The sequence below is a fragment of the Sceloporus undulatus genome, chromosome 4 (assembly GCF_019175285.1).
Source record: "Sceloporus undulatus isolate JIND9_A2432 ecotype Alabama chromosome 4, SceUnd_v1.1, whole genome shotgun sequence".
In the NCBI taxonomy this organism is placed as follows: Eukaryota; Metazoa; Chordata; class Lepidosauria; order Squamata; family Phrynosomatidae; genus Sceloporus; species Sceloporus undulatus.
In genome coordinates, this window is record NC_056525.1 from 104,123,344 (window position 1) to 104,195,432 (window position 72,089).

The 72,089-nt window shown below is 39.8% G+C and overlaps 3 protein-coding genes across 7 annotated transcripts in view; 1 reads left to right on the forward strand and 2 right to left on the reverse strand.

Moving 5' to 3' along the window:
* GTF2B (general transcription factor IIB) overlaps positions 1 to 10,249 on the reverse strand; it is a 31,432-nt gene extending 21,183 nt beyond the window's left edge. Inside the window, exons 1-2 of the mRNA XM_042465495.1 lie at positions 10,133 to 10,249; positions 1,852 to 1,958 (exon numbers count right to left, since the gene is read on the reverse strand). Of these exons, the coding sequence (XP_042321429.1) occupies positions 1,852 to 1,958; positions 10,133 to 10,149 (124 nt within the window). The 5' untranslated portion in view covers positions 10,150 to 10,249. The remainder of the gene's footprint in view (positions 1 to 1,851; positions 1,959 to 10,132) is intronic.
* A 2,682-nt stretch (positions 10,250 to 12,931) lies between these two features.
* KYAT3 (kynurenine aminotransferase 3) lies at positions 12,932 to 34,654 on the reverse strand. 3 transcript variants are annotated; one of them, XM_042464917.1, is made up of 14 exons: positions 34,422 to 34,652; positions 32,246 to 32,346; positions 30,531 to 30,586; positions 28,585 to 28,729; positions 26,715 to 26,864; positions 25,325 to 25,411; positions 24,291 to 24,416; positions 24,073 to 24,193; positions 20,845 to 20,921; positions 18,865 to 18,954; positions 17,862 to 18,048; positions 17,508 to 17,581; positions 16,642 to 16,728; positions 12,932 to 13,701 (listed from the first exon to the last, which is right to left on the reverse strand). In XM_042464917.1, the coding sequence occupies exons 2-14, from the start codon at positions 32,342 to 32,344 to the stop codon at positions 13,645 to 13,647; spliced, it is 1,356 nt and encodes a 451-aa protein (XP_042320851.1). In that variant the 5' UTR covers positions 32,345 to 32,346; positions 34,422 to 34,652; the 3' UTR covers positions 12,932 to 13,644. The 3 variants fall into 3 exon arrangements, 2 of the variants coding, with proteins under 2 accessions (XP_042320851.1, XP_042320852.1); XM_042464918.1 differs by having other exon boundaries at positions 32,262 to 32,346; positions 34,422 to 34,651; XR_006103663.1 differs by lacking the exon at positions 12,932 to 13,701 and having other exon boundaries at positions 16,713 to 16,728; positions 17,766 to 18,048; positions 34,422 to 34,654.
* A 13,785-nt stretch (positions 34,655 to 48,439) lies between these two features.
* LRRC8B (leucine rich repeat containing 8 VRAC subunit B) overlaps positions 48,440 to 72,089 on the forward strand; it is a 34,200-nt gene continuing 10,550 nt past the window's right edge. Inside the window, exons 1-2 of one of the 3 annotated variants that reach the window (XM_042465361.1) lie at positions 48,440 to 48,628; positions 67,954 to 68,000. The gene's annotated coding sequence lies outside the window, so the exon portion shown is untranslated. Of the gene's footprint in view, positions 48,629 to 65,886; positions 66,017 to 67,953; positions 68,001 to 72,089 lie in introns of those variants that run through there. The other 2 variants (XM_042465359.1, XM_042465360.1) reach the window with 2 other exon arrangements.

Here is a 72,089-nt window from a genome sequence, read left to right on the forward strand (position 1 = left end):
CCTATTTACAGTAGTCTAAAAACACCACCAAAGCACTTGTGAATGGTAGGGTATTTTTGATTATTGTTCTGTATACCCATAGCAATGATAAACCTAGTAGCCATTACCAATTTTGACTTCCATTTTATTTTTTGTTTAAAGTTGAAACCTTGGAGAGCTGCCACCAGTCTGAAATATTGCTTCAGATATTGTAAATGGTATCTACAGTGAGTGATCAATTAAATAAGGAGAATCTAGTGAAATATATGCCTTAAGCAATTATGACTGGGACTGGGAAGATGCAGCCTTAATTACAATTCCCATTATCCCTCACTACAGGCTAGCATAGAAACAGCAATCGAAGAACATCTGGAGGGCATGTTCCCAAGCCTTAGACTAGAGGGTTTTAGAGGTCACAGGCCCATCCTCTCTATTAAAGCATCACTATTCAGCCCTATCAAGTATATTTAGAAGTGTTTTTGTGGCTTTTCGGTACTCTGAAAAAAAAAGAGCTCTTAAATTCCACACACATAAAAATTCACTGTTGGGCAACATCCTTGGTTTTCTGACATTTTATTATTCCTACCATTATTTAATTTAATTTTCTCTCTCTTTCTGCTATTTCCTTTATAACCACAAGGCTTTCTTCTTCCCCTGCTACAGAAAAAGTCTAGTGACCACACTGGCATTTTATTCAACTTCTTCTGATCAAAGAAGACTAATCCTCACAAGTACAGTATATGTTCTCTGCACTCCAATATATAGAACTACACTACATCTCCTAACAATTAATATACTAGAAGGCAAAATTATTCAACTAAAGTGAGGTTTCTACTAACCATCACTACATCTAATCAAAGTCACTCTTGTCATGTTATAATATGTCCCCTAAGGGACAGGCTTAAATAGCTATAGGAACCTCCCAATGAAGCCTACTCCCTCTCTCCAGAATTTAAAGGTACGCCTTTTAACTTTGAATTAAATACATGGTTAGCACACTGTTCATATCTGAGGCATCTTCTTCCCCAGACAGTTCAACCTACTTAGGTCTATGTCGACAGCTGTCTGAACCAAAAGAGATGATTATTTATTTATTTATGTACAATATTTCTGGGCAGCATATAACTGAAGTTCTTTGGGTGGCATATATGATATGAACAATAAATTACATTGCAACACACACAGTAGAGGTGAAATAATAAAATCAAGAATAAGGATCTGTAAAAAAAAACCTCCAACAGGCCCTAAAATGTTTTGAATGAGTCTGTATAAGTCTTTGTGTTTTGGACAAAACAGTAAAGAGCAGGCACCAGGCAAGCACTACCAGGGACTGCATCCCCTAACTGTGGTGCTACCACTGAGAAGGTCTTCTCTGTACTAGCCACCTACCAGATCTCACTTTGCAGAGAACAAACTGCAGGTTCAAAATTAACCCCAATAAAGCAGTTCACATTGACAGAAAGGCAGGGCAAATGTGTGCTTGCTGCCTCAAGACAGAGCTCTCTGAAGGCCACCATGAGGGAAAGAAGGTTTGGTAATTGCCACTTAAAGGTGTGAGCAAAACCCAATGAAGCCCACAATGTCTGCCATCTTTCTGAGGTACTGGATAAAAATTGAGAAGACATTTATCTAAAATATCTAATGAGGCATTTCTATAAACATCTGCGGATTGCTAACATATCATCTACTTTATGTCAAAGATTATTCAAAGATGTACAGTGATAAGAAAAGTCCACAAATGCAATCATTTGGCATATGGGGGAAGTCCAAATTTTAAGAATACAAAAATGTTTAGAACCATCTATCTACTATAAAATTATTCGCTATCCTTCATAATAGTCAAAAGACTAAAAAAGAAGTAACATTACTCACCCACTACTAGTCCACATTCTGGGCAGATCATATCTCCAGCTCGGTAATCTTCCACCAAAATGGAATCTGGGTGGTTTGGACATGTCACTCGCGGTAGCACATCCAAGCTTAAAGACAAATTATGTATTTTAGTTCTGTATATCAATTTACATTAAGCAATCACTTTTTCAGTTAACTGAACACCATTCATAGTAGGGGCGTACCAACTAAACCCTTTCCCTGTCCTGGTAGCTTTTTAAATAGTTTGCAATGTTTAGTGAAAGGAAATGGCTATTGTTCAAACCAGAAGTAGAGTTCTAGCCATTTCCATGTATCTTTTCTGTTTTGTTTTGTATTGTTTCACCAATTTTAGGAATCTGTGCAGGTCCTGACAGTCTCAGAAAAGAAAAATGGTCCTATACCAAAGTTGCTTACCCTGATTTAAAAGAAAAATGGTCCTATACCAAAGTTGCTTACCCTGATTTAAAAGACCTGGAAGGAATGCTTCCATCGAAGGCATTATCTTAAATAAGCTATTTAAAAAAAAAAAACTGTAGACAAATCATTCATATCAAGAGAAATATAAATAGGGCCAATCTTGTCAGAACATTTTATGACATTTTGAAAATGACACCTATATGTAGGGAAAGACCAAAGAGAAGTCCAAATGGAATAAATAACTATATTCTATTTCAACAAATTTGAAGAAATGTGGAACCACTGAAAAGCAGTGTTTATTCCAAAAGAACATATACCAAGCCATCTGTTTGAATAAATCTTCCAAGACTTCAGACAAACAAAATTTGAGAATGATGTGACAGAATGTAATCTGCTGCCTAAAGTATAATATAAAATATATAAACAATTAATTAGTTTGTTATTTAAAAGCAACTGAAAACCCTCGATATGAACATGCTGAAGAATTTCTGTCTCTGCTTGAAATACACAGCAGAATACTATGTAAGCCACGTAAGAGAACTAATCCAGTTCACAAATCTTTTACAAGCTCACATACCATCAAGCTGCATACCAGTAAGGAAAGCAACAGCAAAGCAGTAGAAGGGAACATCCTGATTCGTTTGGATCTCTTAACAACTTTGGATAATATTAACATCAAGTATGGTATTTTTTCAGGCCACCTAAGCAGGGTCAAGTTCCATTTTTATCGAGAAAACCATACTCAGAGAGTGATGCTTTAGTCTGGGATGCTGTAAGACTGGCACAAGCAAGAAGCTTTTCAGTCGCTGCTCCCTTTACACCCAGTAACTGAGCACCTGGCTGAGCTGTTTTGAATCTGCAGTACAACAGTAGACCTAATATCAAAAAAAATTATGACCAAGGGGGTGCTAGGATTGTTGCCCAAGAGGAAAGGGGATGGTAGCCCGAAAAAGTTTGGGGATCTTTGCTTCAGTATGGGTCAAACCCATCTTCTCTTGGGCACTAAACAGGGTCAGCCCTGGTTAGTACTTTAAGGGAACACTGGTAAAGAATACCAGGTGCTGTAGGCTATATTTCAGAGGAAGAAAGTGGCAAAGCCACTTCTCAGTACTCCTTGCCTAAGAAAACCCTATGAAATTCATGGAGTTGCCATAAGTCCACAGGCAACTTAAAGGCACACAAAACCTACAGCAGGTTCTCTCTCTCTCTCTCTCTCTCTCTCTCTCTCTCACACACACACACACACACACTTGACACCAGAGCCATCACAATCAAGAATGGAGCCTGGGGTCTTCTGCTTGCCAAACATTTGCCCAGCTATTGAGATATGACCATATCTACATTCAGTAGAATAATTGAGGCGTGTTCCTAAACATTATACATATTAATTGGCTCCTCAATCAGGTGTTATTTCCACATTCTTGTTTTGTTTCAGCCCTGCTTCTTCTCTATTACATACCTAGCATGCCTGGCCTCAGCTCCATCCCAGAAACACAAACTAGCTACCAATTAAAAACCTTTGCTGATTTGTCACTCATATACCTTTACAAATGGCTTTCATCTCACTGACAGCTACAGATCCGGAAGTGTCCAGAACAAAACAAAATACAATAGGGCTAAACCATGTTATAATAAATGCATGAAGATTACTTTATTTTTACATTAAAATGAGTCTTCACAGCCCCAGACTAAATCAAGGCCATAATGCAGAGATGGAGAAAGTTTAAACTTCCTGCCCTCCTACTCAAGAGTGCAGGAGATTTTTAAAAAGTGGGGAAAAACCTCCGTTAGTAATAGAAGCAGAAATTTTGAAATATAAACTGGCTGAAGTGCAGATGGTTTAAACCTCCCACATCTACAATCCAGACTGTGGCTGTACATCTGCCATGCAGAACCATTGTGCCTAGGCCCAGAAACAGAACTGCCACTGTCTGGCCTTGAAGGGAGAGAAGACAAGGCAGCCACAGCTCCATCATGCCTAGGCCCAGAGGCAAATGAAAGGTCCTCCCTCCATTTCAAATGCCATGGCGCTAGCTAAGGAGGAAGAGAAGAAGAGGTCCTATCTATTGGACTTAATCTCCTCCCCCGGTGCCATTCTCTTTTCTTTCGTGTCTTATTTAGACTGTAATAAGCCTGAGGGCAGGGAACTGTCAAATTAATAATTGGTAAGTCCTTCTGAGGCTAAAGGGCAAGATATGAACACTCAAATAAATAAATGCTTATCTGAATGTACAAAAAGGTAGTGAATCTAAAGTGCATGCCATGTATTTAATGTAGCATGTAGTTTAGCCCTTAATTATTGAGTAGTGCGTATTATTTTCATAAAATTAAAAGACAACATACCTGTTTTGCAGAGTTCAGCTACTTTACACACACAGGTGGAAAAGTAGAGACTATAGACACTCATGTATAAGTCTAGAAATTTAGTCAAAAGATTGACCAAAAAAACTTGAATCGACTTATCCGTGGGTCAATGTAAGTACCGTGCTTTAATTCTTATTTTAAAAGGAACATTCCCCAAATGAAATGCCCGTACAATCTGTTTTTGAAGCACTCACCCCTTCTCACTACTCTCTCATCTATCCAACCTTTAGTGTGAGCACAAAAGGTTTTGTGGGGGTTTTTTAAAGTCCTTGGGCATACTTTTCCTTTGCTTCATTCTTTAGATCCTTTGTTACAGGCCCCTAGGTTTTACCTTGACTTATCCAAGGGTCATATCAAAATCCACAATTCTGCCCCCAAAACCTGCCCTTGACTTATACATGAGGTCGACTTCTAGTCCAGTATATATGGCAAACATCACCAGATATGTAAGTGAAGTTTTTTGAGTTCTAAACTTAAAGCTCCTGAAAACCAGATGTTATAACAACAAAAATACCCGGCTCCACAGAGCCTGGAACAATCCTTAGCATAATGAACTGAGGCATTCAAACAAAGATACACAGCTGTCTGTTGAAGACCACATACTGCCATGGCTAATGACATCCCTACACATGCCTCCTACCATGGTGCTTTTCTACAACATAATGAGAGAGTCTATGCTACTTCATATATACATGCAGAGAAGAATTCTGCAGCATGGGAGAGACTTTAGCCCCATATTGCAGTACCTGGAATTATTTCCTCCTGACTTCAAAATCTGTCTGGCTTCAAACTCTATCAATGGCAACCATATGTGCTGGTCACAGAAATCTGTCAGTCTTCTCACTACAAGATTCAAACATACTGACACATTTAAGTTAGTTCATACAACAGTGAGGTGCAAACTCAATGGCCTCTTAGTGTGTATACCAGTGGTGGCGAACCTATGGCACTAGTGCCAGAGGTGACACTCAGAGCTCTCTCTGTGGGCACACATGCCATCACCTCAACACAGAGTTTGCCAGAGTTTGTTACTAGAAAGCCAGAGGGATGTGGGTTGTGGTTTGAGCACTCAGTCTCTAAAACATTTGCCATCACTGGTGTATACCATGTTTCAGGCATCAAACTTTCCTAGCCTTAGAGGAATGTTTGAAAGTTTAGTCTTAAATACAAACATCTTTTTTTAGTATTACAGGTAGAAAAAAATATATGTGATAACTTAAGGTGGCATAATAAGAATACTTAAGCACAAACGGATGTTTTCACCATAGCTCTGTACTACAAATGTATCCCTTAAATACAGTCTGCTCTCCGTATTGACAAATTTGCCATCCAAGGATTTCAGCATCCGCTGATGGCAAGCCTGCATGGGGGAGGGGAGCAACAGAGGAAGAAGACGAAGGGTAAGGAAGAGCTGGAGGAAAAGGAGGAAGAGGAGATGGCGGGGGGGAAGAGCACGAAGAGGGAGGGAGGAAGAGAAGGAGGAAAAAAGGGCAGCAGAGGGAGGGCAGGTAGAAGGGGAAGAAGACTGACAAAGATTAGGTAGAGGAAGAGAAGGAAGAGATGGTGGCGGAGGAGTAAGAGGAAGGGGAAGAGAAGAACAAAGAGAATCATTGGCGAGGGTGGAAGAGGAGGAGCAAGGAAGAAGAGAAGAGAGGAGGAAGAGTGGCAACGGAGAGGGTAAGAGGAGGGAGGAAGAGTCAGAAGAGGAGGAAGTGAGGCAGCTGCCTACCATGGTGAGGTAGGCTTTGGGGGGTGGCAGGGTGGCAAAGTCCCATTGTCCCCAATGGTGGCCATGTCACCACTGAAGACAAGGGGACTTGAGCATCCATGGATTTTGGTATCTGCAGGGGGATCTGGAACAGATCCTCCAGTGAATACTGAGGGCCCATTGTACTGTATACGCATTTAATAGTTACCACTGTGAAATGTTTTAATTTAAAATGCCTTAAATATGTTTACGTTTAGAATATGGGAGTAAGAATAAATTTAATTGTGCTATTTTAAAGAAAACTAACAATACTTTTAGTTCAAAACAACCTAAATAATCACTGGGGGGTGGGGGTTTCTTGTGCTTTTTGTGACGTAAGCACAGCACGGCATCTGCACAGCGCCACACTTTGATGACATCGCAAGTGTGCCATTGGCACACTTGCAACATCCACCCTCCAGCGCTAAAAGAACCCAGCTTTTCTGGATTCTTTTAACTCCAGAGGGAAGCCGCGCTGTTTGGAAGCCGCAGCTTCCCTATGGAAAGAACTAGGCTGCTGGCAGGCCACCCTTTTTGGACGGTCTGTACCGTGCCCTTGTTAACTTTATGATCTCAGAATTCAGAGACACAGCCTTGTTAGTCTGGAATATCAGCACCTCTGAGACTAACATGAGACTAACATTAGTCCCAAAGGTGATACAAGATCCTTTTGCCTATAGAATTCATAGAATCATACAAAAGAGACCTCAAGGGCCATCCAGGCCAATCCCCTGCCATAATTCAAAATGTATCTATTATCCTTGTGGTTTTCCATCTCTTTGCATCATCAACAATGCCTTGAGATCTGGCAGACCAAACATGGGTTTTGCAACTACATATTACGTACACGTCAGCAGGCAAATTGCAGACTCATAAAAGAAGTACTTTTCACTCTGCTGCTCTGCCAGCACTCTGGAAGCAGTTCAGAAGAACCAAACCAGTCTCCTGAGTGTAGGCAGTGTTTGGCCACATCATTGAGGCACAGGGTTTTGCAAGCTGTATCAAGACAAGTAAATTAGTAAGTGAATTCAGTGCACAACACAATCTGTTTCACATTACTAATCTAGGCCAATTGTACAAACTACCAGCTATATGGTCATCATGATAATAAGGAAAGTCAGAAAACCAAGGATGTTGCCCAACAGTGAATTTTTATGTGTGTGGAATTTAAGAGCTCTTTTTTTTTTCCAAAGAAGAGTACCGAAAAGGCACAAAAACACTTCTAAATATACTTGATAGGGCTTGGCAATTTCCTAAGAATACTTTCGCTGCAAAGTCATACCACACTATCTTCATTCAGAAAATGTACCTTTTGCTCATTTCTCCCTCAGAAAACTAAGAAACAACATGGAAGTTCTGCTTATCCTATTTAAGTTTGCAACATCAGACACACGCTGCTTACAGGATTCATCTATTTTCATACACTGGCCTTAATTTTAGAAACTTTTTTTTAATAAACCTGGACCAGGTTGCAAAGACCAGGATGCTGCAAAAGTTTTTAAAGCAGGACCCAAGACAGATGTGGACCCAAGACATGTTATAAACTCTAGCAGTATTGCTAGTCCTACAAAAAGTACTATGTGAACCATTTCAGTCCTATTTTGTGCAAGATGTAACTTGCAAGTCAGTCCCCACTTTTTCTGAAGCATTAACCAGTAAAAACAAGTGACTTCTGAGAAAGAGAGACAGCAGGTAAGGATAGATGACATGTCAAGTCACCCAGCTTTTGCAGGGACAACTGGAAGCCACATTGCCCTGCTTCACCACCACCCCATAACCATAGTTGCTGCCCTTGCATCTTCACCTGGGTACTGAAATACTAGTACCTTTATCCCTGTTCTGTAACATTGTCTCTCCCAATTGCTACTTGAAGCACAATAAGAGAGAGAGAGAGTGTGTGTGTGTGTGTGTGTATAGTGTTAATCTGGACTACAGTAGACCCACTGAATCATTTGGATTTGTCTATATGTTGACTCACCATGCAATAGAACGAATGGGTCAACTAATCAGCCTGTTTATGAGAGGATATATTAGAAGACATCAAGGAAATGGTTGAAGACAATCTTAATGGAGAGGTGGAGTGAAATTATTATTATTATTATTATTATTATTATTATTATTATTATTATTATTATTATTAAAAACTAGGAAATGCTCTCTGGCCAGCCCTCTCTTTAATCCACTAGCAGCCTTAGTCACTATACTTACAATAGAAAGCCAAACTCACACACCTTTGGGGTCTTTACAAGTCTTCCCCCACCCTTGCTCTTCTCATCATGTCCCAGAAATTATATGGAACTGTTCCAATATTAATTCAAAGACACAGCCATGTTAGTGTAAAACAGTGGTCTCCAAACTGTGCTGTTTAAGGGATTTTGGACTTCAGCTCCCAGAATCCCAGACTATTGGCCAACATGGTTGAGGCTCCTGGGAGCTGGAGTCCAAAATCTCTTAAATGGCACAGTTTAGAGACGACTGGTCTAGAAAATAAGTATGTAAAGGGAACAATTAGCATCTTTGAGACTAACTGAAAGAAAGAAGGACTTGGTTGAGGTTTAAGGTGACATGAGCTTTAGGAGATTTGAACCCACTTTCCACTCCACCGCATGCATCTGAGGAAGTAGGTTCAAGTCTACGAAAGCTCATGCTACCAGCTTCTTCTTTTTCCAGTTAATCTCAAAGGTGCTACCAGAGTCCCAGTATTAACTCTATATCGTTTGAAATTTGCCATGTTACAAAGGCATACGGGTAGAGAAAGCCCTAAAAGGCAAAGCCAGTATAGTGCATGCAACAAATCCTCTCAGCCATGAGACCCACTGAGTGACCTTAGGCAAGTCACACTCTCTCAGCCTCAGAGGTAGGCAATGGCAAATGCCTTCTGATGAAACTTGCCAAGAAAACCCCTACAAGGTTATCGTAAGTCAAAAACGACTGGAAGGCACACAGCAACAAACAACCACAGCCTCTATAGGCTTTGCCTTGAAGGCGCAGGACAACAAGCAGTTCCAGACTGACATGGCTATGTCTCTGAATACCACACACCATGCAATTAAAATAAACAGAGACGGAAAAGAGCAGACATGGCATCATGGTTTCGGTGTTTGAATGGCAGCCCTGCCATGAAACCCACCGGGTAACCTTAGGTGCTGCTGGTCACACTCTCTCAGCCTCAAACGACACCAAACCTCCTCTCAAGAAACTTGCCAAGGAAACCCCATTAGAGAGTTCACCGCTTTAGAGTCAGAAGCGACTTACACAATAACAACAACAACAACCCAGGAGAAAGGTGCTTCTATGGGGAAGGCATGAGAGGAGAGTCTAGAAAGGAGGCTGGCTGAGAGTGAAGGCTGAATCATGGGCTGCATCCACACTGGAGAAATAACCCGGTTTGGCACCGTTTTAACTCTTTATCCGCTTCAAGGCTATGGAATTCTGGGAGTTGGAGGATGTTGTGGGGCCCAGAGCGGAGCAGCAGAGCCCACAACAAACTCCAACCCCCAGGATTTCATAGCCTTGAGCCATTAATGCAGTTGAAGCGGTGCCAAACCGGGTTATTTCTCCAGTGTGGACGCAGCCCATGGAGGCGGCGGGGGAGGAAGGGGCTCCAATAAAGGCAGAGGCAATGGCTGATGCTGGGGGACGTCGCTGCCCTGGAGCCCCAGCAGCTTCCCAGACCGTGACGCCCCCTTCCCCTTCCCCGCCTTCAGCCTCTCCCGCGTTCCCCGAAAAGACCCCGTCCAAATCCCCACTGACCGGCTCGTCGACGCCATTTTGCTTCCTCTTCGCACCCGCGCATGCGCAGATGCTGAGGAGGAAGGCCGGCGCAGCCCTTTTTAAAGCGTCGGTGGATGAGACTGAGGAAGGCCAGCTGCTACGGCGAGCGGCGTAGGGCGAAAGAGTCGAGAAAGCGAAGGCGCGGAACGCCTCCTCAGACCCTTCCTCCACCTCCTGCTGGAAGGGAAGGCCATTTCCGTGTTGGATTCATGCAGTTTGACTAAGCATCAGCTGCCAAGGTTCAGGGGGATTCTGGGATTTGTAGTTTGTTGTGGCCCCAGAGCTCTATGACAGAGGAGGCTAGATGTCTCACAAAACTACAAATCCCAGTATTCCATAGCTGCCACTCTAGGGCAGCTAAAGTGGTGTCAGAACTGGATAATTCCTGCAGTTTGGATGCAGCCTAAATGAAAGAAGCTGAGGAGATGATCTTTGGTGTAGGCTTATTTATTTCCTTTCCAAGACAACCCTGTGAGAGGGATGTTGCCTCAGGGCCAGCATCAGTCAAAAATGACTTGAAGGCAGACGACAAACATTGGTTTATTTCATTGAGCTAATTTCGGCATTAAAGAGAGATTAAAGCGCATTTAAAATATCCCACAAATAAAGTGAAAATGACAAGTAATCGCATGACTATCACACGCAATTGCGCAAATAAAGTGATATCAGAAATGCATTGTCCCTGAAATCCTGAAAGAAGATGGGCATTAATGCTTCCTTGTGACCACTTTAATGGCAGGTTTTGTGTGACGTCATGTGAAATCGTTTCCCATAATTAGGCGATTTTCCCAGTTATTCCCAGGATAAATTCCCAGTCATCTTCATGTGATAAACTCCTGCTGGATTTCACCTGGCAGCCCTCTCTACAAAATGTTGCAGTATTACATGTCCAGTGAAAACTGTTGAGTGTGTGTGTGTGGTGAATAGCAAAGAGTCCTGGGAGTTACAATTCAACAGCTGGAAGGTTTTATAATTTCACTATGGTGCTTTCATGGCCCTATTGAGTATGTGTGCAGATTTTGTACTTCTGGGCACTGCCAGCAACTGTTCAGGTTAGTGCCACATGATGGAGTCAGCTCCCATCAGGTACCACTTCGGTGGGAAGATAACAACGTTCTGCACAATCATGCTGGCACCATGACTATGGAGTCGTCTGACAACTCTGGCTCGCTCTTTACTAGACATTCATGTCCAGGGGAAACCTTTACCTTTAGCATCAATTCCTAAGCATAACCAGTACATCTTCAAGTGCAGGATGCTGGCTGGTGGAAGCACCTATGGTTCTTGCAGTCCTGCCACCTCTCCTGCTAACAAAAGTTGCTACAAAGAAGCTCATTGATCTCTCCACTCATCAAATGAAATCTCAAATTTTCATTGTATCCTTTGTAAACAAGACAAATAATATTTTGTATAAATCGTAACATTTGACCAAGTGCTTGTCCTTTTGTAATCCTGCAAAAAATATTTTGTTCATACTATCACCTGCAATGTTTTTTACCACATTACAGGGCCATGAAAGCTCCATAGTGAAATGATGAATCCTTCTAGATGTTGAACTACAACTCCCAGCACTCTTCACCATTGGCTATACTAGCTAGGGCTGATGGGAATTGCAGTCCAACATAATCTGATGAGTCCTATAACTCCTACCCTTGAAATAAAGGGTGGCCCTTTATTCTGGACATAGGATTAGTCTTGTGCATGCTCACTTCAGATCAAAACTTTGGAAACAGTGAAACTCAGAGGCTTCTTAATACAAAAGTTAGTCCTGTTGATGGGGGAGGTTGCTTTCTAATGACTTCCATTGGACTACATTCTGTTTTGAGTAAACATGTACAATATATATTATTTGTCTTCAGACTGTTTTGTAATAGTAAAGCTGCAGTCCTAGGCAAACGTACATGGAAATAGTATCACTGAGTCAATGGGACTCTATCAAAATAAACACATTCAGTAAACATATACAGACTTGCACTGCGAAGACGGCAGAATGCAGTAGAACTTCCTTTTAGGTCAATTTGCATATGACTACTTGGTAAAGTCTCCTTCCTATCCTATGTAAAGTTACTTTGGAGGTAGGTTCACAAAGGGACTTACCTCCAAGGAAGTATGTATACGATTAGGCTTTTAATCTGCTTTAAAATTAAGAGTTATGGAGTCATCCATTCATTGTCTCAAAGGTTTTTTACAACCTCAGCAAAATGGTAGAATTAATTTTCATAATCTTTGTTTCTCTACTCTGTTTAAAAATACACTGTTTTGCAGGTTTATATATCATAAATGAAAACTATTCATTGTAAAATGTATGACAGCTTTTCATTTTTAACGTTTTGTTAAATCAAGTGTTCATGCTATAAAATTGACAGTATTAAGGAGATCCTTTGGGATCGTTTTTGCAAAATTAAATCACAAAATTTGAGTGAATAACATGTCCATCTATTCAGTGAGATTCAATTTATTCAATTTATATAACATGGGGAAATGGAAAGCAATCACACTGATCTCTATCGTCCATAGCTATTTCTTGCAGAATCAGTATCATCTATGTAAGAACACCATGGGAAGACTAATTCACTAGTCTCCTTCAGAAAAACAATATACTGAATACAACCTTTTTAAAGCTGTACTTTAGTTCTTTAGGAGGCTGAATTCAGCAGTATTTGTAACAAATAGTCTCCAAACTTTGAAGATAAAGCAAACAACTTGTTTCAGATTAAGTACTCCTTTCTTACCATGTGTTTTACCAAAAATAATCCTAAAGAAATCAACTATACCTGACTCATTTACATTATTTTATTATTACATTATTACTTGAATACATTATTTAGGTCAATAATATCTGAACATTGTGAATAGAGGCTAGCAGAGGCCTCCAAGAGTATTTGTTTACCAGGAAATTTAACAACAGACACGCTCCTAACTCCTACCCTTCCCGGCAGTGTTACGATGGTATGATTTGCTGTGGCTTGGTAGAGGTGAAAAATGTCTCCTGTAACTGTAAATGCACAATGGTCTTTAGAGAGGCACATGTGAAGAATTTGTACTCGATCTGTGTACTAGGGAATTTGAACTGGACCTGTGTATCCAACGATGTATTTAGCCTTCAAGTGCCTGAGACTGGCATACAAAATGAGTGCTATTTGGGAGGGAGGAAGAGAAACCATAACTGTACAATAAGCACATAATACCTTGATCATGTACAAAGGACCTATCCAAGTCTGGGCTCTGGTGCATCTAGTCTGCATCTATTTTGCTTTAGCATGTTAAAAAAAGTCAAGATGGAGAAAGATTCCACTTAATGTTTCAGGATGTAGTCCATAATTTGGAGAATATCAAAATTACATTATTAATCCTATATATCCAGCAGATGGCACCATTGTGCAATTTTTAAAAAAATGTTCTTTATGAAATTCCAGATCTGTTTTTAATGATCCAGTCTATATTCCTTTGTTTGTTTGTTTTTTTTAATAACATAAGCTTTAATTCCAAAGTTAATGTTTACTCCAGTTCTTCAGAATAAACTCTGCTGCATCCAATGTGCTGTCTTTCTGTCAACAAAAAACATGAGAGTAATTATTAATTCAGATTCAGTCATGGAAGAATACATCAAAAGACAGGGGAGATACTGGTGGGTTACAGATGGGCAAAAAGGGATGTACTCATGACGTCATGAAGGTAGAGCCTTCAGACGGGCTTTACCTGAATGCCGTCATGAACACGGCCCCCGCACGCCCCAAGCGGGAAGAAGCAACATTAAAAAGGTGCTGCTTTTTTCCGCTTCTTTTTGATTTGCGGCGTACCTGCGCATCTCCGTCTGTAAGCCCCTGCACCGATACGTCAGAATTGCTACGCCGCAAATATAAGTTGCCGGTTTAAAAGCTCCGTGTCAGCTGCGACCCATAATGGGTCGGGGTCCCGGGACATGCGTGGTTTGCAGCCAAGCTTTAATTGCAACGTCCGCTGCCATGGAGCTGTGGAAGCTGAGGCACAGCTGCGGCGCATTTTAAGCCTCGTAACCCTAACCCTAGAGCCACTTGTGCGCATGCATTGCTAGAACCGCGGGAAGTTGTAACTTTTGCCGGCGGATGTTTTGGTTGTAGAAAGTGAAAAGGGAAAGTTTGGGATTTAAAGTGACCCCCTACACACATTCCTGCGCCATTTTCACCTGGGAACGGGCACAGTTTGGCTGCTCCTGGCACAGCTGTGTGGCGGCTCCCCTTTGCCACCAGGCAGGATGGCTCAGCTATCCACCAGCACCCCGAAAAAAGGCAGGGGGACGTTTTGGTCTCATACTGAGACGGCTGACCTCATAGCTATATGGTCCCAGAAACTGGAGTAACTGCAGAAACTGGAGCAGTCCTACCTGAATGCTGACACATATCGAGAAGTGGAAGAAGCCATGAGAGCTGCTGCACCGGTACACCAGAATTGCTACGCCGCTACTTTAAGTTGCCCATTTAAAAGCTCCGTCGCATAGTGAGTTGGGGTCTTGGAACATGCGCAGTTTGCAGTCAGGCTTTAATTGCAATGTCCGCTGCCATGCAGCTGTGGAAGCTGAGGCACAGCTGCGGCGCATTTTAAGCCTCGTAACCCTAACCCTAACCCTAGAGCAACATGTACGCATGTGCTGCTTGGAAAGTTTGGACTTTAAAGTGCACCCCTACACACATTCCTCTGCCATTTTCACCTAACAATAAAAAACGCTAAAACTGTAAATATTGACATATGTACAAAGGAGGTGAGGGGAGATGGCAGGGGGACAGCGGTGGCAGCGGAGACAGCTGTGGCTGCGCATTGCAGATTCAGCAGGAGCGCGGGGACCAAAGGAGAGGAGGCATCTATGATGCTGCTGACACTGGCAAAGTGCAAGCGGACAAGGATGCCAACACCAGCTGATCACCAGCTGGCAGGAGACCACCATTGTTTTAAAGGGGCTTGGGCACTTTAAATGTGCCCATAGGCTTTCTGCCGCCGCTGCTTAGCCCTGCGCAGCTGCGCATTCGCCAGCCGGCAAAGAAAAAAAAAAAGAGACCCCAGAGCTTGAATGTGCCCAAGACCTTTTGATGCCCTCTAAACTTGCCCCCAAAGGCAAAGGGCAACTAGAGAGGGCCTGGGATCAAGGGGCAGGGAGCACTGACAAGGCACTAGGTCCCATGATGACCCATAAAGACATCATTTCGCCTCCCAGGGCATGTGTTCCCTCCCAGCCCTATCTACTCTATTCTACCCTTCCTGTTCTCTCCTCCCACCATGCCTGGCTCACTGGTCCCCAAACCAGCAATCTCCGAACTCTGTCCTCCCAGGCGTTTGGACTTCATCTCCCAGAATCCCCAGCCACCTTGCCCTGTGGTCTGGGATTCTGGGAGATGAAGTCCAAACGCCTGGAAGGACAGAGTTTGGAGATTGCTACCTCACACCACTCCTGCCTAGCTTTAAAGTCACAGGGAAAAAGTTTAAAGGGGCTTGGGTGCTTTAAATGCGCAGACAGGCTTTCTGCCGCCGCTGCTTAGCGCTGCAGCTGCGAAGCTGCGCACCTCTCATGCGGCAAAAGAAAAAAAAATCCGCGGTTTGGGCCGCCCATGAGGAAGCTGCCTCTCTTTTTGCAGCGTCCTCCGAGGCGGCGGTTTGGAAACTCCGGGTCCGAAACGGACCCAGGTGAGGCGTCTTCATTGCCCCCCGTGTGGAAGCTCCAACACCTGCATTCAGCTGAATACACCTCCAAGACGTCTTCTCCTGCCCGTCTGTAACCCGCCACTATTTTGTTGTACTGCACTGGACACCTGGCTGTTTAGGGACTGGGAAAGCATCAGAGGAAGATCAAACAGCTGGCAGCAACTAGAATAAAATTAACATCTGCTTATGCATGGTCAGCTGAACATCATCACTTCTTTTCAGGTCAGTAATTACTACAATCTTTGGAATCACAATGAAATCCCTGGGTTGTTCTATAGTAGTTTCTCATCTTTCCCACAACAGATTTGCAGACATGCTCCATGAGACTGTCAAAGAGCAAAACCCGGTATTTTTAAGCTATCCTATGCAGAAAACTTGTGCAAATGAAAGGCTTTTACAGGCTTGATTTTAGTTTTTCTGATATGATTATTATTCACTCTTATCCGGAAAATTACTTATTATACAGCTCTAGCAAGTCAAGTGTACCTAGTTTAGCATGATTAAAAGCATGAAATGGTGACGTTCTATGCTATAATTAGTACACAAATTTCTGGTCTTTGAGAGAAAATGATAAAAATTAAAAGCAATATCATTTGACCCCAGGAAATTATTATTAGAAGCAATATTAAAATATTATTTTAATTGTTTAAAGGGGGGAAAGGAAAGAAAATGTTCCCATAGCAAAGAAGATCAGAGTTTGGCACGTTACCTTTTGGACTACAGCTCCCCAAATCCTCCAGCCAGCATGGTTACTAGTTCAAGTATTAACTGCTAACACATTAAAACATTTTTAACATTCTGACTGCAGAACTTACTTTGATGAAGCAAAAACGTATGTATTTCTCGAACTGATCTTTTGTTTCTGGGCCACAAAATGAAGTCAGGGGAATAGCTGACAGTTTCTGAAAGAACAAAACATGATTACATGCTTACCTAACATCTCAGTTGTAGTATGTATGCTTTATCAGAAAGGTAAGCTTTTGGATGTTATTTTTCTTTGCTATATGGCCCGCACAGCTACCCCCGGATATATTGTGTGGACATAAAGAGGATTGCACTGTAAATCAATTAACTTGTGAGATTTAAAGCAGTGGTTCCCAATCCCCGCCCCGCCCCGTCAGTTGGACCTTGCTATATTGACACATAAGATGTTCTCTGTGTGTGTATGTGTTCTGTTGCATGTGCATAAATTTTGTGCCAAATTTGGAAAGTAAAAATCAAGTTGCACATAGGTTGCACATTATTTTTGCTCATCATCTATAGAAGAGAAGTGCTTTCTCTGTTATAATTTTATAATGTTCCTCTCTGAATTTGTGCTACCCTAGAAGACCACTTGACTCCAGAGGGTCCAGGTCATGGAATTTGCCTCCATCCTCCTAACAAAGGCTTTGTGAGGAGGAGGGTGGGAAAGCTGCTCTTTAAGCTGTGGCTGTGTCAATCCCAGAGACAGTAGCAACATACTGTCAGGTTTTGGCAAATACCAGACACACATCTGGACTTGTACCTCACTGTGGTAGGAGAAGAATTCTGCAAGGCTAACAGTGTCCATGTAGCATTTATTTTGTGATCAGAGTCCCTCTCCCTCTTTCTGATTAGGGAAGGCTTTTTACAATCTCACTCAATATTGCAATTAAATGCACTAGTTTCAGCAAAAGAGGAGGGAGAAACAACAAATCCTTACCTTAGATTTTATCATCCATTTGACAAATTTATAGTCGTAAGGTTTACCTTGCTCCATGTCAGAAAGATCTACATCTTTAAATGAAATAACCAAAAAGGAAAAAATTAACACAGCTATTTTGATCAGAACAACTTAAAAAAAATATATGAACAATTCTAAGTAACTATTTTTGAAAAGACATTAGCTGGAAGGCATCAGCAACCAGAATCTAAACTGGGAAAGCACACTGTTAGTCTGAAAACTATTGTACTGTAATACCTTGTATTTCTCTTTCTACTGCTCCACAATACTGGCTATATTTCTGGCATATTTCATCTGCCATATCTTTGCCATAGATTAAAAAAATTCACTAACTTAGTGTAGATACATCAACAATCATGAAATAGCCCCCCTCTGGAACAACAGGTTTCAGTCCAACTTCCAGGAGCATTTGGGCCATTCGGTTCCGTTTGCCTTCCAGCTCTCTGGGTAATGAATAAAAGTAACAGTCTGGATCATCCATGCGTTTCAAGTCTATCAAAAGTGCTTGTGCCACAGCCTCCTGAGAATACAAATTATAAAAGAAAAGAAACCACAATGAAACAGCTAGCAAAAAGAAGCAGACACTAAATATGTTGCATAAAGATCAATTTTTAATAAGAAGTACTCCTCTTTCTTAAATCTAATGGTCAATATTTCCATGCAGGTTTGGACTCAAGTGTCCTTGGTCCAAAACACACTGTAGAAATAATCCAGTTTCAGATAGCTTTAACTGCCTTGGGGAATCCTGGGAATTGTAGTTTATTGTGGCATCAGAGCTCTCTGATAGAAAAGGCTAAATGTCTCACAAAACTGCAGTTTCCAGAATTCCCTAGCACTGAGCCAGGGCAGTTAAAGCAGTCTCAAACTGGATTATTTCTGCAGTGTGTTTTGGACCCATGTCTACAATTTTCTCTCCTTTAACTACAAAGTTAAGAAATGTCTCCACTGTTTACAAATCTTTGAACATAATCTTATATGGTACATTACAGCTAGAGTAAATCTATTTAAGTACACATACATATCATTTGCTATCTTATCATCCTGCTAAAGAATAAAAAGAATTTCACAGCACATTAGAAATATAACATGCATTGAAAAAGTCAATTTGCATCCACCCTTACGCCTATCTTTTATGTCTCTCGATCACCTGCTAGTAAAAAAAAAATCCACATGGGGAACACTGAAGTGTCAATTCACACTGGGTCCACATACCCATTTTATCCACGATGCCCACTAATACTTCCCCGAGTAACAAATTTCTAATGCTGCCAGCATCTTAAACTGTAACAGATTCTTTGCAAAACATGCAGTTTCCTCTGTATGCATCTGTACCTACCTGTAATGGAGTTGGGCATGTATAGAGTGTATTTTGATGAACGACCTGCAAATGCTTTATCAGATGTTGAGGACCAACAGACCAGCCAAGCTTAAACAAAAAGATGCAAACTGTTGTAAGTACAGTACTGTATATGGGAATTGATTTAAAACGTATAAATTAAAAGCTTAGAAGAACAGAAATAAATCCTAAACTAATATTAAGTCTGCTAATATTAAGTCTGCTATTTCAACACAGTGGGTAAGTTCACTTAAGTTACTAAATTTTAAAAAAAAAGTTTTCTTGCTCATGAATCCATCAGTCATTTGTTGACTACTGACAGACAGGAAGGCAGTTGGGAGGAGGAGGAGGAACAACCACTACCATAACGTCTCTTCCAACGTACAAAAAGTTCCCTGTGTGCCCCCCTAGAAGTGATTACTATTCACTAGAGGCAAACAAATGAATATTTAAGAGGCAGATCTTCATTTTAAAAAGGGAAATTTTGCCATAAAAATGCAGTATTAAGAATTAGAGACTATTTTATAATGCCACTAATGAAAATAACTAAATTATATGTGAAAAGTGAAGATTAGTGCACTCATTTGTTTGTGTGCTTGCATTTTGTACTTCCAGTTTTCACGTGCTAGAAATTACCCAAAACACAAAGTACTGAAGATAAACTCTGCTTCAGTGCAGGGCTAAATCCAAAAGGCCCCACAGTCATGTATATTTGTATTTATATACAATGGATCTTAAAATATATTTGCATACACATACAGCTTTGCCAGTTTTTCTTTCTGGAAGTAATACCTCACAATTTATTCTGCTATATTAGAAGGCCCACAACCATGGCTAGCAGCTTTCCAGTAAGGTTGGGAGGTAGTTGTGGGGATGTGAAGCCCAAAATAGTTTGTAGAAGCCTCCTACTGATTCCTCAAATCCTGACTTTAGTTTCCTACATGTACCATTGTTTCCAACAATAACAGTCTTCTAAGTCACACATAGATGATAAACAAGCATGAGGTCCATGCAGTAAAAATTGTGAAGTCTTATTAAAGGTATCCCTTCGCCCAATCTTATGCAATTCTTTGCCTAATTTCAAAAGCTTTTTGCAACTGAACATTTCAGACATCTGCAATAGTGACCTGGCCCTCCACCAGCAAGTTGTGAAGGAGGGGATGGGTTTGCTTACTTTTGGCTTCTGACAGCTTACTTTTGACTTCTGACAGATTATCCCAAAGTCAGCCCATGGCTTCTTGTTATAAAAATACTACTGGATGATTATTTGAAGAAGGAACAGCAACTGTCAGAAGCTAGGGGGCTGCATTTGCTCCACAGGGGACCTTAGAGGACCAAACCTTTTCTCTGGAAAACAATCATTTAAAAAAAATGTTGCCATGTTTAACAAAAACCTGGGGCCTTGACAGAGCAGTGGTTAAATGCCAGTACTGCAGCCAATATTGCAGCAACAAGGTTGTGAGTTCGATTCCAGGCTCCAGGGTTGACTCAGCCTTCTATCTTTTTGTAGGTCAGTACCCAGCTTGTTGGGGACAATTAGCATATGCATTGCAAACCACTTAGAGACTACTTAGTTCAGTATGAAGCAGTATAAAAATATAAATGCTAAATGCTATTTTAATCCCAAGAGAGGACTTTTTTACAGCAGGAAATCATGTCTGCTTTTTTTAGAAAGTCTTAAATGGGCTTAAAATGGCCTCAGGGGAGGCAGAAACCCCCTTAGGACATGGTGCATTTAGGAGCAATAAACATTTTCTGAACAATTTAAAAAAACAAAATTAAACAAGATTACCACTCAGGAGTCCTGCCCTGGTTTAAAGTGTAAAATTAAACAAATCCAAAGGCTGAATGAAATCTATGGCATTCCAAATTGTTACACACACACACACACACACACACACACACAGTTTCAAGAGCTGCAACTTTCACATGTAATTAAAATCAATCCATGCAAGTGATCTCTTATTGCTCTCTCCTTACCTTCCATCCAGTTACACTATATGTTTTCCCAGCACTTCCTACAGTTACTGTTCTTTCCCACATGCCAGGCAAAGTAGCTGTTAATAAAAAAAATAAAATAAAAAATTAGAAAGGACAGATTTAATTACATCCTACAGAAATATAGGGATGCGGTGGCTCAAGTGGTTAAGACGCTGACTCTGTTGATTGACAGGTTGGCAGTTGGAGGCCCGAGTGCTGCATGATGGGGTGAGCTCCTGTCACTAGTCCCAGCTTCTGCCAACCCTAATTTGAAAGCATGCAAATGCAAGTAAATAAATAGGTACCACTTCAGTGGGAAGATAACAACATTCTCTGCCTAGCTACATGACCACCATAGTAGTAATCGGACAATGCTAGCTATTCGGCTTAGTATCGGAGATGAGCATCGCCCCCTACACTCAGTTACGACTAGACATTCATGTCAAGGGACTGCCTTTACCTTTATGTTACATTTATGAGCACTACTACTGGAATGTGTGCAACCTAATGACATCATAACTTACTAAGTGTTGCTGTGCATACAGAGAAAATGGAGGGAGCCTGACAGGTGAGTGTCTTGCATTCTCATGTTGCTTGTAATGCACAGTTTTTATCCTAATGCAGTGCTGAATGTCATTTAGCAAATATATAGTAAATAAGACCTTATCCAGTAGCGGAGCAAACACCTAACCAGCCCATTTTTAGAAAGCTTTGCTGGAGAATCATTCACAAAATGTATTTAATACAAAACATTTTGCTATGCATTCAGGGAACTGTGGGTACAAACAGTATGTGTATTCCAAACAATAATACTAGCAACTGACAGACAAGTATCAATAGCAAATTACACAACTATAAACACTTAAAAAGATCAGGATGGAGTCTTTTTCATGTGGACAGTACATTTAAAATGAAAAGGAGTATTGCCCTGTGATGAACACATTTTATTACGCTATAGTTGGGCTGAATGTTTTGTTGTATAGAAGCACATTAATTAGGACAACATACCAATATTTGTATAAACCAAACTGGCTCTGTGTCTGTGGAAAGGCCAGGGGAGTCCTCAAAATAAGCAGCCTTTAAATCTGTCAGTGGAACTCTAATCATTAGTTGCATGAAGCCTCCATTTCACACAAACCAGATAAGAGAAATGATGAAGTGTTCTACACCAGAGGGAACTGTCTAGGTGACAGCACAAAGTCTTTGCTGATTTTACAATATATCACTGGCAACTCCTGTTAGATAAGTATTAAAGAACCACCACCAGATGCTGTAAATTGATGTAATACCCATTTTGCATTTTTCATGAGAGATGTGTCACTTGAGATGATGGAATTGGTGAAGCTTAATACAACACCTGCTGCTAAGGATAGGATTTGTGTTCTCTTCCTTGCATCTTCCTTATATACAAATTATACAAGCTGGAGGAAAAAAAAGGCTTGGTAGGGAGCTTAGCTGATAAAAAACTGTCACTTGCATGTAGGTCTTACAGTTTGTGGAACTGCAATAAAAGATTGGAAAACTCTTCCGTAGAATGTGCTTCAGAACACACAATCAAATAAATACCTTTAGTTAATAATCATTCATGAGAAAGCTATGGCTATCATTGGAGTTTGTGCACACTATTTGATGCATAATAAAAACATCTTTCACCTGTGAACAATGTATTACTACCAAATCAGAAAATAATGGAGCCAATTAAATAATCATATATTTTTGTTTCCTCCAAGCCTTGCTGGAACAGTTATTAGGGCATCCTGAGTATTCACATAGATGTATACTTGCCCCTCCATATTTGCAGCTTTGACTTTTACAGATTTAGTTATTCACGGATTAGAGGTAGAAGGCAGTAGGAAAAGAGGAAGACCAAATTCCAGATGGATAGACTAAATGAAGGAAGTCACAGTCCTGAGCTTGCAGGACCTAAGCATGGCAGTTGATGACAGAGTGACTTGAAGGTCTCTCATTCACAGAGGGTCACCATGAGTCAAAGTCAACTTGCCTTCTACCTTTCCAAGCATTATTGTCTTTTCTAGGGAGTCATGTCTTCGCATGATATGGCCTAAGTACAACAGTCTCGGTTTATTCATGTTGGCTTTTAGGGAGAGTTAAACTTTGATTTTCTCTTGTTCATGTTCGAGGGAGTAAAACTTTTTAAAGGATCAGAATTAAGAAAGTTGCAAATTAAGAGATAACTGAAATTACATGTTTTAATAAATTAAGATATACTTATTTTTCTGAATTATACCTATTTTATTTAAAAAAAACTATTTTAAAAAATTACAGAATACCTCATGAAAATTAAATACCATATATACTCATGCATACGTTTTTTAAAAGCCTGCCAAAAAAATCAACCCAAAAAACATGGACAACTTACAGACGGGTCAATGATAGAATAGGGATGCAGTGCAACAAATGATAAGAGGCAAAGGCAAGAAACCCCTCTTGGCGTGGCAGGGACTAGAAGCAGCACTCCCATCCCATTACTTCTCCCTTGATCAAACTTGAGAAAGGCAGCCCTCCTTCCTTCTTCCCTCATCTAAGCCACAGCAGCATTCAGAAGTAATGGGAAGAGGCAGCCATTTTTAATAGAAGCATACCATATAGGCCTCATGAGGCTTGGCAGTCTCTAGAGAGGCTTATTCACTATACCCCATTAAAAATGGGTGCCATAGTCTCACTTCGGGCTCGCACACATTGTGCCCTGAATCTTCAAGCAGCTACACAGGCTGGGTGGGAGGAAACCATCAACTGAGGAAACTATCAAGCAGGCAGAGACAGTAAATTACGAGCAGCTAGAAAACATCCTAGCCTGTGGGAGTCCATTAGGAGAACATTAGTCAAAGCAGTCCAAGGGAGACAACAAGAATTGTCAACACAACCCAAGGGTTGAAAAAGCTGGAAAGTCCAAAGTATGATGTACAGGAGTCTAGAAACAAGCATCAGGGACAGGAATGGTGGCCAGGAAACAGACAAGTTGCTCACTCACCTTAGGCAGACTCAGCTCTTAAATGGGCTGATACTAGCTGGTCCTAACTAAAGCTTCCCTGTTGCTGCTTGGCCCACAGCCTGGCTGAGCGTCTTTATTGTATCCTTTTGTCCCTCCTCCTTGACTGTGGGCTTAGGACCCCAGCTGTGTCCTCTGCCTCATCAGCAGGCGAGTCTTGCCTTTGTACTTGGGTTTCCCCTCCAGAACACACTGTGCAATTTCAAGTTATACAGTACCTATTTTTATGTGTTTATTGCCAGTATATACTAGCCACTCATAGACCTCATCACTGATGCACAAGGTGTCATACTTAATACAGAGATCAGCAATTAACTGGAGTTCTTCTTTTGTATAGACCTAGAAAAATGGAGAAGGAGACAGTGTGTTGATCAGTATATTCTGAATCAGTACTTTTATTATAATTAGCAGACAGATTAAGAAACTGAAATCTCACCTTTCCTATAGGATTATGAGGAGTATTCAGTATAATAGCTTTTGTCTTGGAATTAAATTTACTTGCAAGTTCAGTGGGATCTAAGACCCAATCTGCACTAGATGCAACATCTCCAGCTGCAGTTTTCTGGGATATATAAAAAAAAATATTTAGCTGAAATACACTATTCTTAAGTTTCATTTGTTGTAAGAAATACTGTGTTATACAGAACATAAGAGTAAACTGGCCACTCTGATTGCTAACAAAATGAAAACTAGCATTATCATTACTTATTACTAATCATCTCCCAATCACAAACCTCTGGAAACTGTCTCTGTACCTATGCTGGATCCAGCTAATAAAATCAAATAAATATTAAAGATTTAAATGCCACATGTAGCCATTACTATGTGAGTATTTCTTAATAGTTAATGTCATTTTTGCTTCTACTCTAATAATCTTTCTGTTAATACACAATGAATATTCTGGCATTTCTGAGTATTGTTGCTGAAAGACTTCTCTCACCAATCTTTTAGTATGTTGACAGTTGAGTCAGATAAACTAGACACATTAGGATGGCAGGAGATATGCAGGAAATAGGGAATGCATGAGGCCAAGACAGACACAGATTTATTTGCTTCATGCTAAACTATGATGTAGCCACATGGCATGTGAACACAGTCAACAAGTTCTTAAGACTTCAAGCTACAGAATAGAGGGAATTGTCATTATCATCACTTCCCTTTTCTTTAAGATCCATTTTTAATATTTTCATAAATTCTATAACATAATTTATTTATAATTCTGTGATCTAAATGTGTTGTGTTAAATTCCAAAGCGCCATCTCTTTATATGCTTCTATAATATAACTCAAACTTTTGGGTGGCACACCTTTCCTTCTGTTATTAATTTCCTGAGTGAACATATTCTATTTTTCACTGAACTCCCATAATGTATGAAAGGAAAAAGAAGAACTGAATAAATACAGTTGTAAATCAGCATTCCCTTAATTTCTGTCTTTAAAAAATTGAATATTATATTGCAAACATACTCACATATCTCAAGGGTATAAAAACAGGTCTTCCTCCTGCCATCCTCACCATGGGCTCATAACAGTCAAAGAAGGGTTCTATTATTATCACCTAAAATGTAAGTAAGTTATATGTATAAGATTTTTTTTTTAAATTATGTATCTGCTTTCTTCAGAAACAGAAACAGCATTCAATCTGACAGAGTAAAAATTGTAATAACCTCTGTGTTTCTTCCAGCATAAAAAGGAGAGGGAAGAAGGAACGCAGCAACACCTTAAGACTAATAGGTTTTTTTTATTTTAGTATGGACTTTTGTGGACATAAATGGACTTTGTCAGATGCAGTACAAAGTGATATTAAGGCCTCAGGTATAAAAGCATATTTATACAGTTGTGGAAGAGGGATAGATGGTAATAGGATCCTATTAAATTCTGTCCCACTCCCACAACAATATAAATATGCTTTATATCTAAGGCTTTAATATCGTTCTGCCCTACATCTGAAGAAGCGGGTTTATATCCCCAAAAGTTCATGTTAAAATAAAAACCAGTTAGTATTAAACATGATACCAGATTCCCTTTTTTCATCTCCCTCCCTTCCTCCTTTGTAAGTAAAAATTGTATGTATCTAGGAAAGCACACAACATTCAAAGTAGCACAGTCTGAGTCAGCAAAGTGTGGCTAGTATTTCAGTCAGTAAATATTCTCAGGACTTTCCCTGATAATGTTATAATACCAGAAAAATATGTCAAAACATAGAAAACAGTGCAGTATGGAAGAGATTAGAGTACAGTGATTGCATTCTGTATGTTGAAGATAATAGAAAAGAACTAACGATTTATGAAAATCAGAACAGAATAGAACATTGAAAGAGTAAGAAAGCAAAATACAGAAGAAATTGTAATTACTATTTCATTACCAATTTAATCCCAAACAAGGTGGTTTTGTTTTGTTTTAGAACTTATCCCATCCTTAATATGAATAAAGTTATCATTTTTACAAAGATTGTGAGAGATCTGCTTTACTTACTTATATAATCTCATGAAAAAGCATGAAGTCAAAACATTTTTTTAAAAAAAATTAAAGTGAACAGGCCTCAGCAATCATTTTTGCCCAAATAACCATCACTGTCAGTGGCACAAAGACAATTTATGAGTATTAAATAGTTGGAAGAAATCAATGTTAGGAATACAAGTGCTTTTTAAAAAATGGCCTTATTTTTGTACCTTCAGAACTCAGTAATTAATGTGCATTAATTAAACAGTTGAGGCTTTTTCTATCACTTTTTGCTAGCATTTACCAGTAGGCACTTAGAAAGAGCGCCAAGGTTGCTGTGTGTTTATAATAAAATTTATACATGGGTAACGTATTAAATAATTATCTGCATTTCGGGATACATCATATTGCATACTTACTTCGTCATCTACTTCAATGAGTCCTTGCACTGCACTAAAAAGAGATCCATACCCTCCTACTGTTACCAGGATGTCAGTGTAGGGGTCAATCTTTTTTCCACAGACTTTTTCATACACTTGAGACAAGGCTTTCACCAACAGTGGATGTCCCTGTATACATTTTTCACATGAAAGTAAAAAATGCAGTTAAGTTTATGTACCACTTCAAGACAACCAACACAAACACAAAATAAAATATTGTATCACAGACCAGCTACATGTGCTATGGCTAACATAAAAACCACACAGTAGCCAAATTATATATTGTTAGAACAGTATGTGTAAGAATATGGTTCAGTTTCAAGTAAAGGCTGCTTACAGAGAAGCAACTACACTCAGTTGAACACAACAAATTCTCCTTCTCCTCCTCCTCTTCCGTCTAGGGAACAATTCACAAGGAATCTCTTCAGTACTGCTAATATTCCACTAAACAGAAGTCTTTGTCCAAGATCACAAGCTGTGATTTGTACCCAGTTAGTTGGTAAGATTAAAATCTTTGACCCTCTGCTCCTCTTAAGAGACAGAGAGAATATTAACAATCTGGAGGCAAAAAGGTTCATAAAGCTTACATTTTGCATTATATCCCAGAAGCAAGGAATATTGAAATTCATGGGTCACTTATATTCCAAATCAGTAATACTAATATCAGAAACAAAGATGACCTTATAGCACTACAGTACCTTCTGTTTTAGTCTCTGCCATTCCCATATGATCTACAGCATGGGAGTTCTGCTGCACTCTGACCTCCTATTCTGCTCACCACACAATAATGCCCTTCTAACGATGACTGCCTAAATAAATATACAATTAGATTGTGGACTTTCAACCATGCATTCAGGCATAGTAAGCCTGAAAAGCCAAGGAGTTACAGTCAATGAGGAAACAAGAACTTGAATGTAAGCCAAGAAAATGAAGAGGATGCAGGGCGGATGGGAGCAGCAACAAGTTTGCAAATATCTGCTCAAGCTGCCTGAGTTGTGTAAAAAATTGTACTATTATGGACTCCTTGCAAAAATCTGTACATCTTAAAATTATAAAAATGAAAATTTAAGAAAGCTAAATAAATGGTTGAATAAACATTACAATTTGGATCAAATTACTATTGTTCAGTTTCACTTCCAGATTTAAAATGATGTTAACATGCATAAAGGAAAATTCTGTATCAATAATGATATACAGTAATTTCTTTGTAGCAACAGGTAGTACAGATGTACTGCAAGTAGTGAAATCATGTCCATATTAATTTCTTTTTTCTATGTGACTCTCTTATTAGTCATATAAACACATTACAAACACATTACAATGATGTTTTATCATTATCTTGAGAAAGCATGAATAATGCCATGTTTAAACTTGAAGAGAGCCAAATAAATATTCCTGTTCAGCTAAGAAATTCTTTGGATAACTTTAGCCAAGTCTATAACATAGCTAACCATGGGACCACACCAATCCAGACCAGATCAGCCCAACCTATTTTACTATACTGAGAGAAAAAATTAGCTAGTAATTGTCATTACAAAGACAAGTCACAGCGAGCCATAAGTTTGAAAGCTCCCCAGTAATGCTGCATGGAGGAGATTGGAAGCTTCTGTGTCTGATTTTAACCATAACATTATATCCCGAAGGAACAATCATATTTCATCCAGAAGTTCTAATAAATTACATATTCTGTTTACCTAGCTCTGTGTATTGGAGCACATTTACATTGACTATTGTATGGAGTTTTATGGTCCCTGTCTATGGAGGAGAATGAACAGCATGAGAATTAGTTTGGCTGTGCAACAGATTTAAAGGAATACCTTAAAGAGTTTCATGCATGCAATATACTCACAAAGCCACGTGTGTACTGATTCAGCCTGTCCACTGATGATGCTTTTGCTAATTCTTCCTTTACATAGTTAGGAGGAGATATATCAGGAAGACCTTGTCCAAGATTAACAATGGAGGGATCTGCAGCTACTTTTGTAAATTCCACCCTAGGAAAAGAAGGAATTAGTGAAATAATATTTCAGATAAAATTATAAGGAATAATAAAGTTGGCCCTCAGTATCCGCAGACTTGCCATCCACAGATCTGAGCATCTGCGGACAGCAAGCCCACATTGTCCCAATGGCGGCACATGCACAAGGCCACACCAACATTAGGAACAGCCCCTGCTGTCCTGTGGTGGCACATGCACGCAGCGGAGCTGTCACTAAATTCCCTTGTCCCCAATGGTGGCGCAGCCACATGCACGCACTACCACAGAACAACAGGGCTGTTCTTAATGGTGGCATGGCTGTATACACACATCATTATTGGGGACAACGCAGGCTTGAGCATCCGCGGATTTTGGTGTCCATGGGGGGAGAGGGGGTCCAAAACCGATCCCCCGAGGGCTAACTGTTTTTCAGATCTATGTTAATTCAAATCGCTCAAAGGTTTGATCAGACATTCCACAGTCCTAATTGTCAAGACACTCCCAAGAAGACAAAACATTAAGAAACTTACTGATGATCCCAGCTGGAAGAACTAATTATTTTGAGAGTTACATTTTAAAGTCAACAGCCCTGTGTTGCTTTCTCCTCTCCCACACAAAACCAGAATGACTTTTACCCACAGTTCATTGATTAAAATTGGTCCACATCATTTAATCATTATCACTATCAAACTTTGGAGACGTACTGCTGACCCAGAAGCTAAAGAATGATCAGCTTGAAATGAGAAAGGGAAGGGGACATTTTATTTATGACAGGGAAAATGGGAAGAAAAGGGCTACAGGCCATGCTCAATCTCTTAAACAAAAGAGCCACTGACTGAAAGACAGAGAAAGAATGTACATTCAAATCTGTCCAGTTCCTAAACTCTACCATCATTCATTTTATATGTTGATGGCTTAAAACAGTGACTTCACAAGTAACTAAATATAAAACTGCAACCATCATGCCATGGAATGCAGTCACAATAGGTATGACTGGAGCCCTTTACACAAAGTAATCCACTACTACACACTCCCGTTCAATAACTCCTGTTTCAAAGCCACAAGCCACTGTCTGAATTCTGGAGTTTTTTAAAAGCAGTCTGGGGCTCTTTGAAAGGAAGAATATTCCAAAACAGAAACTAATAAAAAAATGTTAGAGAGTATGTAGATTTAGCACAAAGTTATTGGTAAATATATAAATAAAAGACAATGAGCAAAATTAGATTACCATTCTTCAAATACTAAAGAGTAAGATTCATCGTTTGTTCAGAACATTAGTGTAATTACACACAACAAAAATTAAAACTTGAAAATTATTTTCATGCCAAAGGTGGCCTATTTCTTGGAACTGCATTTGGTTTATATTCTTTAACCTACTCACTCAGCCACAGACTTGATCTTGACTAGCTGGGAATGGAATTCATGTCTTTCAGTACCTCCACTGATTATTTTGATGTAACAGTTTTATTTTGCACATACAGATACATATATGGGTAGAATGCACTAGAAACATACAAACTATAAGGTTACCCTAGAAACTTGGTCAGAATGAGAAAAAAGTTCCCAACTCTTTAACTACTGCTATATTAACAAGAGCAGCATGCTATGCAAAAATTAGTGATGTGATACATTTGTCTCCATAGTATGAAAACCTTTACTTAGTGATTTCACCACAACAAGGTGATATTAAAGCCACAAAACCAGACTGGCTCAGTTTCCCCCACATTCATGCAATTAAAAGCATACAACTTGATCTTTATAAAAATGTGCACATATTTTCACTATTTATTGGTTCATTCTTTTTAATTATTACTTACCACACATTGCTATCAAGTCCTTCAATGCGTTTTGCATTTTTGAGTTTGGTCATGGTCTATATACAAAAATCAAAGACACAGAACTCATCAACACTGCATAACACGGTTCATAAAGCAATACTTCCTTTAAGTACACATCTGACAAACATAACAGAAAAAGTCTAAAGAGTCATTTCTATTCAAGTGCAATATATAAAAGAAAAGAATATACCATAAATGCTTAATTGTATGCAATCTTTCACCATTCATTTTAAAATAAGTAAGTGGGTAACTACTTCAAGGCAGTTGCATAGTCAAAATAACTCACAGAGCTAGGCTGCAAAAGATTTAAGGGATTTTGGGCTTCAGCTCCCAGAATCCCAGCCAATTGGCCAATATGGCTAAAGCTTCTGGGACCTGAAGTCCAAAATCTCTTAAAAGGTACAGTTTGGGGACCACTGATCTATATGAACAGAAAGTAGATATCCTACAATCACCAAGTGATACAACTACAATGCAGATAAAAGAAATCACTCTCCAAATACCCTCTTCTTGTACTGTGTTTGTTACATATATGTACTAGAAAATGTTTCTCAACCACTGGCCACAGATACTTCACATCAATCTTAGATTAATCACATCTTTAGTGGAAAGCAGTTTAAAAGTAACTTGCTACTTTTAATTAGTTCTTCTCCCCTAAAACTAAAATACACTACATTACAGTAAGATTATAATATAATATTAGTGGGAATAAGTTGATTCCTTTTGAAATTTAATGTAACTTTAATTTTTTTTTTTTAATGCTATGGGAATGGTCTCATTAGATGGCGGTGGATGAAAATCCCATGGTTCAGTTTCTGGCTTGTTCTGTGTCTTCAACTGCTACCTTGCCCATTGTTTCTCTATAGCATTCAGATGGAAATACTTTATTTTTGACAAAAGGCAAAATACAGAATTGTTTTTAAAAAGCTGTAACTATAATATACATATACACTAGCATCTACTTTGGAGGCTTTTGAACTGCAACATAATTATTTTAATTTTTAACATCTTGTGGAAAGGCAGAGTAGATGTTAAATAGATATACCTGTATAACAAAATGTATCAAGTCAAATACAATACTAAAAAAGCTCAGTAGTCCTTGAAGCTAAATAAATGCAAGGGCCGGTAATTCCTGTCAAGCAAGTTAGTTACTCATGGGAACAAACAGATGGAAAAGCATAACAGAACTGTTATATTCCATTCATATTGCCGCAAGTGTAGCAAATCTGGAGAGGTGCACTGGTCTATTAGTAATATGTTAATTATTTCATATGTTAATTATTTCAGTCTTTGATCAATGTCAACAATATCCTATCTATGCTGCTATATATATATAATGTTTATATGATATGCTGGAATATAAATGTTTCTAACTGGATGTAAGGTAATTTTTCTAAACATTTTATTATTTTATGCTGGCTGTATGCCATAATAATAAATTTGCTTTAAATTCGCTATACATCAGATCTATGCCAAAAAGAATAAAAGCAAGTGGAAGAGAAGCCTGTATTCTGCTCACACTGCACAGAGTGAATTAATGTTAATGAATTTTGCCATGCTAAGAAGCCAAACAAACAAATGCCTCGGACAAAACTAGATATCCAAATTCTGAATAACTGCCTCTGGTGACTTCAAAATAAATATAATGAGATGCATGTGAAACTGAATAATTTATAGACATGTGAAATACATACTGTACAGGTTGAATACCTGGAGCTTCTCAAAGAATAAGTAAACTTCAGTAGCGATGTTCTAATGCCAAGGTAGTGGAAGCACTGCTGCACAACGTACATACCTGCATAACAATACGTTTTTAAGGATAAAACAGTATCAGTGCAGAACACGGTAATTATTTTATGTGATCCACAGTCGTGGATGGATAGAGAGATAATGAATTTATAGACAGCAAACTATTCGGAATGGAGAGACGCCAAAAAGATGGCAAAGAGCTCCAAAGAGAACCCTGCAATGAGTGAATGGGCAACAAAACACACAAGAAATTTCAGGGTAAATAAGTGTGTATGGAATATGTTACAGAGGGACATCTGAACCACACAGAAGTTTGAAAAGGTCTGAACTACCATGACTGTTCAGGAAAGAGATCTAGAGGTCACAGCGCTTAGCCTACTGAAACCATCTATTAAGTAGATTGTTGTTAGGAATAATGGTAACAAGGTTTAAAAATAAAAAGGTCTATATTGTTATAATACCATTATTTAAAATGAAGGTAATAAATCAACAGCACTACTGCTATCCTTGAAATATTAATTTATTGTGGTATTCTGTGTGGCTAACAATAACAAAAAAAAAATGATACGTAAAACAGATAAATAAAAAATCAAATGGTAATGAAAATATTGTGTAGTGTTCTCCTGTACTTCAGTTCCCCAAAAGTATTATCAAAGTACTAGAGAAGGTACAGTCCAGGAGATGGAACATCTTCCCTTTAAAGAAAGGTTACAAAATTTAAAGGTTTGATAGCTGAGAAGGAATCAAAACAGAACTATACAAGATTGTAGAGGGAGTAAATAGAGCAGCCCTCCATCTTTCCCACAAGCATTACAGAATCATCCAGTTAAATTGATTGGGAATATATTCAAGGCAGGCATAATAAAGGTTTTGTAAAATGAGTTAACTTGTGGATTTCCAAACCAGAACATCTAGGGCTGGCTAGATCTTAGATGGATTTGTGCAGATTCTTTAACTATATGAATCTGACTATTGTTATTGAAAGACTCGACAAGACAGAGAACCTGCCTTATTAGAGGCAATGCACCTCTGATTGCTGGATATACTGTAGGAGGTGAAGATTAGGGCATAGCTACTACAGTACTGTATATGAGATTTCCTAGGTGCCTGGCTAGCAATTGTCAGAAACAAAACTCTTGAATAGAGGATCTCTCCAATTCGGAACAGCTATATTTAGGTTTTGTACAAAGCAATTTTAATACGACAATTAAAGTTATTATAAGAAAAGGTTCCAGAGCCTACATTTTACTTGTCATTTTGGGGAATTTTCAATGTCTGATGAATGACAAAGATGCAAAAATATATAATCCTGCTGCATCTACTCTGCTGCTTGGCTCAGCAGATACACAAATATGTGTGACAGATATTATTTTCGGGGCAGGATTGGGAATTAAGTGGGTGCATGTGAGCTTAACCCACAAAATTGTTATGTCTGAGATTGTAGGTATTCCAGTTCACTTTTCCAGTTCAAAATCAAGACGTGCCCCCAAACTTTTGATGCACGTGCTTAATTGCTTTTGCCAATGCATCTGAGGAAGTAGACTGAAGCCTAGGAAATGCTGCCAACCTCTTTCTTTCAGTGAGTCCCATAAATCAGAAAGGACTACACACCACCACAAGGCACCAAAAGTGGTGTCACAATTACAAAAGTGGTGTCAAACGGGATTATTTTTATTTCTCCAGGCATGACGACCCTATCAAGGGACAGGTTGAGGCTGAGAGAGTGTGACTTGCTCAAGGTCAACTAGTGGGGTTCTAAGTAAGGCCCCATTATCCCATGGCTGTGTTCACAGTGGAGAAATAACCCGGTTTGGTCCGCTTTAAATGTGTCCTGGCTCAAGGCTATGGAATTCTGGGAGTTGGGAGTTTGTTGTGGGCCCCACAACAAATTCCAACTCCCAGAATGCCATAGCCTTGAGCCAGGACACTTAGAGCGGGACCAAACCGGGTTATTTCTCTAGTGTGGACGCAGCCACCCTCCTCCAAGGCGCCCCTCGGGCGCCATTTCCCCCTCCTCCGCCAGTGAGGGAGACCTCTGCTCCCCAAACTCTAGAAGAGGCTTTGCCAAGGAGACCAGGCCTCTGGAAGGCAACCTCAGCCCCAGCCACTCGCCGACCTTACCTCTCTCCCTCCTTCTTTCCCAGCGGAGGTGGCGCCTCCTTTTTCTCCTTCCTCGGCGATACACGTGACGGCCCGTCCTGACGTGACTGCGGAACACGTGTTAAGACTCAAGCCTCTGCTGGAAGGAAGCCCAGTGTAGTTCACCCCCTTCAATCTCTCCATGGTGGTGTATGGTAGTTTTGGGCTCGGCCATGATGGAAGCCCACTAAGGAGGAGGAGAGTTAAGCCTACGAAAGCTCCTGTTGCCAGTTTCTTCCTTTGAGTGAGTCTCAAAGGTGCTACAAGAAGATCTCTCCACCTTATTATTATTACTATTATTATTATATCCAGCTGCATCTGAGGAAGTAGACTTTAGTCTAGAAAAGCTCATGCTGCAACTTCTTTCCTTCAATGAGTCTCAAAGGTGCAACAAGGACTCTCTCAGCAGCCCAGAGTGGCCAGGTGTCCTCCTTTTCCAGGACATGATCCACACTTTTAAATCATAAGTTTTATATTTAGTTATTGTCCTATGTCTTGTGATATAAATATTGCATAGAGATGCAGCTCACTATGTGCATTTTATGTAATGCTCGTGTTTTAACTATGTTGTAACCTGCCTTGAGCCATGAGGAGAGGAGGCAGGTAATAAATCAATCAATAAATTTATTTTTACCCCTCCGTTTGGTCTGGATCTAGGCGTCTTACAACCCATGGTAAGACATAACAATACAACATAAGCTTCTACATCCCCTCCCGTCCCTCCCTCTCCCTCAACAAACAATACCAACATAATAATTACTAAAATAAGATACCATACAATCATTAAAACACATTAGAGACCAGAGACAGGAGAACAGGATTACATGGGGACCAACAGAATGGTCCCCGTCAGCGTTGTGACCGACTGAGTTATTCTGGGAAGGTATTATTATTACTACTGTATTATTATTATTATTATTATTATTATTATTACATTTCAGCCTTCTGTCCTGGAGGGATTCCAAAATGACCTCCATTTTGAGCCTAACTAAGAAGCACAAGTTTACACTTGTCTGAGTGTTTTGAGCCCGTATTTGGTAATGTCCAACATTTTTCTTGAGTGTCCTGTGTTTTGCGGTGCCTTGTCACCCTCCTGTCTCAGCCTCAGAGAAAGGCAAGGGCAAAACCCACCCTAAATAAATTCTGTCAAGAAAACTCTGGGATAGGTTCACTTTAGAGTGGTCAAATGGCTTGAAGGCACACCACAACAACCACACCAGTAGTTCATACATTCACTAAACGGGTAGCATAGCTTCTTTTAGTTTACCACATGGGAGGGGTCCCATGCAAAAATGGGATTTAAAGTGGGAAAAAAACCCTCAAAAAGTGATTTATTATCAGACGACAGCCAGGTTAACCCAACATTAACCCGAACAGATAGTAAAAAAGACACACAAAAGCGTAATTGATTTTCAGATGACATTGCTGTTAAGGTGCATTAACACAACATTAGCCCACTAGAAAGCAGACAAAACATGATTCTTTTCACTTCTAGAAGATCCCGAAAGTAAAACTACTTTCTAGCCGATTTAATGCTGCATTAACCCTGATGTGTCTGAAAACCAATTGCGCTTGTGCATGTCTTCTTAAGTTTTTTTCAGGTTTTAAATCCCATTTCTGCACAGGATGCCTCCCCTCTGATAAACTCCCTAGAAAGGTCCTGTGTGAGAGTCCAGATTGAAGACCAGATTGAAAACTGAACATGGCTCCTGTACCTTTAATGGTTGTGTTTTATCTGCTTTGACGTTGTGTGTGTTATGCGCCTTTATGTGTTTCTGACTTATGGTGACCCTAAGGCAACACTATCATGGGATTTTCTTGGCAAGATTTGTTCAGAGGGGGTTTGCCATTGCCTTCCCCTCAGGCTGAGAGAGTGTGACTTGCCCAAGGTCACCTAGTGGGTTTCCTTGGCTGAACCGGCATTCGAACACTGGTCTCCAGAGTCCTGGTCCAACACTCAAACCATTAAACTATGCTGACTCTCTTACATGCAGGTACCTATGCTGAAATTCCCTCTTCTACACAATGCTGTCTCCAGTTTTTACTCTGTCAGTCCTAGAGGCATAGTTTCATAGTTAATGGTATGTGCCATCAAGTTGACTTCCATAGATGCTGCCTCTACCAGTGGAAGAAATCCAGAAAATCCTGCTTTAACAGCAAACTTGCAAACTCTGCCATCGTTTCATTTGTTGAATCAATCCAATTGCAATGCAGTTTTTCTCTTTTCCTTTTGACTTCAACTTCTCCCAGCATTATTGCCTTTTCAAATGGCCATGTTTTCTCATAACGTTTATGTTTTCATACTGTCCCATTTTTGTGGCCTGCACATACGATACTAATTTGCCAGATTCAGTCTTCTCACATACACACTAATATTTTTTTCCTGTGTACAGGGAGTTTGGTCTGCAAAGAGGAATTCAAAATGCAAAATATTATCTGCAGCTTGAAGCGACAAAGGATAGGGAATATATAAACCGTCTCTTAAACTTCCAGTGTTCACACTTGTTTTCCCCATAAAATGTGCCAGCTCTCCAGATAGGGAGTTTTGGAGAGAAAAACTAGTTTGCTAACTTACATGTCTGAATAAAACTAGAATCCTAGGCATACTATCTTGGAAGTAAGAAAATCACACTGGCCTCTGTGGGACAAATAAAAGATATGCATAAGCCTGAACAGCCAGGCTAATGAATCACATTTGTGACTCTTTCCAAGCTTTGGTTTGTCCTGGGGCCTGAATGCACAGGCCCAAAGGTCTGTGTTTCCCTCGACCTGGCATCATCCTATATTCATGACCCAAGCCAATAGCCCCAGGCCAGGATCACCCAGACCAGACGCCAGTCCAGTGGTTCCAGCCTGACCCCAGGCCAGAAGGCCCTTAGTGCGGTCTAAAAAGACTAGCTTTTAAAATGGAGTTTCCTGGACCCTCCACTGCAATAGTCAGCATACCCTTAACTGTTGCCACCACATTCCTTCTAAAGGCCCTGGTTGTGGCCAGTGACATTGGGAGGGGCACTTGGCCACATGGGTGAAGCTAGGCACCCTGTTTCTGCCCTTACAGAACATGGTGGGTACCTTCAGGAGGAACACAGTAGTCACAGGTAAAAGGCACACAGTTGCGGTTCTATGGCGTGGCAGCATGCAGGCATGTGGGCACTTGCCTGTCACCATGCCAGCCCAGGGATGGAAGCAGGTTGGAATCATGGGTGGGTTGGCCCATGGTATCCTGCTCATGTGTATAGGCCCTTGGAAGAACAGAGGCCCCTGAGCCAGATAGTGGTTACATACAGAGAAATTTGGACTTTGGAACATTCCTTAGCTAGTAACTGAACCTGAACGAGGACAGTGAACAGAATGAACCTTACTCATGGAAAATTACAAACAGAAAGTATTGTACGCTGCTTTTACAAAATGTGTCATGCATGTGTTTTTTTTCTGTCAAAGCAGCCATTCATAAATATTTTCGGATTCCAAAGTGAAGATAACTGAAGTTGACATTTTATACTGAAATGTTTCACATTCTACTATATAATATCTACATAAAGAAGACTTTATTTAAATCAGATTGTTAGTGCATCACATCACCCACCTATCAGTTCATTCCAAGGTGAGAAATCAAAATAATGCCACTGCCGTATCTTCAGGAGTGGTGTTCCCATCCACCCGTCCCTTCCAATTGATCTACTAAGATAAGAAATGGCACTCCCCTCAAGAACCAGCTGTTCAAATCATGCACTCTGTTTTGTTTCATGTTAAGTCCACCTCATGTTGCCTTTGGCCAGTGGCTGCCAAATATTCCATGTTAGCCCTAGGAAGTCTGCCTAAACAAAAAGTTAAGTCAAACTGGAGACTTTGGGCACCTCAAAGACTACTAGATTTATTATGATATAAGCCTTCATGGTTCTTTAATCCATTTCATTAAATGTGGATTAGTCTTAGCTGACAAGTATAGGTATGCACAGATGGATTGGGAAAGGGGGAAGACCCAGGTAAACAATGAAGACAAGGGAAAGCAAGGGGAAAACAACAGCCAAAAATGGCATGTCAGATAAGTGCAGTGTATATTCATATTAGTAATAACATTGCTACTACTCTGACATCCGTTACTAAGGAGTTTATCACACGTGACACTGGAACTCCAAAGCCAATCCAAAGGGAAGGGGAAGCAGAGTCAATTCGAATCTAAGGCAATTCACATGTTTAATTATCACACATGAAGAGCGAAATTATAGTCATTCCTGAGGCAAAGCGGGGCGAGTGCAAAATAAATTATCACACCAGTACATACCATGCGGGTTCACCAAATTGAATTGGCACCCGTGTGCATGTGCATCAATCTAAAAGCACCAGCATTCACACAATCTGTAAAAAAAAAATGTTGCTTGCGAAGCGACCGGTGCAAGAGGGGAGGCATGTTGCACCCACTGCCCACCCTCTGCTCTGTCCATGTTAAAATGTAAATACATTCATTCCCCAGTAGCTCTCTGCCCTTTCCCCAGCGGTATCGGAAACAACCGCATTTCCCCCTCGGCAGAGATGGAAGCAGAGGGAGGACTGGAAGCAAATGGAGCAAAATTGCAGCATGGCACCATGGGAAATGTGGCACCTTGGAGGTTGTGGGGGGAGGGGTACCAGGACCGAAGCAAAGTTGCATTCCACACCAAAACCAATTCTAATTGGATTCGAATTGACCTTGGAAAAAGATTCTTGAATTCGCTAGTTCGCCGAATTCACCTGCATCAGGAGTGACCTTGGATTGACTTAGGATTGGCTTCGGAATGACCCCCCATAGAAAGCAATGATATAATGATAATCACATTATAATGTGAATTTACATGATTTGTGCCTGGAATGGCTTCAGATTAGAGTTGCAAAAATCATTGTGTGATATCGTCCTAAATTCATTAATACTTACAGCACAGAAGTCAAACAATGGCTGGAGGGCCACACTTTTCCACCTTTTGTGTAGAGATACATTTGTTTGCCCTGTGCAGAATACAGAGAGATGCTGACAGTATATATTGGAATGGGAAGTATGAACCCCTCGATGCTATACTGTATTTCCTTTCATTACTAGAACTGCTGCTGCTAAGAGTTGCAGTCCCACAACATCTGGGAGGCTACATGGTTCCCATATGTGAAATACATGCATAGTGTTTCTTTGTTATCCACTGTGGTTTGGTTCCAGGACCAGCTGTGGATACCAAAATCTGTGGATGTTCATCCCATTATATATGATGGGTAGTAAAATGCTGTCCCTTATACAAAATGGCAAAATTGAGATTTGCTTTTAGGATTATTATTAAGTTTTAATATTTTCAAGCAAAAAATGGTTGTATCCATTGATGCAGAATCTGAGGATATGGAAGGCTTGTATTGTATTATGGTGGAATATGAGCAAATAAGTTATCCCTTGTTGTTGTGGCTGACTTTATTCTGTCCTGATACAGAGTTGCCTGAATAGATGCAGGAATGGGAGGTGGCATCTTTGTGTTGAAGGGCCTGGCCCCAAAGTTCTTGTCTCTGCTAGGTGGCCTGTTGATACAAAACTGCTGCTGAAGATTGGAGCATACTCTGTAAATATATTCACACACACAAAACCTGTGAAGGGCAAGTATCCTTCAAGATTGAATGTACTTCATTCAATTCATTCGGTCAATGACACATTGCAGAGGTTATAAGCAGATACTTTGTCAAATTGTTCCAGATTAAAACTAAATTATAATGAAACAACATTGAATAAGTAACTGCTGCATTTTTGTTTTGTCTGTATTAGCATTAATAATGATTGTAGTATGCCTTCAAGTCATTTCCAACTTATGGTGACCCTAAGGCCATATAGAGTTTTATGAAACTGAGAGAGTGTGCCTTGCCTAAGGTCACCCAGTAGGTTTCCATGACCAAGTGGGGATTTCAAGCCTGGTCTCCAGAGTCATAGTCCTACACTCATAACACTACACCACCCTTGCTCTTATTATAAATAATTAAATTATAATTTATATTATTGAATATTATGTAATTATATTATATTAGTATATTATATATTATTATATTATAATTAAATATTATCATACACAAAATATTGTATTAAGGTTTCTGTTTGTGGACAGGGCTGTAGCTCAATGGGGAAAACAATACTTTACATACAAAGATAAAATACCTGGCATACCCATTTAAATACGAACTGTGTGTGGCAGTAGTGGAGAGTCATCTGCTAGTCAAATCATGGATCTGTCTCAACCTTATTAGTTTCATATGCTGGTCTGTCAGACCAAGTGGGAAAATATTTTCTTCAACTCATCTTCCCATATTGGCCAGCAGAGAGCAGCATTTCATAAAGACAGTTTTGTTAAAATGCAGAGGGGTACGTTAAAATACAGTATTAAAAAGGGGAGGATATCTGAAACTTTCCTGTGTTTTTAAAATAAATTAGATTTTATTTTAAATTCAAAATATAACAAGATTAGTTTTCTGACACTCTCCTTGTGCATTTTACTAAAAATACGCTGCCTCTGAAACTTCTTGTCAATTGGGAAAATGAGATTAATGTAAGGCAAATAGAATCTAAGTACAATAACTGGTCACATGCTTCTAAACATCTACCCTGTACCAAAGGGAGCAATAACAAGTGGTTTGGATACCTAGGGATAGACTGCTGTTAATGTAAAAGAAAGTGTCATTTAAGAGTGGCACGTTTTTCTTTTTTCCCTAGCAGCGATCCAGGTTAGAGTAGTAATATCTCCCTTGCTATCTCAATTTCTTCTTCATAGTGTCAAATGTGAAGAAGTCTGAGGAATTAAAAATCCAGAAATCTTCATGCTTTAACAATGTGTCATCTGAATATAGACTTTATCACACGGGGGGCAAGCGCCCACATCCCATGAATAAAGGGCCATTAAATCTCATAAATATCCCATAATATCCTGCAAGAGCGGGATTGTTTTCAAATGAAGTCACACGTGATTTTGCCACTTTATTCATGGGATAATGCCTGGGTAATCGAGACGTCATGTGAAAACAATCCTGCTGGATACCAATATCCAGCTCAAATCCCATTGTAAACAATGATGTAGTAAAATGGTGTTCCTTATAGAAAATGGCAAAATCAAGGTCTACTTTGCTTTTTCAATTAGATAGATAGATAGATAGATAGATAGATAGATAGATAGATAGATATCCAAGCCATGGATGGTGGAATCCGTGGGTGCAGAATCTGTGGATACGGATGGCTGACGGTATAATGTCATGCTCATATAACCACATTCGCACTTATCCTTCTACACACCTGTTGGCACGCTAATCCATAAAGATGTTGTTTGATAGCTCCAGCAAGACCAAACTGTGCTGAATTCAAACTCTTCTCAGCCTAGCAGTTAAATTAAGACTGTCCTCCTTTTGTACAAGCATTGAGGCTGTGTCCCTGAACCACAAGAGGCTTGGATGTGGCATAACTAAATCCTCCTGTACCCAACCTCTTGTTCTTACCCTTTTTGGTGCTTAGCAAAGCAATTCTGTCAGCAGACTGCTCTGTCAGCAGATCTTTGTGATTAGCTGGCAGAAGAGCAGTTTTGCAAGCAGAAGAAGCTTGTGCTTACTCCTAAACACCCACAGACAGCCAATGTTATCTCGCTGTTAGGTTTGCATTACCTGTTACACTTGTGTATTGGCTCCAAGTTGCTGTTTTCAGGGTGTCAGTTGTGTGTGCCTGTATACATATACTTTTGTTGTTCTTATGTGCCTCCAACTCATTTTTTAATTATGGAAATCCTAAGGCAAACCTATCTTTATCGCATGGGACAAATCCCATGCAAAAACTGGATTTAAAGTGAAAGTAACCCACAAAAGTGGGTTGTTTTTTTCACATAACATTTGGGGTTAACCCAAACAGAAAGTAAAAATAACCAAAAATAAGCATTGAATTTAACCAATTTGCCCCCAATTTGCCTGTGTGTGATAAAGTCCATAGGGTTTTCTTGGCAAATTTATTCAGAGAGGGGTTCCGATTGCCATCTTCTGAAGCTGAGAGAGTGTGACTTGCTATTTGAACCCAGAGTTGCAGTCCAACACTCAAACCACTACACCACATTTGCATTGCACCATACTGGCTTTACACACACATGTTGTTTTCAGACTGTAGTAACCCCAAAACGTCTGTAGTATGTTACACTGATGATATATAATTTCCATGCAAATTCTGTCATGGTGCCCACATTTACTTTTTCCATGTGCTTCAGACCATCACAATATGCAGCCAAAACCTAAAGCAAATAGGTGCTGAGGTTTATTTCTAGAAACATCCTGGCTGTGTTAATGCTGTGAATGGGAAGAGCAAGAGGATGAAGCTGATGCTCCTAATCAGTTCAGGGACTGACTTTCTTTTCTCTTTTCCATAAGAGATGTAGCTAAGCTGTCTTTCTACAAGGGACTCAGCAGGATGGGTTCTTTTTCTTGTGCCTGTCGCAGAACACACAGCTAGGTGATGGCGGCTGAACTAATCTGATCCTGCAGTTGACCTAGCAGGATACTGTCTTCTGCCTCCAGTTCCGGTTTCTCCCATCACAAAAGAAAGCAGGTGGTGAGGGGGCTACGGAGGGCTGTCTGGTTTCTTAAGGCAGAATTACACAGAAGGAAGAAATTTGAGCTACAGCTTTCATGAGCTTCAGCAGACTCTCTCAAGTGGGACTCCCGTGAATCTCTTTCTTGAGCAGAGAAGAGGCAGGTATGTTTTGGCAATACCTGTCAGCAGGAGTCCGCATTTTCTTTTCTGTCAAGCATGCGACACTGCATTCTGAAAGTAATTTCCCTACCTGGTTCAGCAAACTCACAAATAATTTATAACCCCTAAAGTTCCTAACTTCAACTCTTCCTTTCAAAACCAGTCTTTAACTGGATTATAGATGGTTTTTGTTTGCACCGTTAACAAATAAAATCATTCCAAAATAACTAGCTAAGCAAGAAAAAACAGTAAGAAGTCAGTTTTCTAGTCATGATTGCTATATATATATATATATATATCAAACTGGTATTTCATAAAACAAAAACAAGATACTGTATAGCAGGTTTGTATGTGTACCCAGCCATTATGTATAACTATGCTCTTTACATTGTTTATTCCTAAGTAACTGGAGGTTAGAAAATAAAATAAAATGGGACATGTGTGGGGTTTTTTTAAAGTTATCAAATGCAAGAGCTTATAAAAAGATAAAGAGTGTTGTAGAGCATTAGATCAGGGGAAGGAAACTTAGGACCCAAACAGACAGGCCAAAGAAAGCAGCTACAGGCCACTTTGGAAGTGTGCCGTTTAAACGACACACATGTCCTAAGATGCCAAAAGCCATAGTCCGCCCTAAGGACTGCAGTCCTAAGGATCAAAGTGCAAGTTTATCAAATGCAAGAGCTTATAAAAAAGTAAAGAGTGTTATAGAGCATTAGACTAGGGGAAGGTAACTTAGGACCCAAACAGACAGGCCAAATAAAGCAGCTTTAGGCCACTTTGGAGGTGTGCTGTTTAAATGTCCTAAGAGGCCAGAAGCCAAAGCTGCGGTCCAGTCCTAAGGACCAGAGTGAAGCTTCGGTGTGGCTTTCAGCATCATTTAAACAGCGCACCTCCAAAGTGGCCTGAAGCTGCTTCATTTGGCATGTCTGTTTGGGCCCACAGATTCAATTTATAATTTAGGCATGAAGCCTGAGCCTATGTGGTATACCGGTTTGAATGTTGAGGACCAGAGTTCAAACACCTGCTTACTCATGAAAATCCACTGGATGGCCTTAGAGTGAGTAACACTCTCATAATTTCCAATGACAGCAATAGCAAACCCCCTCTGGGAACATATATTGCCAAGAAAAGTCTGTGATAGGTCCATAATAAATTGAAAACAACTTGAAGAGGCACCACCACCATGCCAACATGAAGCACATTGATTTGGGACCAGTCTAGCCACTGTCCTACAGAGCCGGTATGGTGGTTTCAGCGTGGACTATGACTCTGGAGACGAGGGGTCAAATCCTCTCTTGGGTATGGAAACCCACTGGATGACCTTAGGCAAGTCACACTCTCTCAGTCTCAGAGGTGAGGACTGGCAAGAACACCTCCGAATAAATCTTTCCAAGAAAACCCTGTGGTAAGCTTGCCACATGTTGGAAATGACATGAAGACACACTACAACAACAATAGTCACTGTTTTGCCTAACTTACTTCACAGCATTGTTGTCAGGATAAAAATGGAAGAGAACTACTATATGTCAGCTGCTGTAGAAATAATGAGCGCCAGCACAGTGTAGTGGTTTGAGCACTGGACTATGTCTGTAGAGACCAGGGTTCAAATCCCCATTTGGCCATGAAAACCCACTGGGTGATCTTAGGCAAGTCACACTGTCTCATCCTCAGAAGACAGCAATGGCAACCTCCTAAAAAACCTGTTAAGAAAACACCTTCGGGTCATCATAAGTCAGAAACAACTTGAAGGCACACAACAACAACAAAATAGGAATAATACGTGGTTCAGTGGAAAGATTCTTCAGCCACCCACTACACTGGTACCTCGGGATACGAAATACCCAGGTTACGAAATTTCCGGGATACGAAAAAATCCCATTGGAAATCATTGTTCCGGGTTACGAATGTTTTTTCGGGTTACGAAAAAATTTTTTGGTGCTTTTCGGCGCTTTTTCGCACGAAACGCGGCTTTTCCCCATTAGCGCCTATGGCAATTCGGCTTACGAAGGCTTTTCGGGTTACGAAAGCGGCCGCGGAACGAATTAATTTCGTAACCCGAGGGAGCAGTGTATTATTTATTTACCTTCTTTCCTCATTTCCAGATAAATGTTTTTGAAATATATGCTTGTGAACACCAGTGAGCAAAATGAGTGAATACATTTATGATCCTTCCAGATGAGACAGAATTGTTAGTGGGAGGAGGCATGCAAAATATCGGTGCTGTTGTGTGACTTCAAGTTGTTTGGGTCTTATGGCAACCATAAAGTGACACTATCATGGGATTTTCTCTCCAGGTTTCTTCAGAGCAGGGCTGCCATTGCCATCCTCTGAGTCTGCAAGAGTGTGAATTTCCCAAGGTTAGCCGGTGAGTTTCATGGCCAAGCTGGTATTCAAATCCTGTCTCCAGTCAAAGTCCAACACTCAACCCACTGCATCATGTTGGCTCCCACCAACAATTGGTAGCTGTTCCCAATATTTGTCCTGTCCCTTCCATCAACAACAACTCTGGAAGCTTGGGTGTATTGGTGGTGGATTTGGCATTACTCTTGGATCTCACTATGCAGGTGTGACCTGGTATTTCCATATACTTGCTGGTGGAAGAGAGCAATCTACCCATTATTCATAATTCACAGAACTTCCAGATTAGCCAGCCTTTGATGATTCAGAAACTTCAGCTGATGAAAAATGAGAAGGCTCACCTGTTGATGGGTGTGTCTCATGTTGCACCTATTTTGAGAGAACTGTACCAGCTGCCAGCCTTTTGCATTCAAAGCATTTGGATGTGTTTGTTCTTGTTTTTGCCAGGAAAACTCTAAATAGCCCAGGTCCTGACCATCTCATAGAACACCTCTTCTGTAATGGGTGGGGATGGTGTAACCCTCCAGACATTATTGGATCCCAGTTCCAAGCATTCTTCGCCTTTGCCCGTACTGGCCAAGGCTGCTGGGACATGTAGTCGTACAGCATCTGGTGGATCATATGATTCCTAACCCTGATCTGTGAGGAATTCTCATCCAAAATAATGATTGGACAGCTTCCTAATATCTCTCCAGATGTAGCTGAAAATCTGCCCCTCTAAGAAAGCTTTTTGAGATTAGTTGCAATTGAGGATTAATGTGTTCTTTGCAGCTGCTGTTTTAGACTGTTTTGTGGCTTTTCTATACATTTTCAAATTGTACAATGCTGTGAAATATAACATTTTTTTTTTACTTTAAAAATGTATATTGGAGTATCATATAATCATTCAGTCCACCCCCACCGCCCCAAATAGGTACATAGATAAGAGGCATTGTAAGTGGATTCTAGGGGTACAGTCCCATTCGGTGGGTATTAGCACTTCAAAAAATTATGCTAGAGGGGGGGGGGGGGGAAGTTGGTGCTATCTAATTTATCAGCACCTTACCTAGTTTGGCCCTTGTTTTGGGACAAACCGCGATGTAATGTAGCAACACAATTGGTTCTGCTGCTGAATTCCTAGAGAAGAGGTGAAAAATTAGGAGCCCTTTAGATGTTTCTAGGACTAAAGTTCTCATCACTCTTCTGTTGGCTAGGGCTGGTGGGAGTTGTAGTCCATAAACATCTGGAGACTCTTGTTCCCCATTCCCCAGATGCAAATACATCTGAATGGTTGATGATGAAGAGCAATACATCCCACCCAAAATAAATTTTAAAGAGCTGGATCCACCTTGAAAAGAGCTACATGTGGGGTGGGGTCGCATCTGGGAAGAGCGTCTTTTAGGTAAGGAAAAAGATAGCTGTGAACATCTTGAATGGTTGTGCCTACTGGCAAACTACAGGGCCATCTGCTTGCCATCTTAATTTCCTCAGAGTGACTCTGGCCCAACATGAGAGTCAGAACAAGTGATAAGGAACTCCTTTCTCCTGCTTTAACTGCCAGTCTGGTAGAAGAATTGCGCACAACTTGAAAACTTTGGCTAGGTTTACCATTTGTCCCAGAAAACAAGGAAAACCCCAGATTGAAGGGTTTGAAAAATGCCTCTGCCAGCTGGGCCAGTTAAAGCAATAAACTACACATCCCAGAATGTAAATTGATGGCAATATATAAATAAACAGCAATTGAAGTACAGTGAGGCCTTCCAGGTCCACCTTGGAGACCAAAATCCGTGGATCCTCAAGTTCCATTGAATAGTCAAATGGTGTTCCTTATAGAAAACAGAAAAATCAAGATTTGCTTTTTGAAGTTGAATTTTTTTTTAATATTTTGAAGCCATGCTTGGTTGAATTCATGGATATGGATGAATTTGCATGCAATGTTAATATCAAAATGTGATGTATGGGGGGCTTTCTATAGGCAGTTCATCATCATCATCATCATGGGGCTGTTTTTTCCCCTCTCAGTGTTGTCTATTATTATTATTATTATCAACATTATTATTATGAGGCTATTTCTTCTTTCCCTCAGTGTCTATTATTATTGTTGTTGTTGTTGTCGTCGTCGTTGTTATTATGAGCCCTGGTGGCGCAGTGGTTAAATACCCATACTGCAGCCTCAAAACCATAAGGTTGCGAGTTCAAGACCAGCAAAAGGGCTCAAGCTTGACTCAGGCTTGCATCCTTCCGAAATCACTAAAAGCTTAGACACTGTTAGTTCAGTATGAAGCAGTATATAAACGAAGCTGTTTGTTATTGTCATTATTATTATGAGGCGCTTTCTTCTTTCCCTCAGCGTCTATTATTATCATTATCATTATTATCATTTTTAGTATGAAGCTGTTTCTTCTTTCCCTCAGTGTCTATTAATATTAAGTTATTGTTATCATTATCATTATGAGGTTGTTTCTTTTCCTCAGCAGCTATTATTATTATTGATATTATTATTATTATCATGAAGCTGTTTCTACTTTCCCTCCATGTCTATTATTATTATTATTATTATGGGGCTGTTTCTTCTTTCCCTCCACATCTATTATTATTATTATTACTATTATTGATATTATTATTATTATCATTATTATTATTATCATGAGGCTGTTTCTACTTTCCCTCAGTGCCATTATTATTATTATTATTATTATTATCATCATCATTATTATTATGATCATGAGGCTGTTGTTTCTTCTTTCCCTCAGCGCCGCCGTCGTCGTTATTACTCTCCTCGCTGCCCCTGTTATAATGACTGCTGCTGCCTGCCTTCCCCTCTTGCCTTCCCCCATCTGCCCTGCTGCTGCTGCCCGCCTTGCCTGCCTCAGTCAGGGGTTCTGCAGCGGGGCCTCTGATTGGCTGAGGCGGGCGATGACGCGCTGAGGCAGGTGGGCGGAGCCTCCGCGGCAGAAGCTCTGGCCGAAGCCGGTCCTCCTCACTCAGCCGCCCCTTGGCTTCTTTATTTCCCCTGCTGCCGCCTTCCTCCCTTTCTCTCTTCCTTCTTTCCTGGCGGCGGAGGCGGTGGTTCCTTGGAAGCCGGGCTGGAGGGCTGGGGGACGGCGGAGGCGAAGGCGGCGCTCAGGTAAGGCAGCAGGTGAGGAACTGAGGTCCATCCAGAACACGCTGCAGAAATAATCCACTTCGACACTGCTTTAGCTGCCCTGGCTCCATGCTGGGGAATCCTGGGAACTGTAGTGTCTGTGAGACATTGAGCCTCCTCTGCCAGACAAACTACAGTTCCCAGGATTCCCTAGCAAGGCGAGGCCGTTAAAGCTCTCTCAGACTGGGTGGTTTCTCCAGTGTGTTTGGGATCTGCAGTTCGTTGAGTTGTCCTCTGGGGCCACGCAACACACTACAGTTCCCAGAATGCCACAGCACTGAGCCAGGGCAGTCTCAAACCACATTTATTTCTGTAGTGTGGATGCAGCCATTGAGCCTCCTCTTGTCAGAGAGGGTTCTGGTGCCACGACAGACTACAATTCCCAGGGTTCCATAGCATGGAGACATGGCAGTTAAAGTGGCGTCAAACTGGGTTGTTTCTGCAGTGCAGCTACAACCCTGGTTTCCCATTTGAGCAGTTTGAGGGGAAGCAAAGGCTGCATCTGCGCTGGAGAAATGAAATCTGCCCTGGTTCAGTGCTAGGGAATCCTGGGAATTGTAGTTTTTTATTGTGTTAAATCCTCTCTTAACCTGTTTTCCTGGACAGAGCTGTTGGTTGTTGTTGTTTTTCCCCTTGCAATTTAGGAAAGGATGCTCCTGGGCACCTGCTGAGTGCTTTCTTTTCACCATTGACTGAGTATCAAAGTACAGTGCCATCCAAAGAGTGATACCTTTATGGCTCCAACACAAATGCACAGAGTACATGTTGCAAGCTTTGAAAGCCCCACTGGCTTCTTCATCAGGCAAAGGGGATAAAAGTCATACAGGAGAGAAGAATAAAATACAAAGACCATGTGTTTAGACATAGGCCTGCATTTTGTCCAGATGTTGTGGTTGATTGAGTAGCTCTCCTTGCAGCAAAAAGAACCCCCTAATATTTGGGGTTCTAATAACCATTGTATCTGTTAGAGCATAATCCTATCCTAAGGCGCATCCACATACTTAAACTAATGCAGTTTGACACCTCTTTAGCTGCTATTGGTCCATCCTACAGAAATTCTGGGATCTGTAGTTTGGTGACGCACCGGCACTCTTTGGCAGAGAAGGCTAAAGACTCCGTGAAATTACAAATCCCGGGATTCTCTAGTTGGCGTTGATCTGAATTATTTCTACAGTGTAGACATACCCCCAGAGTCTGCTTAAATTCTGCTAGAGGCAGACTCTGTACACACAGCAAAGTGTTGTGTCATATATTACAAAATCTGTCAAGCCTTTTCAAGTGCCACAATGCACTTTCTGGTGGTTGGTTTCAATACTGAGTGGCTGATGCTACTATAGTCACCACTCACTACTATAGTCACCACTTTTAAGCGGCATGGATGTGTGTTATCTACCTAAAAACCCTATTGTTCTTAGCCAGGAATCGTGAATGCAGTGGTAGTAATCTTTGTTTGTTTATTTACTTAAGGTTGTCTTCTCTCTGTGGGGATAAACATCCATTCGTGTGTGATGAAGGCGTGGTGAAACTGCTTTTCACCACACTTTAGAATATCTGTCCTCGCTTTCTTGTGCAAATGAAGGCTTATGGCCTGTCCGGCTCAAACCTGTTTCCTTACACAACCTTGCACAGTTCTAAATGGGTTGGGAACTAATAGCTCACCTTGTACTTGCCCAGCTGGTTTACTATGACCCAGGTTTCTGCATCGTGTGGTGAAATTATCTGAGCCAGCAGTGCTCCCTGTTGCTCTTGGGGCATTGAGTTTGGCTACCTGCAAGTTAAAAGCCAGGAGCATTAAGAGATGCTCTTCATCTCTTAATGCTCCTGGCTTTTTTAAAAGTTACGCTAACAAATAAGGGGAAGGTTAGTTTTACTGATGTTGCGAAAACATGCCTTTAGGCAGTGGTTATTCATGCAGTTTTGTCAGGGATGGTTGTACATGTGCTCTGATGCATAACTGGCTCATGAAACCTTCAAACTGGAGTAGACTATATGGGTTGTGTTCCCAGAGCCTGCATGCCAATAGGCACAGCGTTGGCACAGGCTTGTCCCACGTTGCCCTATCTAATTTCAAGGCATGCAAGAAGCCCCTACTTAGGCTTCCTGCCGTGGCAGGAACAGAAAGTGCAGACGGCGGGTTAGTTGCTATGTCTCCAAGGAGAAGGCATGTCAGACAGGTTCTAAACATGGATTAAATAGGTGAAAAGCAATCCCAGAAAGAGACCTTTCTATAAGCCCTGACTATACCATGTGGTCCTATTTTAGAGCCCACAAAATATTCTAATGAATTGATCTTGGATCATGCCCGTCCCACCAAAAGAAACTAGAGTGCATGTTTTGATCCTTCTCTAATGAATCCAGGATGTGTCTAAATAAATTGCTAAACTAAATAGAGTAAGCATGAACGTCCAAGGAATGCGTATCCAGGGCCAAATCTGAGTTTGGTGACCTGATATTCATGATGAACTGACCCTGTATCTAATATGTAAATGTTTCTTGACAGCTAGAGAAGAGAACTTGATAGGAGTGGAGGCTCTAGCTTTGTTGCAATGACGCTTAATTATTTAAGATATTTTCATCCCAGTTTTTTAAAAAAACTGGTTGAATAGAAAAAAATACATGCAAATCAACATCAATTAAAGAACTGGAGGAATAACAAAAAGTAATGATATTATTCATCAGAAGCTCAGGACATGCAAGAGTTCGTTTTCTTAAACACTAGTCTTCTCCAAACAGGTGCCCTCCAGATGTTTTGAACAATGGCTTCCATAAACCTAAACCAGCATGGCTAATAGTTAGGGATTATGGAGGTTGTAGTCCAAAACATCTGGAGAGCACCTGTTTGGGGATGACTGCTTAAGACATTATTGGGGGAGGGAACCTAGTTGAAAACGATGGGATTTCCTTACATGTATAGGTTTGAATTGCCAGGTTGCAGTCTTAACAGCCTAACAGCAGACCTATGATGTTGCAGAAGTCCCACTCTGTGCTTATGCCCCATATATTGCTACAGGAGAAGATACACCGGCAGTAGGGCCACAAATAGCATTTGGTGGGCATGGATGAGATCCTTTTATACCCACACGATCCATAACCTTTTATTTCCTTTGACATATGATCCTAAAGCACCAAGAATTATGTAAGCCGTGGAGTTGTTGTGGAGTTGTTAACGTTCCTCTCATTACTTTGTATGTGAGGGAGAAAATTTAACTCTGAGAATAAAAAAAGAAAGGCTTGCCTACCCACTTTCATTCTTGGCTGGTAGAACTCAGGAAGTGGCATTAGATTATCTATCTCACTGCCACCTCCCTAGATTTTTTTTCCTGACTCTGCTTTATTTGAAGGCAAATGGACTGTGAGTAAGTGGAAGATTGTACTCTTCTCTTCCCAGCCTTGATGACAAAATATCAGGGTACACACCACAGTCATAGAATAAAACAATTTGTGTGCATCCAGCTATTTGGTGTGAAATGATTTCCAGTTCCCTAAATCAAACAAGCACATTTGATTTGTAAGATCAAACCAGTCCGCTAGCTGTTTGGTTATGAAGAACACTGTCTTAAAATGTCTCATCGGTAAGTTGAGGCAGTGTGACATTAATTGGTAATTTGGAATGATCTGCTCTCAATATGAGAGCTAAAGGGCTGATTAGAATGCAGATTTTATGGACAAAAAGCTCTTGTGCCATGTCAGTGACTGTCTTCCCAAACTAACTCATTGCGGGACAAACATATCATACACATACTTTTTAAACTGGATTTTTGTGCATATTACACATTATGCTTGATATGCATTCATAATGCTAAGCCCAGCTGGTATGCTAATCTTTGACATCTCTTCCAAAGTGTCCATATAAATCCATCAGAAGGAGTTAAAAGAGTAAAATTGCCTGAAAGATTCTATGCTTAAGTAAAGGCCTTGAGGAATACTGATGACATACATGCTAAAGAGGAATTACAGGTGAATTGTCAAATTGGTTAGCATGGGTCCTCCTTTCCTTTTTTCTTTTTCTGAGATTTTTACAATTCTCAGACTGAGACCATCATTGTTGCTCAGTTGTTACCAAATGTATAACACAGAAGAATAAGCGATTATCATTATCTTTATCTCCTACATTTGTACTAAACAAATACTGTACAGAAAAACACATAACATGAGTGTACACCACTACCATAAACATGCAGTATAATCCAACTGGCATTAAAACCTGTGATAGGAGCCAGGTTGGAAGATTTATTTATTGAAACTGACAGCAGTAAAATGATCTGTTCCACATCAGGAGAACATTTCAGAGTTGCAGCATCACCACAGAAAAGAACTTGTCTTTTGTGAACACATATACAGAATACAGCTTTACAAGATGGTCTTAAATTACTGTAACTACCTCTGGTACTTGCAGATGTGCTACTACACTTGGACTTGACATGTTTAGCAACCTTTGAGTGCATTTCCCAAAGGTAAATCTTTGGTGCTCTACTGGTGAATAAATTCCATTATCCATGGGAAGATATCCCAAGAGAGAGGCAAAAGGGGGAACTCTAGTAGTGGGTCAGGTAAATTTGTGGGATTCAAAACTTCCTCATTCCCATTGGCCCAGGGGAGGTGTGGGAAGATTACTCTGCATATAGAAGTAACAGTAGGAAAAAAGGAGGATAGGATAAAAGGTCCACATAAACTGCCCGATCAGTTGTAAGTATAGTGAGAGTTCAAAGACTTAATATTTCAAAGTTGTACAGTTGGACCTCCATATCTACAGATTCTTTATCCATGGATTCAACCATCCACAGTTTGAAAGTATTCCAAAAAGTATCATTTCTAGAAAGTGAGCCCTATTTTGCCATTTTATATAAGGGACACTATTTTACTATGCCATTGTATATAATGGGACTTGAGCATCCACATGTTTTGGTATCCATGGGGGATCCTGGAACCAAACTCCAGTGGATATTTAGGGGCCACTGTATATTTCAAAGGCATGATTTTGAAATCACATACTTTCTTTTGAGTATACATACATATAGTAGTACTTTTAGTTTTAGTTTCAAGGAATACTTCCACTTAACTTATACAGATGTTCTCCAGATAGCTTCATTTATTGGTTTTTATTAGTATGCTATTACAAAGTGAAGAAAAATGGCATATTAGTTATAAAGGATAAATAATTTCTAAGACAAGAGTGCGGTGATGCTGAATGCCTTGCAGATATATGTTAAAATTCAGAAATGATGCAATCTTTCAATCATACCCAATGTTCAAAAATATGTACTGTAATGTCTTTATGGGACTGCATAAGCAACCAAATTCTCCCTTCTCAGTGTCTCTCCATTTTATGCACAGTAATGCGTATGTGTTTCCTGCTATATGGTATTCTTCTGATTATTCCAATGCAGTAACTCATGTCTGGGTGTTGTGGGTGCAAAGTACATTTTTGTGACATTATGCCAGTTCAGTTATTCTTTTGTGAAATTCTGATCATGATTTTGTTGACATGGCAGGTCCCAGATTGACACTTCTGTCTTGTGTGCACTAAAATAAAGGCATCTGAAACATGTATTCGTCCTATTTGCTAGTGGAATGAAAATGACTGGAGAAGCAAAACTGAGCAAAATTTAAATAAAAGTGACAAAATTGGGAATCAGATGGCAGAGTGAAACCTATATTCATAATGCAAAGTAAATATTAAATGTGCCATTTAAATATTAATTACCACGGCATTGATCCTGATTTAGCAAAATTCTTAAGAATGTGCTTGAGCATTCTAAAATATTCAGGGTGACATTAAAATACTGTAATATGATTTTGTTTTATTTTATTTTATTTTGAATACACTGGGCCCTCCACATTCATGGGGGTTAGAGGCACAGGACCGCCATGAATATGGAAAAACTGCAGATTAAAATAACACAACTTTTTTTTAACCTAAGAGAACACCTCCCTAGGAATCTTTTGGTTCTCCAACACAACTCTAGTCAACATCTGTCAAAAGTTGACCATAGAATCACACTGGAGGACCTAAAAAGATATAGAGAAGTGTTTTCTCTAGTTTTCTGTAGTACTGTCTAGGTCCTCTAGAGCAGTTCTATGGTCAACCTCCAGCAGACTTGCACTGGAGGACCTAGAGATTTCTAGGGAGAACATATTAATCAAATCCACAAATATTCAAATCCGCAAAAGTCAAAGCAACAAATGTGGAGGGCCAACTGTGCTTGTATCCCGCTCTTTAGCCACAAAGGCTCTCAGAGTGTTTTACAGATTATTAATTTGATAGTTCCCTGTCTTTAGGATTACAATACAGAAAGACAACATGACACAGAAGGAAAGGGGAATGGCAGTGGGGAAGGGGATCACATACTGCCAGTTCTTCTCTCCCTCCAAGGCCAGGATGGTGGCAGCTGGAATAGAGGGAGGGCCTTTCATCTGCCACTCTTGTCATTTCTTACAAATATTGATCTGTTAAAGTAATACCTGCATTTCCAAAAGTAGAGTGGTGAAGATTGGGAAGAGTTGATATCACAGAATGATAAAGTACAGCGGACTTTTATTGTAAACAATAGTTTGTTATGCTGGTTTAAAATGAGTGGATAAACAATTCAGTAGATAGTTTTATAGAGCTTTTAACATATGATATTCTATAATAGTCAAAGAGATGCCTAAAAAAATAAACCAAGCAGTGTAGCTGTTCTCAACTCTGAAAACAAGAGTTCTTGTGGCACTTCAAAGGCAAATTTATTATGGCATGTATTTTTCTGCCTTTCTGAAGCATGATTAAAACTCAACAGGTGCATGAATTAACACTGAGATCTGAGTACTGTACATATATATTTAATTGTTTTTACTACATAATTATTTTATACAGTGGGCTCCTGGTATCCACTGGGATTTGGTTCCAGGATCCTTCCCCATGGATATCAAAATCTGTGACGCTCAAGTACCATTACTTACAATGGCATAGTAAAATGGTGAACTGTATATAAAATGGCAAAATCAAGGTTTGCTTTTTGATATTTTGGAGGGGTGATGGAATATTTTCAAGCCGTGGATGGTTGAATCTGTGGATATAGAATCTATGGATATGGAGGACTGACTGTATTTTAAAATGTTATTGTAAAATTTACTCTGGCTTTAAATTTTGCTAAATACCATGTTGTGAAGTTCATCTTAAAAGGTAGCTTGTAAAATATTTTATATAAGTATCCTCTTTATTAGATGACGAGGGGGATTATAAACAGTGAACTTTAAAAAATAAAGTAGAGAAAGTGCAGACAATACAGTTATGCATACTAGTGTTGACATTTTGTACTTCTGTTTATGTAATAAATGTCAGCTTCACTTAGTAGTTAGACCATTTTTTGTCTTCAATACCAGCTTCTTTTCTTCTTTCAAGTCCTCTGACGTAGGCAGAAAGGATTTGGGTCAATGGATGGCTTTCTCTCATTTCTGTCAGGATCCAGATAAGTTACAAAATAGCACAAGAGAGTTTAATCACGAGCTATATTGGCCAAACTTTGTACTGGTATAAGGCAACAGTGGAGAATTTACAACCCTCAGATATGGAGAATATGTGGTGTTGCTGTATTGCATCTCCCATCAGCCATCACCAAACTAGCTTGGGCTGGTGGGACTTGCAGGTCAAATATGTTTGGTTGCCCTACTCATGGTTTAGGAACTAGACTGAATGTTCAGTGGAAGACTAGAGAGGACTGACTAGGAACTTCTGAAACTGTCCCTAAGGTTGCATCTGCACTATAGGAATAATGCAGTTTGACACCACTTTAACTGCCACGGCTCAATGCTGTGTAATTCTGAGACTTGTAGTTTTGTGAGATACTTAGCCTTTTCTGTCAGAGAAATCTAGTGCCACAACAAACTAAAAATCCCAGGATTCCATAGCATGGAGCCATGACAATTAAAGCAGTGTTAGATTGCATTATTTCTGCAGTGCAGATGCAGCCTAAGACTGCCCCATTAACAGGAGGACAGGGTGTTGATATATGAAATCCTAGAATTTGTATTTGCACAAGATTTTCCATGTCTGGGACAAAAATTTCACTATTTTGGATAGCTCCATGTAGCCCAATAAAGATAGTGAAAAATACATTCAGACTTTAAAATCATTACAAAGCAAGTTACTTTTGAGATAGGTACTGTAAGAAACAACACAGTAAAAGTTGCAGTTCCTGGTCTAATAGAGAACTGCTGTTTTGTATATGCAATGGTCAGTCTAGGATGACCACAGATTACCCTCTTGCAGGACTTTTTAAAGCAACATGTGACAACAGACCTGTTCCTAGGCACTGACAGGAGTGTAGGGGGCATTATCCAATCTAACAGAAGATGGCTTGTTTACAGGGCAAGACACCTGATACTGGGACCCCCATGCTGTAAAAGGCCCTTTACCATTGCTGAGGTTTTTGTGATACTATCCAGATCTTGGCTGACAAAATGAAGGGAAAACAACTGAGAAATGCCCCCACTGCAATCAGGATTATGTTGCAGGACTGCTTTGTGGAACAAACCATAGTAAAAAACAAATCTTGGCTTCCTGTTATGTATGAACACAGCCAGTGTTGGCTCACTGGTCCTCTTCAGTAGTTTCTAATAATTTGGTTCTGTTGAAAACCCACTTTGCATCATGATGAATGTTGGAACTGTATTGCAAATATGTGTGTTTTTCACATATTATTGCTCCCTCCTCCTGATATATTATTATTTGTCATAATCAAGCAGATGCTTAATTTTCTTCATTGTGGTGCTGTTCCATTGAACACTGACGAAGAAAATCTGCTGGCCATCCACATCAGATAACGTAAGAAGCACTATTGTGGCACAAAACATCTGAAGGGTCAAAGTTTCCTCACTCCTGCATTACAGGTTTAGGAAGCAATGTATACATTGCTGAGCTGGAGCTAGTTTCAACTACTGTATTGGTTTTTTGCTTTTTAAATCTATTCAGAGGACTATACTGAACATGGATTATGGCTGCTTCACAAATCCTATAATTCCTGGCAAGAATTAGTAAACAGTGGAAATTTTTAGAACCCATACAAAACTCCTAACAATCTAGGTTTTTTTTTCCTTATTGTTGCTCCATGTGCGCGTGTGCCTGCCTTTAAGTCACCTGTCGGCTTCTGGTGACCCCATGGATTTCATAGGGTTTTCATAGGCAAAAAATACTCAGATGGTTGTGCCAGTTCTTTCTGCAGCACCTGGTATTTATTGGCAATCTTTCACCCAAGTACTAACCAGAGCAGATCCTGCTTAGCTTCCAAGATCAGATTGGATCTGGTGTCTTTATTTAAAACCTATCATTTTCATTGCATACAAATATACATGATCTATACATTTTGTTGCTGAATCTACTGACTGTCAAGTTGGAACAAGCATGCTTCAGCTTGATAGTCGTATTGTTCCACCAGTTCTTTTTATGGACAAACTGATAAGCCGTTTTTTTCCAGAAAGCAAGTTATATTCAGGGGTGTACATAGTAAGAGCACTAGAGAGGGGATACTAAATAGCTTCCAGGCTGTGGAACTCCTTGTCAGGGAAACTCCTTGTCAGGGAAACTGTTTTGCTTCTTTCAGTAGATAAAGACATTCTTAGTTAGATTTTTGGCCATTTTTACAGCTGTTTAAAAATGTTAATAGTTTAATTTTTAAAAATATTGTAGTAATTTTAGTTGTATTCTGTTCTAATCTATTTTGTAAGCCACCTTGGGTCCCATTTGGGCAGAAAGGCAGAATATAAATAAAACAAAATTAACTAAAAACATTAAACATGATTAATAATATTATATAATAAGCTATGCCATATTAATTTGAAAAGAGCAACAGCAGAACCATGAGTAAGGAAACACTGAGATGGAAATGCTTCTCCTTTATATGTTTGTTCTTTTAGATGAAAAGGCAAATAATGGTGACATGTTCCTATTAGCTTAGAATATTTCCATTGAAATTAGTATTAAAATCATTCAAAACTTTCTACATGAGCTTTACAGTCAGTATCTAAGTTTTAGATGCAAATTACATTCTTGTTTCCTTTGTTCCTGTCATACAATTATATTTAAAATTAACTCCTAACTGGCTGCTGTTTTTCCTCAAGAAATGTCTAAAATATTTCCCAGTTTTAAAAGTTGAGAGCAACTGGTCTCCCACGTGGCAAAAATGGCTTGGGTCCAGAGTTTCTTTGAGTGGAAAGCTGCTCATGGGATGCTTCTGCTGGAGGAAGAGTATGGAAAGGCATGGCCCCTTGAAAAAGTATTACTCTTCGTTCTCCTTGAAAATTGACTCTGGAAGACTAGAAATTCTGGAACAGCTTGGGAGGAGGCAGCAGGCAGGGAAGTGAATCAACAAAAATTGGAAGGTTATCTGTAACTCCAACATGTTGACTTTCATTTAAAATAGTGATTCCCAAAGTAGATGGTACACACACACCTGGGGGGCAGGCAGTGGAAAAATCCAGAGGGGTAGTAAGGGAAAATGGGGCAGTAGAGGCAGTAGTACTGGCACTCAAGAAACACAAGGGGAACCAGTGACCGTGATAGGGATAAGGAGTTGGAGCACACATTGGTGGAGAAGAAATGGTGGCAAAAAGGAGCTTTCAAATTTGTGACCCTGCTTAATCTTTATGAGCTTTGCCAAGACTTGGCTAGCAGGTTGGAACTACACTGCTGTTCCTGTTTTCTTTCATCGGACAAGCCAAGACAACAGAAGAAACAATGGTTTTTTTGGGTGGCGGAGGGGGGAGATGGCTTGAAGCTGTGTGGGCAAGTAGAGGGAGGAGTATCTAGGATTGATTCTTCGAAAGAGTCCTTCACTTCTATTGCCTCTCTGACTGAGAGTCCTTCCTAGCTTAGGAGAGGAGTGGAAAGCCAGCTGCTCCCCTCTGTCCCAGCAAAGAAGGGTTGAGAGTCCTTCCTCACCAGGGAGAAGCTTTTACTTTTGCATCCAATCATCTTGTGAGCAGCAACCAAGCAGCGACTGAGAAGAACAAGGCCAGCATGGGCAATAGACTTCTCGGTCACAACTCAGCAGCTCCCAAGGCGAGTGCCTGCCCAGTTGCTGCTTGATCAGCTGCTCAGGTGCTGCTCTCTTTGTACCCGATCACCTTGGGAGCAACAACCAAGCAATAGGCCAGCTCGCCTCCCTTCTGTTGTAAGAGTAGCATGGGCAAGAGGAAGGAGTTGGCCTGCTATATTCATACATGAGAAGCAGAGGAGGAGGCCCGTGATGAGATGGATGCAGCTGGGATAAATTGTGGGATGTGTGTCCTGGGGTTATCACCTAAGAGAGGAAAAGGCTTGGAGACCACTGATTTAAAATAGTAAGAGAACCACTAGTTTAAAAAGTATAGTTTGTTGAGTTGATAGGCATCTACCAAAATGGTTGAACTATGGCATTTTCAAAAAGGTTGAATCTTTCATCTTATGATTTTAGGCTTAATGACAAGATGTTACTTAAAGCTAAAATACAAGATACATTCAGGGTATCAATCTTAAGAATTTTAGGAGTTTTGAAAATGTAATACAGTACCAATATATCTAAGCTGTTGAGTAACTTTTAAATATATTATAATAGTTATTTGGCATCTAGCTAAATTAGATATATTTTATTTATTTATTTATTATTTTATTTATGGTATTTATACCCTGCCCTTCAGCCCTAATGGCTATCAGAGCGGCTTACCCTCTGATACAGTTTTACCCTGTTGAGGGTTATGTACAATAGTCTACATTTCTTTCCATAGTTTTTAGTTTGTCTTGGGTGGAGTTTTTGGCAAGATGTGTATTGACAAGCTAATCACATTTGAATGTCTTATTAGCAGTGGCTATTTCTATAGAACAGTGTGTGAACTTAACCATTGTATGAGTTGAAAAAACATGAGTTTATTTTGGTTTTCATTATCCTTTGTTAATTGTCTGCTTCTCTGGAAGTACCAAAACAGCTTGAACAATTTATCCAACACAAAGAAAAGAGATTGGAAAGATTAGAAACCCTAGTGCATCCAAACACAATGTTGAATAAGAAAGCAAATTCAATATGTTATGTGTGTCATCCCCAGTCAGAATATTTTCCATGTTTTCAGCTTTGTCTTTTACATTTGTTGTTACATGTCCCTATGTTTTACCCTTGATTTATCTACGGGTCATATCAAAATCCATAATTTGGGTCCCCAAACCTGCCCTTGACTTATACATGAAGTTGACTTATAGTCGAGTATGTGTGGTAAGTTAAAAGATCAGTTTAAGCTTCTCATTTATAGCTAGAATTGTTGTATCTTTAATTGAGGAATAAAGAATATACTTAGTATGTATCAGGTTTTAAAAGTTCAATCTTTGTACAGCTGAGCACAATTCTCTTTCAGACTTGACCTGATAATGGGAAGTAGCTAAGTTTATTCCCATTCTCAGAGCAAAGTGTGGAATCGGGTTCAATTCACCCCAAGAAATCTAGGTACAAAAACTCACCAATAGTTTGTGACTAGTCTGTTTTTTGATTTGGTACAAGGTTATTTCATGGACCTGTCTTTTTCAGGAGTGGTGCTGGTAGAATATTTTGCTTAAGATATTTTATATACAGAAGTAGCATACACATTTAATAAACATTTTTTTCAGTCTAAGTAATCAGATAAAATGGTTGAAGGTTTGTAACATATAAAAGAAATTCAAAATCAATCTACAGAACAAATACCTGCCAAATTACTTACCAGATTTTTTTAAAAAAAGGTTTTTCATATTTAGAGGAAATCTTCCTATCATACTCTATTTAGAGCCATTAAATTTAATTTTAGCTTGCCATCCTTCCATACAAAAATCTACACCAGTTTATCCCCATGCGGTCTTCATTTTGGCAGTATAATTTATTAGTACATGGGGGCCATTTTGTTGCTGCTATTAAAAATTGGGAATAGAGATTGAAGGCTCATCCATCTTTTCTTTACTACCAGCATGTTGCTTTTAAATAATAATCCATATTAATAAATTCTATTGTTGCAAGGATGCATTGTGTAGCAAAGATACTTCTTCCCTAACTCTGCTTAACTTCAGAATTAAACATGAAGTTCATGAAAGTTGTAGCTTTTTCTGTTTTGTATCTTCTTCCAGATTGAGAACCCTTTTCAAAAACGTTTAGAAAATATTCCAACTGTACACTGTGCTTATCTTTTGAGCACATTCTGACGAAACGTGTTTTTAAAATATTGAAATTTTAGAATGCATCTATTTTTAATTGGATCAAATTGTAACTCTTTTCTAGCTAACTAACAGCTTCTAATAAAATTCAGCTCCAAATCTGGAGATAAATAGAATGGGATTAAAAAGAGCTTCAACAGTATTCTAATAGCTTTGTGCTTCCAATAATGGAGGCCTTTATGGCCTAAATCCAACTTTGTATTAATGGGCCTCTGTCAGTGTGATTTTCCTCTTCTCTGTTCCTCTTTACTGCTCTGTGCACTAGCTGAAACCTGTTATCATCCTTCCTGGTTTTGATGGTACATGTCGGCCTACAGAAGCAATTCAGTCAGTGGAAATGAGTAGTTTAAACCTAGCACACATTCAGTGTTTAGGCGTACTGTAGCTGATTTGCTATTCATTAATGCCATTAAAGCCCAAGTATCACATAGAAATAGCTGATATATCAATCTGTTAGTGGCTGTAGCTGAACTGGCATTTAGGTTCATGATGAAGCTTCATGATGGGTTAATTAAGGTTAAACTGCATGAAAGTGAAATGTTTTTAGTATCTATAGTAAGCATTAATAAAGATTGATTGATTGATAGTAAAAGATTACCAGTTTTTTGTTTTGTTTTGGTCTCGTGGATATATTAAAAATGGGACTTAGGTCCTTGGTCCTGACCCTCAAAATACTGCTGCTAATTTTGCAGATTGTCTTAGGCACACCCATGAGTATTTTGCAATCAATGCAAAACTGCTGTTTTTGTCTTTATGTCTCTGCCTGTGTGTATGTGTGTGTGTGTGTGTGTGTGTGTTTTATCACTGCCTGGAATGTTTTTTTCTCAAAAGGAAGTAGTTTCTCATTGCTCAACTCATTTAACAGATTATTACTTGGTACCATTACTGCAACCCAGAAAAGCAACTTACAGGGTTATTTGTACTAATGGGTTTTGTTGTTGTGTACTTTCAAGTAATTTCCAACTTATAGTGACCCTAAGGCAAAATTGTGGTGTTCTCTTGGCAAAATTTGTTCAAATGAGGTTTGCCATTGCCCTTGATGTTGAGAGTGTATAACATCCCCGGTGGGTTTCATGGCCAAGTGAAGAATTGAACCCTGGTCTCCAGTGTCATAGTCCAACACTGTTACTGTTTATTGTGGTACTGAGAATTATAAGAAAGTGCAATTTCATCCAAGAGCCAGTGTGGTGTGGTTGTTTGAGCATTGCACTATGGCCCTGGAGATGAAGGTTCAAACTCCACTAGGCCATACAAATCCACTGGGTGACTTTGGGCAAGTCACACTCTCTCAGCCTCACAGGGATGCAAAGACAAACTGGCTCTGAACAAATTTTGCCAAGAAAATCCAGTGATAGTTTTAATATGTACATCATATTCGTTCTTTTAATCGATGTGTGATTTAACCAATGCCTTTTAAACTAAGGTTTGTCTCTTAATTATTGTTGTTTCCCACCTCGATCGGTGGGGAGAGGCGGGTAAGTAAGTACTTCTCTAGTACTCTCTTCCTGCCCAAGTGCCTTGAACTACAAGCCCCCAAAATGATCAAATTTGATATGAGGGGCACTGCCATATTAGTTTTCCACAGCATACAGAAAGTCCCTCACACAACTCTTTAAGGGTGTACAGAGATGTAGTTACATGTTCACTCAGTCCCTTTTACTTCTTCATCTCCTTCTCCCCCAACCACTCACTTTAAATCACATGCCTGAATCTGCCTCAGGCTTACAGAAAAGCACCCTCTTCCTCCTCTCTAAATTCTCTTTCACAGGTAATACCAACCTAAGGAGTACAAATATATACCCTGTGCTGCTGTTCTGAGCAAGCAGCTGTTAAGGCAGCCCTCTCTCACCACACCCATACATTCACTATATGACTCTTTTTCTTGTGGCAGCAGCAGTTTCTTTTCCTCTCATTTGGGCAGAATCTCCAGCTATCCTGAGAATCTAAAGCAGCTCACGTTTTCAGTGTTTTTTCTCCAACCTCACCCCATTGCCAGTTGCCCTTCCCCCTGCTCCTCACTAGCTGAATAATATTGTTGTTGTTAACTACCCTTGAGTCAAACTTTACTCATGGTAACTGTGTGGATGAAACATCTCCAAGCCCCCCTATCCTCCACTGCTCTGCTTAGATCCTATAAATTCAGGCCCATGACCTTCTTAATGGAGTCTAGCCTCTGGCATGAAGTCTTCCTGTCTTACTACTACCTTTCCTAGCATTATTGTCTTTTATAGTGAATCCTGCCTTCTCATGATGTGGCCTGAGATGACAGCCTCAATTTGATCATCTGCCTGTTTTTCCGCTAGAGGGAAGCCTCAGCCGCCAAACGTTCGAGGCTTCCTGCTGGTGGAAAAAGTATCCGCAAAAAGCGGGTTCTTTTGAAGCCACAGTGGCAATATAACAAGTGCGTCACTAGTGCACTTGTTACGTAAGTGCTGGTTTGCGCTGTGTGGACGCTGCATGGCACTTACGTAATAATGGCGGCGCCCATGTAAACAGGGTGCCGCCATTGTTATGCCCTCATCACGTGTGAGGGTTGCGGGTTGTGTGTGTGCTCCATCCCCCAGGCAACCCTCACACGTGATGAGGGCGCCTGAAAGGCCGATATGTACCGGGCCTTTGCTTCCTTGATCCGTTCAAGGACCCATTTGTTTCTCTTTGGCTGTCCACAGGTATTCTCAGCACCCCTCTCTAGCACCACATCTCAGATGAGTTGATTTTCTTCTTATCCACTTTATTCTCTGTTGAGCTCTCACATCCATACATGGCAATGGGGAATATTGTGGCTTGGACGATTCTGGCTTTACTGCTCAGTTGTATATCTTTACTCTTTAGGATCTGGTCCAGTTCTTTCATTGCTGCCCTTTCCATTCCTAGTCTTCTGATTTTTTGACTGCAGTCTCCTTCCTGATCAGTTTTTGACCCAAGGTATGGGAAATCTTGAACTATTTCAAGTCCTTCCTTGTCTGCATTGAATTTATGTAGCTCTTCCATGGTAATTATTTTTGTTTTCTTTATGTTCAGCAGCAAGCCTGCCTTTAATAAAAAATAATAATAAAGATTTATTTATAGCCTGCCCAATCATTAAGAATCTGGGCGGGTTACAACAATCAAATACATCAAATTACAATAGAGTTAAAAAATCAAACCCTAGACCTACCGCCCCCCCCATTCCCAGTACTAAAACAGAATTATAATAGTATAAAGACATTAAAAACATTTTTAAAAAGGCAGAAACAGGCGGGGAAGAATAGGCAAATGAGGGGACAATATCTCTATATCTGGGGAGGGTAACTAAGTTGGAAAGGCCTGCCTTTGGACTTTGTTCTTTAACCTTCTTTACTAATTATTCAAAGTCTGTGATGTTTTCTGCTAGTAGTGTTGTGTCATCCACATAGCTTAGATTTTAGATGTTCCTTGCTCCTATCTTCACTCCTCCTCCTCCTGGGTGTAAACCTGCTCTTCATATGATATTTTCTGCATGCAAGTTGAATAAGTAGGATGATAAAATGTAGCCTTGCCTGATCCCCTTGCCAACTGGGAACGATTCTGTTTCTGGATCAATTCTGTTTCTCCATATTCTGTTCTAATCTGCTCCTAAATACAGATTTTTGATCAGGATTGTCAAATGTAGTGGCGTTCTAGAGCTTTCCGTGATCTATGCAGTCAATGCCACACAAAGAGACAGATGTCAGCCACCCATGTGGCCCTCCTCCCATCATTCAGACTGAGAAAATTATTGCACTACACTCTTAAAGTGTTGCTCTTCCACTTAAACTTCTCTGGCTGCCCCCTGCTGCATTCTGGGATTTGCAGTTTAGGAAGGGGCTTTTAGAATATTCAGCCAAAGAGCTCTTAGGCCTCACTGAACTACAAAGCCCAAAGTGCAACAGCAGGCAGTCAGAGTAGTTAAAGTGGAATAGCAATGCTTTAAGTGTGTAGTAACACACCTAATAACAGATATTATATTACACTGAAAAGTAGTGGTTTACAGCCCTGGCTGTTACAGAATAAAAAGGAAACAAAAAGATGAATACCATTATGGCTCATTACCACAAAAAGAAACTAAATAGCAAAGTACAGTAACTCATTTGTACAATGAGTTATTTCCCTGTCCTTTTATTTCTAGACCTACCTCAAGGCAGTGAAGTTTATTCATGCCCAGCAGGTTGTCAGGTTGCATCCTTTGGGCAAATTCATTGGTGAGTTGCATGCAGCCTTTGAGAATATTCACATGACTATCACACAGTAGCTATTTTGCTTCTGTAACAATGAGTTGAAAAGACCTTAGCAGGGCTGTTAATAACAGGGTGTCTTGGAGGGTTACCACAAGTCAAAGCTGACTTGACAGCAATTAACAACAAACATTGATATAGGGTTAAAAGTAACTCTGTTCTCCAACTTTGTGGTTAAATAACAAATTACTGTCCCTCAGTGGTCACTTATAAATGCAGAGTAATAGATTTACATTTAAAAAATCATGGCTGGGAATTGTAAATGATCATTATGCAGTTATCTCACAGACATACAGAAAATAGCTCTAGTTGTATTGGTGTAGCTGTAGGTGGCTTCCTAATAGATTATTAATAGGATTGTAAGTGTACAAAAACGTTTAATGGCTCTCTATCCTTATCTGTGTCATTCACCTAAAACAGGAATATTAGTTGCCTTAGAGCAGATGTCTGGGAAGGTCCACTAGCCAATTCCATAATTTTGCATTGTAACCTCTGATCTGAAGTGGCTCTAAATTTGTACTTTCATTTTCAGAATATTCTGGGATTTAATTTGTTGGCTCCAGTAAGTAATTGACATTGCCCTCTGTGACACCACAAGGTGTTTGGCATCAGCTGCTACTTCACAATCAATTTTTGTGACTTCAGGTTTCTAGCAAGAAAAGGTGCCACTAGCCTGGAGTCTTCCCAGCTACTGTATAGTCTATCTGAATCCACCTATCAGATTTACATCAATTGTGTGGCCGTAGAGCTAGTAATCCCTGAGCAATCCAATGCAAATATAACTTTTTATAGCTGCTAAAATAACTGGAGGTTTGGAATTCTTTCCATTCCCATATTCATTCTGACATCTTTTTCTCCCATACTCTGTCAGTGTACTGTGTGCAAGGGTTGCAGGGAGTCCAGAAAAGGAAGAAAGACCAGTAGCACTACTTGAAAGTTGCACTACAGTGATCTATGACCCTTTACACTTTTCAGCCCTGTCCTCCAAATATGCCGTTATTATGTTTGAAGTAGTGAGATGTAACCTAAATATATTTGTTAACACAAGAAACCCATTGGCTGCATTAATAAAAAAAGGTTACACATAATTAGCAGTAAGCAGCAGTGGTATATCGCATATCTCTTTGTGCAGTAAATATATTGATCTTTTCATATGAACTAAGGTTTGTCTCAAAGGTCAGCATTAATTAAGATAGACCCACTGTGGCCTAGTCGTGTGAGCGGTGGACTGCAACTCTGGAGATCAGGGTTCAATTCTTCACTTGGCCATAAAGTCCACTGAGTGACTTTGGGCAAGTCACATACTCTCAGCCTCAGGGGATGGCAATGGCAAATCTCCTCTGAACAAATCTTGCCAAGAAAACTCCATGATAGGTTCATCATAAGCTGGAAACGACTTGAAGACACGCAGCAACAACAGTAAACACTATATCATGGCTACAGGGCTGTTGAATTTAGTTAACTGCATGTGTGATACACACTCCTCCTTCTGTTCTCGTGGTCTTGAGACTCACACCTTGCCTATGTGTGAGGGACAAACGGAGGGGGAAACAATGGGGTGTGTGCCTGAGGAGTGCGCATGCACACCCCTGCAGCCACGTGGCTTGAATATTTACAGTTAAATTTTCCTTTGTGTAAGTGAAGAAATAATTATGCAGCTTACCCTAAATGGAAAGAACCTTTGCTCTGGGGGGGAAAAAACTGTTGTGCACAAAACATGCCACTAGGCGGTGCCTTAGGTTTAATTATTTTCCAGCAATGTCAGAGGTGACACTAGAAAAATCCTAGGAGCTACAATTAGTGACTTTAGATTATATAGTTTATATGGATATTGTAAGCATAGTGCTATTCTGTAACTTTGGATTATAAATGTTTGCTAACCAGTTTAATAATATGTTTTGCAGGAACTGTCAAACTCTAGAAGTGATTACAGCTGACTGGCATTTAATAGGTAAGCGTATATTTGTCCTTTTTGAACTTAGAGTTAATACCTTTCTGCTTGTTACGTTATACAAAAACATTAATTTAACCCATAAACATTTTCTCGTCTGTGATGAAAAATGGACAGTGGCTGAGAATTTACTTACATAAAGGAGATGTACAGTTTATCCACGGATTCAGGCATCCACAGCGTGAAAATCTTCCAAAGAAGTATAAATTCCAAATAGCAAAGTTGATTTTCCATTTTATATAAGGGACACTATTTTACTATGCCATTGTATTGAATGGGACTCGAGTCTCCATGAATTTTGTTATCCACAGGGGCTCCTGGAACCAAACCCTAGGGGATAACAAGAGCACACTGTATGTGTATTACATATCTACATCTCCATAGCTACATCTTCCAACACGTTCCCCATCCCCAAACCTCACCATGTAAGCATAATTCCCCCCTCCCCCAAAAACATGGCCATATGGGGAGAATATTGCTGATGACTGTTTGTTTTTCCCCCTCAATGGGGACAAAACTAATATAACGATTGGTTCCCCCACATCTAAGGACAAAATAGTCAAGGATTTACATCCCCAATTTGCATTTTACTTTAGATGAGATAATTTCTAAAAAAGGAGATTTCAAAGAAATGTAATGTATAGTCTGGAGGGTCAAACCTTCCAGGTGGTTTGAGGTTATATAAAGCTTTTGTACAATCCACTTGAAAAATAAAATATACACACGTTTAGAAAGGAGAGAAAAATGTGCAACTGGATGCCAGCATAGTTAAATAACAGTGTCAAGGAAAACCTGAGGCAAGAAAAGGCTTTTTTAAAAAAATGTGGTTTACCAAAATGTAGGAAATAGGAAAGCAAATACTGGAACTAAAACAATGAAAGAATTTGAGAAGCAAATTAACATTTAAACAAAATTCTTTTAAAACTATATTTACAGATGTAATTTAGTTGTGATTTTATTTTAAATGAGAAATGCATGAAACGAGTATTGAAGGAGAGCATAAGGATTGTAGAGATGAAAAATAAATCTTGGTATCGATTTTTGCTTTTGAAGCTTGTTGAAGGGATACTACATCCAAAATGGCTTATTCTGGAAGAGTATCTCAGACGATATGTCAAACACAAGTAGTAAAGCCATATCTTGTTTAAGTCATATCTCCTTATCTGGATATCTGCTTTATGTGTTGCTATAAAAATATTTTAGATATGATATGAATAGTAAGTGCTATATGAACCAGTGGAACTGAAACATTTCCACATATTGTGTAAGGTTTTTAATCTTATTCAGAATGTAACAGCTGCTCTTATTTTAGTTACTAAAATTTAGTAGATGAGCAAATGCTAAACACCAGTACACTGCTCCCTCGGGTTACGAAATTAATTCGTTCCGCGGCCGCTTTCGTAACCCGAAAAGCCTTCGTAAGCCGAATTGCCATAGGCGCTAATGGGGAAAAGCCGCGTTTCGTGCGAAAAAGCGCCGAAAAGCACCAAAAATTTTTTTCGTAACCCGGAACAATTATTTCCAATGGGATTTTTTCGTATCCCGGAAATTTCGTAACCTGGGTATTTCGTATCCCGAGGTACCACTGTATGACTAATTGATTAGCCATAGCTCTGTTGAATTCCCTACGAAAGGGAACAGAATTAGTGTGTAAATGGGGAAGATAATATACTTTGTGACTAATTTGTAAGGATTTTTGAAAAGTCTTCAGCAAGCAAGTGGATTTTATGGCAAGATTTCCTAATGATGGTGAGCAAAATACATTAGGATGAATGTTCTGTACTGTGTTGCTGAGACAATTCACCTTTGAGGGTTTTTTAATGTTCCTAGTACAGGAGATAATGTGTCAATATCAGTTCACTGCATGCCCATTATCAGAACCAGATGTACTTATGCAACACCTTTGATTCCCACACTGGGTATAAAATCTGACCAAAATATGGCCTTGTGAAATACATTGATGGCTATCCATACATGGATCTGTTAAGGGCTGCCAAAGCAGGACAATTTGCTGGCTCCTTTCTAAAACAGTGAAACTTATTGAGAATATTCAAGAGAATGAGCCTGATATCTTAGCTGAAGAGATAGTTTCAAGAGAGGTTTAGAAAGATCTTGGTTGCACTGTCTAGGAACATATAATTGCTCCTTAAGGATTTCAAGAAGCTAGAATATGGTCTAATTGCAACCTTTGAGATTTCTCCACTACTAGGATGTCTCCTAATGTTTAGCTAATTGCTTGACTATCTCTACAGCCCCTCTGCAGCCAGCCATCTATCTTGAGCTTTGAGCTTTTGATGCTGTTGTAGAGAAGAACCTGTGTGCCAGATTCAGCCAAGATTCTAAACAGAGAATTCTTTCCTTTAAAGAAGGGTTCTTGTGGCTCCCTTTCTGAAAATTTTACAAAACTAGCTATTAAAAAGCTTCTTAAAATGTGTGTGTGTGTGTGTGTGTAATATATATATATATATATATATAGGTTTAAGCTTGGTTCATTGAACCCATTTATATTACACGGTTGTTGTTAACTGCCCTCAGGTCATCCCTGACTCATGGCAACGCTGTTGATGAGATCTCTCCAAGCTCTCCATTTTCACTGCTCTACTTAAGTCTCATAGGTTCATACCCATGACCTCTCTGATTGAATCTACCCATCTGGCGTGCAGTATTCCTCTCATTCTTCTACCCTCCACCTTCCGTAGCATTATTGTCTTTTCTGTTGAGCCATGCCTTCTCATGATGTGGCCAAAATACGAGAGCCTTAATTTGATCATCTTCGGTTCAAGGGAAATTTCTGGCTTTATCTGCTCAAGAACCTACTTGTTTGTCTTTTTGGCTATCCTTGGTACCACTGTTCTCCAGCACCACACCTCAAGAGGATTAATTTTACTCTTGTCTGTCTTCTTTACTGTCTAGCTCTCACATCCGTACATGGTAATGGGGAATACAATGGATTGAACAATTCTACCTTTAGTTGTCAGTTGAATATCTTTGCACTTTAAGATGTTGTCTAATTCTTTCAAAGCTGCCCTTCCCATTCCTAGCCTGATTTCTTGACTGCAGACTCCATTCTGGTCAGTGTTTGATTCACGGTATGGGAATTCATTAAGTATTTGGATTTCCTCATTGAAACTACACAGTTATAGCAGTATATTCTACTTCCTGTGGGATCGTGGGCTTTATAGTTTGGTGAGGCACTAGAACTCCCTGGGAGACAATTTTGAATACCCATTCCTAAACTGCAAATTCCAGAATTCCACAGGTTCCATTATGGCCATTAAAGTGAAATCCCACACAAAACAGTATTCTGGAATACTGTTCGCCAGTGGAAACCAGAGGTACATTTAAAGAGATTTCTAATAAAATAAAATAAAAACCTCTGCCTCTATTTCTAATGCACCAGAAGCATTGAATTTTGTTTCTTTAGTGAATAATAATGTTAGTAATGATCAGCTGGGAATTTTGGTAGACTTATATGATTAAGAACGGTTGGGTAATGGGTCTCCAAATCCAGAATTTATACATGAAAATTCTTATTGAATAGCCTCCATCTATAATATTACCCTGTTTAACCAGGAGCCCTGGTGGCGCAGTGGTTAAATGCCTGTACTGCAGCCATTCACTCAAAACCACAAGGTTGCGAGTTCAAGACCAGCAAAAGGGCCCAAGCTTGTCTCAGGCTTGCATCCTTCCGAGGTCGCTAAAATGAGTACCCAGACTGTTGGGGGCAAATTAGCTTACTTGCTAATGAGCTTACTTGCTGTTCTCCGCTATGATCTTTGGAATAGCAGTATATAAATAAAACAAATTATTAACTAAATTATTATTAACTCAAGTCCAAGCACAGGACAACAGACTCAGTCTTCAGATAAGGATACAGAAAACTAAAGGCAGAGTGAGAAATCTTTGCAAATGTGTATGAATGTCTTTAGGACACAATGCTTTCTTGTAGCTCAAATTAAGGAGAGTTTTCTAGAGCTTAAATTGCCTAAAGAAGGAATTCTCTAGCCTCAAGACCAATATTCAGGTCTTTATTAGTTTAACTGAGATAGGGATTTTGCCAACAGTTCTTGCTCCAGTACAGTCTAATCA

Coding starts and splice junctions, on each gene's coding strand:
- KYAT3 (XM_042464917.1), bottom strand. CDS start 32,344: ATGTACGTTGTGCAGCAGTGCTTCCACTACCTTGGCATTAGAACATCG. Junction 30,587..32,245: donor CCAGGTATTCAACCTGTACA/GTATGTATTTCA, acceptor TTTTGTATATAG/ACCATGACCAAACTCAAAAA. Junction 20,922..24,072: donor CAATAAACACATAAAAATAG/GTACTGTATAAC, acceptor TTTTATTAACAG/CTACTTTGCCTGGCATGTGG.